General features: G+C 46.4%; 1 protein-coding gene and 1 long non-coding RNA gene across 2 annotated transcripts; one reads left to right on the top strand and one right to left on the bottom strand.

Annotated features, from left to right (window-relative positions):
* The first annotated feature begins 849 nt into the window (after positions 1-849).
* Positions 850-14,168, top strand: LOC307176654. Its single transcript, XR_013824858.1, has 3 exons — positions 850-1,648; positions 2,379-2,542; positions 12,347-14,168. It is a non-coding gene; the product is annotated as an uncharacterized lncRNA (long non-coding RNA).
* A 15,690-nt stretch (positions 14,169-29,858) lies between these two features.
* On the bottom strand, positions 29,859-34,582 carry PDX1 (pancreatic and duodenal homeobox 1). Its single transcript, XM_079902644.1, has 2 exons — positions 34,020-34,582; positions 29,859-30,493 (listed from the first exon to the last, which is right to left on the bottom strand). Exons 1-2 carry the CDS (start codon positions 34,450-34,452, stop codon positions 30,048-30,050), a joined length of 879 nt encoding a protein of 292 aa, XP_079758770.1. The 5' UTR covers positions 34,453-34,582; the 3' UTR covers positions 29,859-30,047.
* Between the last annotated feature and the right edge of the window lie 26,366 nt (positions 34,583-60,948).

Here is a 60,948-nt window from a genome sequence, read left to right as displayed (position 1 = left end):
GCTTTGCTCATGTCCAGACAGGCCGGTCGTCTACAACAGGGCTCGGGGGAGGGCAGTAGGCCTGGTATCGAGGCGTCTGTGCGCGGCCCCAGCCTGCAGCGAAGATGCCGCTCAGGTGGCAGCGGCCTCGCCCCTCCCCCTGCGGCCTGGCCCACGGATCAAAGGACCGGACTCTCGCCACGGCCCTCAGGACCCACCGCCCAAGCGCCACGAGCCGCAGGAGCGCGCCGCGGGCGCCGGGGCGCAGGGGTCGCGTCGCTCCCGGCCTCGGACGCCGCGCCGGCTCCTCGCCCGACGGGGAAAGGCCGCGCTTGTCTCCGGGCGGCCTGGCGCCTCCCGAGGTGGAAGCGCAGCGAGGCCTCCGTGGCAGCCGCGCCAACCTGGCGGGAAGCCCGGGGGGGCCGCCGCCGTCTGCGCCCCGGAAGTCGCGCCTCGAGATCACGGGCACGTTCCTTTTCCTCTTCGGAGCAGCTTGGTTTCCACAGCTGCTTTTGTCATCACGGTTAAACGTACTCTGAGTTTTTCAACGGCGTGCCCCGCTATGGGCGGCGGAGGTGCCGGGAACCGGGCCCCGGTGAGGAGCGCGGCGGCAGCTTCCACGTCGGGCTTGAGCGCCGCGGGCGGTGGCGGCGGCGGCCGCGGCCGCCGGGCGGGAGGGAGGGACTTGACTTTGAAGGGGAGGCGGGAGGTCGGCGCGCTCAGCCCCACTCTCTGCCGCCCCTCCCGCGGCCGAGCTTGCGCGAGGTGTCCGGCAGGCGGCGCTGCTGCTCCGGTGGAGCGGCCGGGTCCCCGACTGTCCGAGGACGGGAGAGCCGGAACCAGCGGGGCGGGGGGCGGGGAGCGGCAGGGGCAACCGGCGGAGGCGCCGCAGGAGCGGCCCCAGGGAGAGCCTGCGGCCCTCGGCTGCTTCTCCCTCTTCCCCGCCGAGGGCGCAGGCCGGGGTCCACGGCAGCAGGTGTCGCCTGGCCCAGCGGGTGCGAACAAGCCCACCCCTTTGCGCCTCTCCCGGCCGCGCTCTGGCACTTTCGACCTCAGCCTCCTCCCTCCATCGCCATCAGGCGCGGCCTAACCTGCGGAGAGGCCACGTCCCCCGGAGCCGGGGGCCCGGTGGGTGCCCACCGCCCTCGCACCTCGTGTCGCCGACAGACGTCTCCCTGGCCTGCCCCTCACCAGACTCCAGATGTCGTCCAGCTGAAACGATTAGTGGCGGTTTGAGGGCTGATCCCCAACCTGGGCCCAATTTGCGGGTGGGGGAGGGGAGAGGGCGGAATCACTCTTAATCTCGACTCACGGCTAAATAATTTACTCAAGGTTTTCTCTTCCTGCCAATTCCCTTCCCTGCACCCCTGCCCTTGGCTTCCTGCTTTGTGAAGCCCCAGGGAGAGAAGGGCCAAGTCTTAATAAAAGTTAATATTAATAGTGGTGGAGGCGCCGGCAGGTGCTTCTCCACACCTCATCTCCCCCTCTCGCCCCGCCCTCCTCCTCCAAGCCCGGCCCCCTCCTCTGGGGTTCCTTTGAATATTGGAGATGGGCCTTGCGCTTGGGGGGACCATTTCGGAAATAAGGGCGCTGGAGTGAGAAGCCTCGGTCCACGTGTTCTGTAAACCACATCCTCCTGCAGTTGCCGTGAGCGCGGAAGGTGGCAAAGGTCGGGCGTGCACACGGTGCGCGGGTGCCGCTGCAGAGCACGGGGTCAGATAAGCGCGCAGGGGGAGTTGGCAGGTTGGACAGGAAAGATACCCGCAGGAAGGGGACGGGCTGAGCAAACTCGGGGGAGGCGGGGGTTGTGTTGGGGGGAGGGGCACAAAAATCAAAAAAGCAACAAACCAATACTGTAAAAAGAATACCTAGTAACGCCAAGGACCTGTTGCCAAGGACCTGTTTTCCTAACGCGGGGGCAAAGGACTCAAAGAGGTTGTCCTTCCCATAGCAAAGCCTGGTCTGGTTTAAGTTTTTATGAACGCACGTTGAGGCCTTCCACGGAACAATTCCTTCCAACAAGTTTGAACAATGCAGAGGGGTGGAAAAAGTTAAAATTTGCCCCTTCTTTCAATCCCATCCCTCTGGGGTACCAGTGTTAACACCCCGGTCCATATCATCCCAAGAATTTTTTGTGCTTAGGCAAACGTGTATCACTTATCTTGTTCTTCCTTTTGTCTCTCCTTAAAAAAGAATGAAGTCATACTTTTCGTTGTGACTTGCTTTTATCAGTTAACAATATATCATGGCCATTTCCCCAGGTCATTATATATAAATCCAACTGACTTTTTTTTTTAAATCCAACTGACTTATTAACGGCCACTGCATTTTATAAATTTGGGTATACCAGATTTTATTCGTTTACTCAACAATTTCTTTGAATGTTTATTATGTTCTAGGTGCTGGGAAAACAGCATTAAGATCACAGATAAAAATCCTTGTTCTTGGGAAGCTTACATTTTAGTGGGTAGAAACTGAAAAGACACATTTATTCAACTGCTTTTCTACTACTGATGGATTTTCACGTTGCTGTCAGCATTTTGCTATCATAAGTGGTCCAAAGGTAAGCATCGTTTTACATATATCCTTTTGTATCTTATTTTATTTTATTTTATTTTTGCGGTACGAGGGCCTTTCACTGTTGTGGCCTCTCCCGTTGCGGAGCACAGGCTCCGGATGCGCAGGCTCAGCGGCCATGGCTCACGGGCCTAGCCGCTCCGTGGCATGTGGGATCTTCCCGGACTGGGGCACGAACCCGTGTCCCCTGCCTCGGCAGGCGGACTCTCAACCACTGCGCCACCAGGGAAGCCCCTCTTTGTATTTGTAAAGGATAGATAACTCAAATAGGAAATCCTAGGTCAAAGAAAATGCTCAATTTAAAACTCTTTTTTCGCCTTTAAACTGTAATAAATATAGTCATTGCTTTCCAAAAAGGTTTAACAATTAACAGTACCGCACAGGTGCCTATAATGAGTTCCCCTTTCTCCATGGCCTCTTTGCAGTAGAGGTTATTGCTTAAATTTTTGTTAATTTGATGGACAGAAGATGGTAACTAACTTAATTTTATGTTCCATGATGTACTAAGCAGGTTGAGCATATTTTCATATTTTTTGGCATTTGCATTTTTTGTGAGCTGCTTGAGTCTATTATTTTCTAGTAAACAGAAGGAAAGGAACCAGAGGGTTTACACATCCCAGGCCTTGTGCTTGATTCTTTAACTTATTTAATCTTTGCAAAAACCAATATCTAACCCTATGAGATAGATTATGACCCATGCCTTTCTGATGTCGAACACCATGCTATTTCAACCGTGGTTGTGTCTGCTCTCTGAATGTCGTAGACTTTCTAAGTATAAAGGCAAAGTAAGAATTATAAGGAGAATAGTAGAGAGCTATCAGTACCGTCATCTTCAAAATTGAAAAGCAAATTAAAAATTACAAAAAAGCCTTTGCTACCAAAATGTCAGAGGATTATTTTCCTTAATATATAAAAAAATTCAATGTAAAATCACAGGACAAATACCAGACTTCTAATGAAATATCATCAAATAACATAACACTTTTAAAGATCCAATACTCAATCCGGTGACGGATGACAAACAGGCCCCTCCTATACTGATGAAACTGTAAATTAATATATTTTTGAATGGCAATTTGGCAATATTTTAGAAGTCTTAAAATATACTCATTAAGTTTAGTAATTTCACATCTAGAACTAATCTAAGGAAATAATCAGAAGTAGGGAGTTGGAAATAAGTCTCTGATATTAATATTTTGGGTAACTAAGTTATGGTATACCCATTCAGTAGAATATTACATAACCATTAAAGCTGCTATTTTCAGAGTGTTTGATGATCTGACGAATACTTATTCCTTTTGTCTTGTAAAGAATATATACAGTATGACGCAAAAGAATATACATGTACAGCATGATCTTTTGCATCTAGGTATCTATGTATTTATGTATCTAGGCTGAAAAATGGCCCTCTGAAAGACATCTATAGCCTAATCCCTGGAAGCTGTGACTGTTACCTTGCATGGCAGAAAAACCAAACAAGCCAAAAAAAGGGACATAAAAATCAAAACCAAACCAAAACACCAAAAAACAAAAAAGCAACAATCCCACCCCAAACTGTTGTTACAGATATGATTAAATTAAGGATCTTGAAATGGAGAGATTACCCTGGATTATTCATGTAGACCCTAAATGCTACCACAAGTGTCTTTATAAGAGAGAGGCAGAGGTAGATTTCACACACACACACACACACACACACACACACACACACACACACACACGGAAGTGATACGAAGGAGCAGTGAGAGATTTGATGTTGGCTGGAGTGATGCAGCCACAAGCCAAGAAGTGCCGGCAGCCACCAGAAGCTGGAAGAAGCAAGGATGAGATATTCTCCCACAGTCTCCAGTGTGGCTCTGCTCACATCCTGATTTCAGCCCAGTTTTGGACTCTGGCCTGAAAACTGTGAGAGAATGAATTTATTGTTTTAAGCCAGCAAATTTGTGGTAATTGGTGACAGCGCCCACAGGAAACTAATATGGTGGTGTTTCTATTGCTGTATAACAGCTCCACTCTCAGTGTCATACAACAAGCACGTCATTATGTCCATGGATTCTGTGGGTCTGGAGCCTGGACAGGGTACAAGAAGAATGACTTGTGTCCACTCCACAATGTCTGGACCCTCAGGAAGACTTGAGTGGCCAGGACAGAAATCATCTAGAGGTTTCTTTAGTTTTAATTTTAAAATTTTATTTCATTTAAAAATTTTATTTATTTTTTTGGCTGCACCTCACAGCTTGCGGGATCTTAGTTCCCCGACCAGAGATTGAACCTGGGCCACTGCAGTGAAAGCGCCAAGCCCTAGCCACTGACCGCCGGGGAGTTCCCTAGAGGTTTTTTAATTCACGTATCTGGTGCCTAGGCTGAAAGGAGCCCAAAGCTGGGATCATTGTGGCTTGTTAACCAGAGCTCCCCTTCGGTGTGGCTCGAGCCTGCTCCCAGCTTGGAGGCCTCAGGGTGGTCAGACTTTTACGTTGTGGTTCAGAGCTCCGCAGATCTGTGTTCCCAGTGAGCAGGCGGGAGGCTCTATGGCCTATTGTGGTCAGCCTCCAGAAGTCACCGTGTCATTTTTACCACCACTTTTAATCTATTGATTGAAGCATTTACAAACCCTCTCAGATTCAAGAGGAAGGGAATAAATCCACCTCTCCATGGGAGGAATGTCAAAGGATTTGCAGCCATATTTTAAAACTGCCACAGTTAGTTCCATGCCCACAAATTATTTACATTCTCCATGTCCAAGTTCTCTCCTCCTCAAGTTTTATGTTACTTACTAAGGCATTGGGCTTGGGCTTAGGTGACAGGGTCTCCTAATACAAATCAGGTCCAGGTGGATGTTAGGCACCTTGACTTAAGCTCTCTGGGTATGGTTCTGCTTGGTCTGTAAACTGATGAATTAAAGAGGCAAGTTTTCTGCCACTCCTCCCCCAAATAAACCCAACATACAACAGTAGGACGAGTATAGGATGACTGCTAAGATACTCCTGTTCCAAAGCGGAGAAAACAGAAATGCATAGCAGTCATTGGTTTATATTAATTTTGAAATCCATCCCAGTATGTGATGTTCGCTTATTGATTAGGACTCTGTCCTGCCTCCTGGGAGTGACTGTCTGGGACTTTCCCCCCTGTCCTGTGGGTCTCTTTCTCCTCTCTCCTGTGGGTCTTTGTTCCCATTCTCTGAATCATCCTCCCTTTCCCCATAAAAAGTAGCCAATGATTGTAAATTTTTTCAGTCTGCCTTCTGCCTAAGTTTGGGCAGCCAGAGACCTCATTTCATTTTTTTGTTTGTTTTGTTTTTTAAAATATTTATTTATTTACTTATTCGTTTATTTATTTGGCTGTGCCGGGTCTTAGTTGCGGCATGCGGGATCCTCGTTACTGCTTGTGGGACCTTCGTTGTGGCATGCAGGATCTTTTAGTTGTGGCATGTGGAATCTTCAGTTGCAGCATGCAAAATCTTCAGTTGCAGCATGCGAACTCTTAGTTGCAGCACGCATGTGGGATCTAGTTCCCTGACCAAGGATCAAACCCAGGCCCCCTGCATTGGGAGCGCAGAGTCAGCCACTGGACTACAAGGGAAGTCCCTCATTTCATTTTGTACCACCTCTGTTCCTCTCTATTCAAGCTGATATAATTCCCTCAAAATCTCTGCGGATTTCTCATATCGCCATTTATAAAAAACGTGCTCCGTTAGATAAAGTCACCCACTGAGATTCCTTGTCTACCCTGAGCCCATGTGGCTGTCGTGTAGCAATGCCTTTAGGGCTTTAGAAGCCCTGCTGTTTAACAGAGGTCGCTTGTAAGGTTTTCCCTGCAATTCTTAGAAGGCAGAAGAGGTCCAGAATGTGCCGTCTCAACATGTGCCGCTTTGGCCTGGGCCGTAGGCAGCTGAGAGTCGGCAGATCCAGGGAGAGTTCTCTGTCCTTCCCTCTCCTGCCTAAAAGTAGGGCATAAAACTCCCTTTGTGAAGGTATCCTCCCTCTCCTGTACCGGGAAGTGGAGAGCAACTTCTGTCACTGGAGGTGGAGAGTCAGCACAACGATGAGCCTGCACAGACACACCTTTTACTAAAGTGACCGTCATCGGCCTTTCGTTTTCCTCATATATTTCCTAGCCGCTTCCCACATGTATCATTTCTCGAAGCCCAAACCTCCTTTCCTTTGTTAAAATGGTATACAAGGCCTTGAGTCTAGTTACTTCTTTGAGTTTCACTTCCTTTCTGTGAACTCCCATGCAGGTAAAATATTAATAAAATGTGTGTTCTTTTTCTCCTGTTCACCTGTCTCTTGTCAGTTAAATTGGAAGGCTCCCAGGTACTGAGCCTAAGAGGAAAAAAATTTTCCATCCTGACAAGGCCTTTTGTCTAGTTGAGTTTATGAAGCAGCACCTCTACCTTTCTTAAGTGCTAACAAAGGGCTTTAAAGTCACGCCCTTGGCTTCATTTTTATTCTGAAAACACTTTTCTTTTTTTTTTTTTTTTCTTTTTACTGTGTCCTGGATTTGATCTTTGCTCAGAGAATCCTTTGCAGGCTAAGTTCCAGCTGAGCCCTCTACATTTCCTCTTAATCCTCACTGATAACTGAACGGTGTATTCTCTTCACCCTTTCACATCCTCTGTAGGCAGCTAGAACAAGTTGATGGCCCCTTTAATATCCCATCCAGAAATCTCCTCAGCCAGATTACTGAGTTTATTAAGTACCTTTCCTATTTTCCCCGGTATCCCAGGTGACAGCGTTGCCAAACGTTCTGCCAGTACCTAGCATGTGTCTCCTTTCCTTCAGCTCCAATAACATTTTCCTCACTTTGTTCAAACCCTCACCATCAGCTTTCCCAATGCCTGCCTGACTTCTCCCTGCCAGCCAGTCCCCAAACAAACACCACATTTTAGGCATTTTGATGGCAACAGCCCATTTCCAGGCACCAAATTCTGTCCTGTCATCTATGACTGTGTAGCAAACCACCTCAAACAACAGCTATTTCAATATGTTCATGGATTCTCTGGGGCGCAGGAGCTGTCTTTTCTCCACTGTCCGGAGCCTCAGCTGGGCAGTCCTGAATGGCTGGGGGCTTCTTCATTTACGTATCTGACCCCTCATTTGACATGACTCAGCTGGAGCTGTTAACTGGAACCTCTGCATGTGGCTCGGGCCTCCTCACAGCTTGACAGCCTCAAGGTCATCAAACATCTTACGTGCTGGCTTCGGCCTCCAAGAGCATGTGTTCCCAGCAAGCAGTGAGGAGGCCACATGGCCTGTCATGACCCAACCACATGGAGTTACTTCCTCCACATTATATTGGTCGAAGCAGCCACAAGCCCATCCGGATTCAAGGAGGGAGGACATCTATTCCACTTCTTGATGGGAAGACTGTGAAGATGTGGTCATGCTTTAGAATAGCCACAGGCACACACCTGTGTTTATATATATATGTGCACAGACTGCAGACTGAAAGGAATCATACCGAACTATGAGTGATTAAGACCACTGCTGTGGTGTTAGGAGCAATTTTGGTTTTGTTTTTTCCTTTTTCTTAGACTCTTCTGTATTTTTCAGATTTTCTATAATTATATTTATTTTGTGATAAGCAATTATTTTATGTTTTACTATTTTATTATAACAAATTTCAAGAACATTAAAAAGAAACATAGTATAAGGAACTCCCATCACCCAGTTTTAATAACGATCAACTCATAGCCAATTTTGCTTTGTTCACATCTCCCCAATATTCTGAAGAAAATGCAAAATATATAAATGCATCTCTAAATTTTTAGAATATATCTTTAAAAAATATGAATACTTTTATCTTTATCATACCTTAAAAATAGCACTTCTGCACAGCAAAGGAATCCATCAGCAAGATGAAAAGGCAACCTACTGAGTGGGAGGAAAGATTTGTAAACCATATATCTGATAGGGGGTTAATATCCAAAAAATGTAATATACAACTCAATAGCAAGAAAACCCCATACAATCTGATTTTAAAAATTAGGCAAAGGATCTGAATACATATTTTTCCAGAGAAGACAGGCAGATGGCCAACAGGTACAAGAAAAGATGCTCTACATCATTAATCGTTAAGGAAGCCCAAACCACAATGAGAGAATCGCCTCACACCTGTCAGAATGGCTGTTATCAAGAAGACAAGAAATAACAAGTGTTGGTGAGGGTGTGGAGAAATGGGAACCCCCGTACACTGTTGGTGGGAATGTAAATTGGTGCAGCCACTATGGAAAAGAGTATGGAGGTTCCTCAAAAAATTAAAAATAGAACTACCACATGATCCAGCAATTCCACTTCTGGGTATTTAGCCAAAGAAATCAAAAACACTACCTTGAAAAGATACATGCACCCCCATGCTCACTGCAGCATTATTTACAATTTCCAAGATATAGGAGCAACCTAAGAGTCCATCAATGGATGAATGAATAAAGAAAATATGGTACATATATATAATGGAATATTATTTAGCCATGAAAAGAATTAAATATTGCCATTTGTGACAACATGGCTGGACCTTGCGGCATTATGCTAAGTGAAAAGGTCAGACAGAAAAAGACAAATACTGCATGATCTCTCTTACATGTGGAATCAAAAATAAAAAAGAACAAAAAACCAAACAGAGCTCACAGGTACAGAGAGCAGATTGGTGGTTGCCTGAAGTGGGGGTGGGGCGACAAAATGGGTGAAAGGAGTCAAAAGATACAAATTTCCAGCTATAAACGGAATGTCATGGGGATGTAATGTACAGCGTGGTGATTACAGTTAATAACACTGCATATCTGAAAGTAGCTGGGAGAGTGGATCCTGAAAGATCTCATTACAAAAAAAAACATTTTTTATAACTTCGTACGGTGATGGGTGTTAATTAGACTTATTGTGGTGATCATTTTGCAATATATACAAACATTGAATTATCGTGTTGTACACCTGAAGCTGATACAATGTTATTTCAATTATACCTCAATTTTAAAAACAGCAGTTCTTCTTTAATATCATCGAATATCTAGTCTGGGGCTTCCCTGGTGGCAGAGTGGTTAAGGATCCACCTGCCAATGCCGGGCACATGGGCGCGAGCCCTGGTCCGGAAACATCCCACGTGCCGCGGAGCAGCTAAGCCCGTGCGCCACAACTACTGAGCCTGTGCTCTAGAGCCCGCGAGCCACAACTACTGAAGCCCACGCGCCTAGAGCCCGTGCTCCGCAACAAGAGAAGCCACCCCAATGAGAAGCCCGCGCACCGCAACGAAGAGTAGCCCCTGCTTGCCGCAACTAGAGAAAGCCTGGGCACAGCAATTAAGACCCAATTCAGCCAAAAATAAATAAATACATTTATTTTAAAAAATTATCTAGTCTGTGTTCAAAGTTACAATTGTCTCATAAATGACACAAATGTCCTGTAAATGTTTTTATTTTATAGTTTTGCTTTTTAAAAATGAGGTACAACAAAAAGGTTCGCAAATTATGATCCATTGCTATATCTCTTACGGCTTCATTAATCTATAGTAGAGATTAACTCTTCAGTCTCTTGGGTTTTTTTAATCTTACAATTTAGTTGTTGAAAAAAAACAGGTTTAGGGGACTTCCCTGGTGGTGCAGTGGTTAAGACTCTGTGCTCCCAATGCAGAGAGCCCAGGTTCCATCCCTGGTCAGGGAACTAGATCCCACATGCATGCCACAACTAAGAGTTTGCATGCCGCAACTAAGAAGCCTGCGTGTCACAACTAAAACCTGGCTCAACCAAATAAAAACAAATAAATAAATATTAAAAAAAAAAAAGAAAACAGGTTTATTTGTCCCATGGAGAAATCTGTATTCTGGTTTGTTGATTATATCATCACAGTATATACTCATATTCATAAATATACAAATATCTTCTCCCTTTCTGAGATAAACGATAAATGGATGTATACTATACACACGAAGAGTTATTTTGAAAACATGGTTGTAACTGTGGCTGAAAGGAGGAATCCAAAGAGGTCTCCTGAAATTTCGCCAGAAATTGTATTACAGAGGATCAGAGCATAAAAGTGGTAAATTAAATGAAAAGTATAAAGAAATCCATGGAGGATGCTGGCATCAGGGGAGGGAAAAGAAAAAAGGAATCAAATGCATTGGGAAATTATACCCTAACAATGAAAAACCAGTAAGAGGCATAAAGGACAGGATGGGAAGAAGGGAGATGCTAGTTGCACTGAATTCATTGATGCATTCATTCCTTCAATGAGTCATTCCCTATTTACTGAGCACCTGTCCAGCACAGGGCTATATTTTATGTATTGTAGCACTCATAAAACTATTAGAGGAAAGTCAAAATGGAAAAAGGAAGTATGTGGAAAAGAGACATGGAAACTCTTTATATAGTTTCCTGGATGTTTGTTTGGCTTAGCATGTCCCAGAATTAGTTCAGAAGCAGTGGGATGCAGTCGGCTTTCTCAGATGATGGACCTTTGTCAGGGTTGATATGAGAGGTGTGACATCCATGCCTGGCAACCCTCAGGGGCAGAGCCTTCAGTTTTAGGATTTGAAAGCTGACATTTGCAATGAACAAATTTAAGAAATTTTTGCAAACTTTATTAATTTATTTAAAAAATATATCTGTTTTTTTCCACCCAAATGTGACACAGTTATTGTGAAAAATACAAACCATCAGAAACATAAATTATTAAAAGTGAAGACACCAAACCACTAGTGTCTACTAAATTTTTCTAGATTCATATTATTCTTTTTCTCTACTTGCAAACATTTATAAGTTTCTGAACTTCTTGACACAGAATAATTTCTTCCTTGGAAACTAGCTAATGACAGCTAACATTTATTGAAAGAAGCTAAATAATTGGCCTCAGGTCACACAGCCAGTAAATGGTGGACCAAGGATTCAAACCCAGACAGTGCCGCTTTTAGGACACATGCCATGAGGGCTTTCTAGGGAAGTGATCTCCAATAGAGAGAGAATCCAAATCTCATATGCAATGTAAAATTTTTAGTAGCCATATTAAAAAGAAGTAAAAAGAAACAGCTGGAATTGATGTTAACATATTTTGTTTGACTCAATATATCCAAATGACTATCATTTTAACATGCAAACAAGATGAAAATTATTAATGAGATATTTAACACTGTTTCACACGAACTCTAAATTTAATGTGCGTTTTGCACCTCCAGCACGTATCAGTTTGGATTAGCCAGATTTCAACTGCTCAGCAGCCATGTGCAGCCAGTGGCTACTCTACTGGACAATGCGGGCTACGGAGTTTGAGTTGTTCATTCACAGGTGTTGCCTGTGGGCCCTCTATGTGTCATGCATCATGCTTGGTGCGTGGGAATCAGTGGTGAACGAAACACAGGGCTCACACTCTAGGGGAGGAAGCAGAGGAAAAGCAGTGAATAAATCAAGAAGTACACACCACAGGGAAGTCATGTGATTGTGATCATTGCTATGGAAAAAAGAGAAAGAGAGAGAGGGAGGGGGAGAGAGAGAGACAGAGGAAGGAAGGAAGCAAGGAAGGGAAAAGGAAGGAAGGAAGGAAGGAAGGAAGAACGGAGGAAGGGAGGGAGGAAGAGACATGTAACAAGTTACTAGGGGGCCTACTTTAGCTAGGGTGGCCAGGAGAGATGTTTTTGCAGAGGTGACATTGGAATAGAGACCTCGGTGACAAAAGGAGCAATAACGATGACAACAATAAAAGGCCAGTTCTTGCGGAAGGTGCTGCTCTGAGTGCTTTCCATACACTAACTCACTGTAGCTTCACAAAAACGGATTAGGCTGGGTCTATCATTCTCCCCATTTTCCAGATGAGGAGACCGAAGTGCAAGAGGTGAAATAAATGGCCCAAGTTTACACAGCAGCTGGGAAGGAGCCACTGAAGCAGACCTAAGGAAGAAGAGCTGTCCGGGCAGAAGAATTCACATGAAGCCTCAGGGGGACAGTAGCAGGCTGACCAATGGCCCCAGACATCGCCAGGTCCTAATCCTGGAACCTGTGGATGTTGCCCTGCAGGGCGAAGGGACTTTGCAGATGGGGAAGTTCATCCTGGCTCATCCGGTGGGCCCAGTGTCATCACGGGAGTGCTTATACGTGGGGGGAAGAGGGAGATCGGGCATCACATACGTGATCCCTGTGGAAGCAGAGGTTGCTGTGATGGGTGGAAGGGCAGGAACCAAGGAGTGCAGTCCCTGCCAACAGTTTAGACTTCGACCTTAGAAGCGTAAGACGATAAACTTGTGTCGTTCAAAGCCACTAAGTTTGTAGTAATTTGACGGCAGCGATAGGAGCCACCCGTGCGTCTTTTCTCTGTGCTCTTTCTGGCCTCCAGTTCTTCCTGGCTCTTCTCTCTGCAGAGAACTCCCTCCCTTGGTCCCCTCTCTCCAGCTCGCCTCCTTCAAACTCTGCTAAGATTCCCCGGAATCCCCCAGGCTTGGTGTCCCCTGCCTCTGTACTCCTTGAACACTTCGCGTCAATCTGTGTTCACGCACTAATCACACTGTACTATAATGTGCCCTTTCACTAGTCTGATTCTTGCTTTTGATTTGATGTTGGATTTCTTGAGAGTAGGGATCCTGTATTTTGCCTTTTTCTATCCCCAGTAATTGGCGCAGGGTCTGGTAAAACTGTAAGCAGTTCATCCAAGTTTATGGAATAAAAAACAACAATTAAACAGAAAACTGCAATAGGGAATCACACCATACAAAGTCCCATAATAAATGCGATTCGCTCCACAGTCCTGGGATTCTCCGGCCAGGGTCTAACAGGCACAAAAGAGTGGGACTGTGTCTTCCTGTCCCCACACCCTCACACCCCCGGAGCCGTCCCCTTCCCTCCCCAGGCAGTCTGACCTTGACCTGTCTGAGGCATCCTAAGTCCCACAGCTTCCCCAGTGCTGTGCACTCTGACCCCGGCCTATACTGGTTGTTGAGGCTAAGAGCTCAGCCAATGATGAATGAGGTGGAGAAGTGTTTAGGGCTTCTGAGGGCTGCCCCAGCTGTAACTTGATACATCTGTTGCACTTTCTGTAGGAAAAGCAACAATTTAGTCAATGTTCTTTTAAATCATGCCCATTTCTTCTAGACATAAAGTAAGGTTCAAATAAGAAAAAGATTTAAAAATCATCTGTAATCTCTCTACCCACAGTTAATCATTAATAACATTAAAAATAGTATTATTAATGTCAGAATGAGTACATTGCTAATTAATATATAGAATGAAGAACATAAAGTGAAATGTAGAAGAATACCCAGTTCCACTCCCCAGAGTTAACTACTATGAATATTTGGTTATACTTTTGTCTGGCCTTAAAAAAAATACCCAGTTCCACTCCCCAGAGTTAACTACTATGAATATTTGGTTATACTTTTGTCTAGCCTTAAAAAAAAAAAAACTATAAAGCAACTCAAAAAAAAAACAGCAACAGTATTGTAAACAAATAATAAAAATTCCACAAAACCTACTAAGATGAATTCCATTTCTTTTTAAAAAAATCTTAGTCTTGTTTTTACAAATGGCTAAACTACTCTAGTGGCTGACGTGCTTGTAATTGTACAGGAGCTGTATGGTCTCTCAAACCCTCTCAGATACTCAGTGTACAGGATTGAGGAGTACTCTCGCAATATGTGTTTGGTCACCCATCGAATACCTGCATTTTATAAATGGTGAAAAGAGCACAGCTGAAAATGAGCTCTTAACCTGCCTTTACTAGTTACTGGCTGAACTAAGTAAAGAAACCTGGAGTCTTGAGTTTCTATTTCTGGTCTCTGTTCCTCATCCCTGAGGAACTGACAGCTACGTGGCACTATAAGTGACAGCCTGGATAAATATATAGTACGTATGAAGTGCTTTTATTTAACCTCCAAGGTTAAATGAAGTTCAAGGTGAAGCCATAGAGTTTACCTGACAATATGGGCCTAGTTTTGACTATTTTCAAGAATCTTGCCTTTGTGGCTGATTTATTTATTTAGGCTGGCCTTGGAAAAGCAACCTCCTTACTTCCAGGAGAAATTGGTTACATTTGCAAAACAGTTTGAAAAGTTAACCTCTGAAATGGATTCTGTATTTGTCTATTTACTTTCATAGCAGGGCAGAAGATACAGACTCCACAACAGACAACAGTGACAACCTTACAAAAGTCACTCTCGTGTTCCACCCTTGCTAGGGCTCAGTTCTATGCTCAGATTTTGCTCTTGGGGAATTTTTTGGTTTTTTTTAACCATATATTTACCCTTTCCTTCCCAGCATCTAGTGCAGGAAAGGGTCCGTAACAGGCCTATAATTGTAGGCTAGACTGAATGATTGATACAATAGTTACTTTTATTTTCATCCATTCATTCAACAAGCCTATCCTGAAGACTTTCTACTTGCCAGGGCACCGTGCTAGGGGCTGGGAAATGCACACGTGAGGTCCATTGGCCTTCATCACCCACCTCTAACCCTGTGAGTCTCCCCTGTTTAGCATCAGCTGGAAGCGGAAACCTACATTTCCCAGAAGTCTTAGCAGCAAGACTTCTGGGTGCAGTTAAGGTTCTGCCGTCACATAACGTCTGGAAGACAGAAAGAAGGCAGAAGTCATTCTTCCTGTGATAGTCGTGGCTGATTGATTCCGGCAGATGTGAGTATTTCCATGGCCAAACTCCACATTCCGCTGTTTGGCCATCCTCTTCTTGGACGTGGGGCAGCTGTGGAAAGATCAGCAGTTTCCAGACCTCTGATTACAACCATGGCAAAATGACCCTGAAGCCAAAAGTCTAATGGTAGCTTATATTCCAATGACTTTGTAAACGCTGAATCACCATCTGCTTGAAACACCTCAGGTGGTTTCTATTTTCATACTGAATCTTTTCAGATGAAAGAAATAAGGAGGATTGCCCTTAAGAAACTTACCATCTATTAGAGGGGAGAGACAATGCAAGATGATTAGGGAGATAATAAAGGTGTGAATGCAACAGGTATTACGGGAGTAAAGAGTGAGAGCAGGGCCTGGTGAAGGGGTGTCCTAGGTGTCTATTACTGCATAGCAAACGTAGGGGTCCATGCCTCTTACAGTTTTCTGGATCGACCGGACTTGGCTGGGCCGTTCCGCTGGCCTTATGCAGTTGCAGTCAGATGGTGGCTGGGACTGGGGTTTTCCAGAGGCTCCACGGAGACACTGCGATGCCAGGGCCTCCCTCCGTCTCCACATCTCCCAGGGCTTCTCCTCTCCACGCAGCCTCTTCATGTAGTCTCGCCAGCAAGGTAGCTCCCCAAAGCACACACCAGTCAGGCCTTCCTTTAGGCCCAGAACTGGCATAGTGGGCGGGGACGACTCCAAGATGCAGAGACCAAGAGGCATGATTTATGGGCGCCGTCTCAGAGACTAGCTAGCCATCACAGAGGGACACTCTGGAAGCTGGGGAAGGTTCATGGAGAATGTCCAGTGGTTGATGAGCTACCAGACTTGAGAGAGGACCCAGGGCCTGGTCCAGAGCCCAGCAGAGCTGTCACTCAATAAACCTCAATGTAGGGAAGGCTGGAGGAACAGAGGGAAAGCAGGCGGGCACAGGAAGGGTAAGTCGGTAGCCCTTCTGGTTTAGAGGCAGCCCGGTGGGTGCAGGACCTGCACGTATACTCATGGGCTCAGAGAAAGGAGGTCCCTGAGGGTCCAGGCTGGGGGACTTGGACGTGACCCTTCAGATGGTGGAGGCTACTGAGCAGCTCTGGGTAATGGAGGGGCACAACCACATCCCCAAATTAGAAGGATCCCTTGGCCTAAGCGAAGTGAAGGGGTGGCCGGGGGGAAATGGAGCTGGAGATAGTGTGACCAGTGAGGCTCCCGCAGTGGGGCTGGTGAGAAAGGAGGAGGGTGTGAGGAAACCATGGTGGTGGGGAAGCAGAGGCGGAAATAGACTTGAGACAGTCCTGGAGGAGACAATGAACAGACCCAATAGTCTATGATTTATGGTGTGATTAAGAGGATTTGAATACATATGAGGACGTTTATCTTAATAGGGGGCCTTTCCCTCTGTATATTTTTATTATAAAATAATACATTATATAAACATACACATGTACGTGTGTATATGTATGATATATATATATGATTTAAAAATAAACACAACATAAGAAATAGTAAATTCCCAATGCTTCTGAAGTAAAACAAAATGTGAACTTTGTGTAACATGATGTTTTAAATTAATGATCCAGGTTTCCCCCCATCTCATTCCTTAATAACATGTCTTTGGAGACAAAAGACACCCTGTCTTTCTTCACAGGGATCCCAACTCACCAAAGCAGTATAAAAACATAACTTCAATAACAATTCAAACTCAAAGTCCAGGCCTTAAATGGATAAGCTAAGTAGTCGGATTTTTCCATATAGATAAACTTTAAGTCTATATGGGGTCTCCAAGGAGCCAAGAAGGGATGCTCAGCGAAACTTTTGGAAAAGAAGAATGTAAACCGCACAGTTTCCCCCTCCACGGTTCAGCCTCACCCTTAAAACACATTGACTTGCCTCCTGGTCCAAGATCTAGTCAGGAGACAGAGGAGAACCAAGGGACTCAGCAGGGAGAGGAATCAGGTCCATGAAAACTGAAAAGGTAAGAAGGGCCACTAAGGTATCCAGGAGGTAGTAACTGCAAAACCCAGCTACCACCCTAGGGCTGGGGCGACAAAATAGAGGTTGTAAATTAAAAAACCTTAGAAACCTGAAGGAGGCGGCCCCTGGAGCTGAGACGCACATCTCTGAGGGGGGCTGCCTGCCAACAGTGGCGACGCCCTTGTGAGGTGGTTGGTGCCTTGAGGGGGTGCTGACACTGGGAAAAGTGCAAACTGGATTACGCTGCTGCTCGTGGACTAAACCGCCGCTATCAGAAGACGCCTGGCCTGGCTCTCAGGAGGCGAACAGGAAGCAGAAAGGAAGAAACAAGTCCTGCCTTCAGCCCTCCAGCCTCCCTGCAGCACCTCCTCCTGACTGGCAGATCTGAACCAACGGCCAGGTGCCAAGGGAGAAAAGCACTTCTCCTGTGTCGGCTCAGCTCCTGCATCACTAGGCAGAGTATGGAAGGGTGGGTCTGACGACTAGAAGTAAGAGCTTAACTACTGTATCTGGAGTGAAAAATATTTGACATGAGTTCTACCCCACCGCCCTGCTCTCCCTTCTCTTTCATTTTTAGCCCAACTTTCTCCCTCCAAAGAGAACTTGAGTCACTTTCCAATACAGGCACATACTTAATAGGACATTAAAAAAAAAAAGGGCTTAAAAGAGATAAGAAAGAAACACCAAACACCAATTCAGAACAGTGTTTTCCAAACTTTGTATGGCAATCAAGGTAGAAATATATTTTATATTATGATTTATTAGACATATACATACATAATTGAAAAAGTTTCATGAAGCAATCCTTATCCTCACTATGCATAATGCACTCTTATATTTTCTATTTTTTTTTATAAATTTATTTATTTATTTATATTTTGGATGTGTTGGGTCTTCGTTGCTGCGTGCGGGCTTTCTCTAGTTGCGGTGAGAGGGGGCTACTCTTCGTTGCTGTGCGCGGGCTTCTTTTGTTGAGGAGCACGGGCTCTAGGCATGCAGGCTTCAGCAGTTGTGGCACGTGGGCTCAGCAGTTGTGGCTTGAGGGCTCTAGAACGCAGGCTCAGTAGTTGTGGCGCACGGGCTTAGTTGCCCCGCGGCATGTGGGATCTTCCCGGGCCAGGGCTTGAACCTGTGTCCCTTGCATTGGCAGGCGGATTCTTAACCACTGTGCCACCAGGGAAGCTCCATAATGCACTCTTATATTTTCTATTTTATTTTATTTAATTAAAAAAAATCTGATAACAGCCCATGACACTGACATTATCAATGGCTAATACGTTGCAACCTCCTCTTTTAAAAATGTTGATTTAGAGGAAGAAGAGATACAATGTTTTATAAGGACATATAACATTGACGGTCATTTCCATACCAAAAAGTACTTTTCACATACATTATTTAACCCTCACAGCAATCCTGTGAGATGGGTATTTCCCCCAAATTACCAATGAGAAAACAGACTTAAAGATACAAAGTCATTTGCCATGTAGTTCAGAAGAGTGATGAATGGTGAACGCAGAAATGGAAGCCAACTTTTTCTGATGGAAAATCTCAGTCTTCCTCAATCTGCTTCGCCAGGCTGAGAGACACGGTCGAGTTTAGTTTTGAGCTTTCGAGCAGGCAAGGCAAACAATACCTTGTACAGTGTTCACTGTCTGATGAAAGTAAGCATGCACATTTGTCCGAACAAACTTCCTTCTTGCACTAAATCCCAGCACGTGGGTTCCACAAGTGGGCTATGTATAATAATGAGTATTAGGCTTCCCTGGTGGCGCAGTGGTTGAGAGTCCGCCTGCCGATGCAGGGGACATGGGTTCATGCCCCGGTCTGGGAAGATCCCACATGCCGCAGAGCGGCTAGGCCCGTGAGCCATGGCCACTGAGCCTGAGCGTCCGGAGCCTGTGCTCCGCAACGGAAGAGGCCACAACAGTGAGAGGCCCACGTACCACAAAAACAAAAACACAATAATGAGTATTGTTTTCATCTGTGCCTTTTGCAGAAGGCACCAAATTTTGAGGAAAAAATTTTAAATGCAGACTCTTGGTAACAGTGGTGGAGACAGCTAGCTGTCCCCAGTATCCATTCTACCCTTCCTCCTTTAATGCTGTTCCCTCCCATTAAAAACATTTTTTTAGTTATTATTTTATTTATTTTTTTAATTAAAAAATTTTTTTGAATTTTATTGTATTTATTTTTTTATACAGCAGGTTCTTATTAGTTATCCATTTTATACATATTAGTATATATAGGTCAATCCCAATCTCCCGATTCATCACTCCCCTCCTGCCACTTTCCCCCCTTGGTGTCCATACGTTTGTTCTCTACATCTGTGTCTCAGTTTCTGCCCTGCAAACGGGTTCATCTGTACCATTTTTTCTAGGTTCCACATATATGCGTTAATATACAATATTTGTTTTTCTCTTTCTGACTTACTTCACTCTGTATGACAGTCTCTAGATTCATCCACGTCTCTACAAATGACCCAGTTTCGTTCCTTTTTATGGCTGAGTAATATTCCATTGTATATATCCATTCGTCTGTCGATGGGCATTTAGGTTGCTTCCATGACCTGGCTATTGTAAATAGTGCTGCAATGAACATTGGGATGCATGTGTGTGTGTGTGTGTGTGTGTGTGTGTTTTCGGTACACGGGCCTCTCACTGTTGTGGCCTCTCCTGTTGCGGAGCACAGGCTCTGGACGCGCAGGCTCAGCGGCCATGGTTCACGGGCCTAGCCGCTCCGCGGCATGTGGGATCTTTCCAGACTGGGGCACGAACCCGTGTCCCCTGCATCGGCAGGCGGACTCTCAACCACTGCACTACCAGGGAAACCGGCATGTGTCTTTTTGAATTATGTTTTTCTCTGGGTATATGCCCAGTAGTGGGATCGCTGGGTCATATGGTAATTCTATTTTTAGTTTTTTAAGGAACCTCCATGCTGTTCTCCATAGTGGCTGTATCAATTTACATTCCCACCAACAGTGCAAGAGGGTTCCCTTTTCTCCACACCCTCTCCAGCATTTGTTGTTTGTACATTTTCTGATGATGCCCATTCTAACTAGTGTGAGGTGATACCTCACTGTAGTTTTGATCTGCATTTCTCTAATAATTAGTGATGTTGAGCAGCTTTTCATGTGCTTCTTGGCCATTTGTATGTCCTCTTTGGAGAAATGGCTGTTTAGGTCTTCTGCCCATTTTTGGATTGGGTTGTTTGTTTTTTTAATATCGAGCTGCATGTGCTGTTTATATATTTTGGAGATTAATCCATTGTCCGTTGATTCATTTGCAAATATTTTCTCCCATTCTGAGAGTTGTCTTTTCATCTTGTTTGTAGTTTCCTTTGCTTTGCAAAAGCTTTTAAGTTTCATTAGGTCTCATTTGTTTAGTTTTGTTTTTATTTCCATTCCTCTAGGAGGTGGATCAAAAAAGATCTTGCTGTGATTTACATCAAAGAGTGTTCTTCCTATGTTTTCCTCTAAGAGTTTTATAGTGTCCAGTCTTATATTTAGGTCTCTAATCCATTTTGAGTTTATTTTTGTGTATGGTGTTACGGAGTGTTCTAATTTCATTCTTTTACATGTAGCTGTCCAGTTTTCCCAGCACCAGTTATTGAAGAGACTGTCTTTTCTCCATTGTATATCCTTGCCTCCTTTGTCATAGATTAGTTGACCATAGGTGCAGGGATTTATCTTTGGGCTTTCTATCCTGTTCCATTGATCTATGTTTCTGTTTTTGTGCCAGTACCAATATTGTCTTGATTACTGTAGCTTTGTAGTATAGTCTGAAGTCAGGGAGCCTGATTCCTCCAGCTCCGTTTTTTTCCCTCAAGACTGCTTTCGCTATTTGGGGTCTTTCGTGTCTCCATACAAATTTTAAGATTTTTTGTTCTGGTTCTGTAAAAAATGCCACTGGTAATTTGATAGGGATTGCATTGAATCTGTAGATTCCTTTGGGTAGTATAGTCATTTTCACAACGTTGATTCTTCCAATCCAAGAACATGGTATGTCTCTCCATCTGTTGGTATCATCTTTAATTTCTTTCATCAGTGTCTTATAGTTTTCTGCATACAGGTCTTTTGTCTCCCTAGGTAGGTTTATTCCTAGGTATTTTATTCCTTTTGTTGCAATGGTAAATGGGAGTGTTTCCTTAATTTCTCTTTCAGATTTTTCATCATTAGTGTATAGGAATGCAAGAGATGTCTGTGCATTAATTTTGTATCCTGCTACTTTACTAAATTCATTGATTAGCTCTAGTAGTTTTCTGGTAGGCTCTTTAGGATTCTCTATGTATAGTATCATGTCATCTGCAAACAGTGACAGTTTTACTTCTTCTTTTCCAATTTGGATTCCTTTTATTTCTTTTTCTTCTCTGATTGCTGTGGCTAAAACTTCCAAAACTATTTTGAATAATAGTGGTGAGAGTGGGCAACCTTGTCTTGTTCCTGATCTTAGTGGAAATGGTTTCAGTTTTTTGCCATTGAGAATGATGTTGGCTGTGGGTTCATTATATATGGCCTTTGTTATGCTGAGGTAAGTTCCCTCTATGCCTACTTTCATAAATGGAGGGTTTTATCATAAATTGGTGTTGAATTTTGTCAAAAGCTTTTTCTGCATCTATTGAGATGATTATATGGTTTTTCTCCTTCGATTTGTTAATATGGTTTATCACATTGATTGATTTGCGTACTGAAGAATCCTTGTATTCCAGGGATGAACCCCACTTGATCATGGTGTATGATCCTTTTAATGTGCTGTTGGATTCTGTTTGCTAGTATTTTGTTGAGGATTTTTGCATCTATTTATTTATTTTTTAATTAAAAAACAATTTTTAAAGAATGGTGTTTTTTTTAAAATATATTTTATTTATTTATTTGGTTGCACCAGGTCTTAGTTGCAGCTCGCGGGCTCCTTAGTTGCAGCTCTTGCCAGCTCCTTAGTAGTGGCACTTGGGATCCTTAGTTGTGGCTTGCGGACTTCCTTAGTTGCGGCTTGCTGGCTCCTTAGTTGTGGCATGTGAACTCTTAGTTGCAGCATGCATGTGGGATCTAGTTCCCTGACCAGGGATTGAACCCGGGCCCCCTGCATTGGAAGCTCAGTCTTAATCACTGCGCCACCAGGGAAGTCCCTTTTTAAATTAAAAAAGAAACCCCTCCCATTTTTAATTAGACAAACGACCATCCAGAATAAAGACTACACGTTCCAACCTGCCATGCAACCACGAGTTTTCATGTAACTAAGTACTGTTCATGAAGTGTAAGCAGGTGTGGTGTTACTTCCTTGAAGTGTCATTCAAGAAAAGGGGATGGTATTCATTTTCTATTGCTGCAAAGACAAATTCCTACACAGCAGCACAGAATAACAAAAATGTATGCTCGCTCAGTTTCTGCAGGTCAAGAGCGCCCCTTTGGCTCAGCAGGTTTACCTGCTCTGGGTTTCACAAGGTCAAAATCAAGTTGCTGGCCAGCTGAGCTCTGCTAGGGAGGCTCTGGGAAGAACTTGGGTTGCTGGCAGAATCCAGGTCCTGTGGTTGTAGGACTGAGGTCACCATTTCCTTGCCAACTGTCACCTGGAGGCATCCCTTAGCTCCTGGAGGCCTCTCTCCAGTCCTGACACGTGGGTTCTGCATCCCAGAGCCAGTAATGGCACCTGGAATCCTCTCACACACAGAATCTCTCTGACTTTTCCTTCTGCTGAGCTCTTGGATTCCGGCTGGAGAAAACTTTCTGCTCTTAAGGGTTTGTATGATTAGATTGGGCCCACCAGATAATCCAGGATTAAGTTAAGGTCCCCAACTTAACTACATCTGTAAAGTCATTTTTGTCCTATAACAGAACATACCCACAGGTTCAAGGGATTACGAGGTGGACATCTTTCAGGGATCAATATTCCACCCGTCATAGGGGCCTACCCTTCTTCCTTTGTTTCTTCCCACCTGCTGCTTAGAAAGTGGGTGTCATAGCTGGAGTGCCCTATGGGACCGTGAAATGAGGGGCTAATTTAGGGGTAGCAGAAAGGGAAGTCAAAGTAACCTGGGCCCCAGGCAATTCTGAAGCAATATTCCAGTCCTGAATCACCTGCCTCCAGACTTCTGTGTAGGAGAGAAATTAACTTCACTCTTCAGCCTCTGCTATTTGGGGTTTCCAGTAGTCACAGCCAAACCTAACCACACAGTAACATCTAAGGAAATGACTTATTAAGGAGGTCTGGGACATTCACCTATTTTGGGGAGCCTATGGACCCCTAAACAAATTCCACTTTGTAAAGAGACTTTCTATCTTTGGTCAACAGACAATCCCTAAATTAGTTCAAACATGTATACCTTTCATATAAAGCTAGTTGAATTGGGGCATCAGTGCTGTCTGAACTGTAACTTCAGCGTGACTGGTTTTGCCTCTTTATTTGACAGAGTTCGTAGTTTATTTTTGCTCCTGCTTGGTCAGCACCAATGTGGTTTTTCAGCCCAGACACTCTCTTGTGAAGATCCAGGACAATACCTAGCTACGCCCATCAGAGGGAGGATCTGAGGACCCAGACAAAAGGGCACACATTCATTTTGTGTCACTTGTTGTCAGCTCTGAGGTCTTCTGCGCGAAGTGCTGTCCTTGCTCTAGCGAGATGAGAAAGACCTCAGTTTCTGGAGGAACCGCCCCACCCACCCGTGTATGCGCTCTTACATACATGATTGTATTTAACCCTCACTCAATCACATGAGATCGCATTACCGGTAATTCACAGGCGAGTAGACAGACTCAGAGGGATTAAGTTATTTGCCCTTGTTCAGAAGAGCCATAAATAGTGGATGCAGAAGGGGAAGTTAAACCCTTCCCAGAGCGCTGAGAGCCAGCACTGTTAATTTCTGTATTTGTCCAGAGATCCTCTCCTCTCTTCTCCACTGGATCTCAGGACAACAGGCGACATGAAAGTTGGCTTGTGCTTTACAAAGTCTGCGTGTTTGTGTGTCTCCTCATCTAGAGGAGAAATAATCTGTACTTCTGGTCGAGAAAATTAGACTTTCAACATTAAATTAAAATAAACCTTGCATTTATTTATTGCAATAAATTCAATTGTACAGTATTTTCAATTTGTTTTTAAATCTTGGAGATTATTTTGTACATTTTATTGTGTTTCTAGAACTACTGAAGTGGAAATAGTTCCAGGTAATATAGCAATTTCAAATTGGCAGTATATCCAGACATATCCAGATGTGTGAAACTTCTGAATTTTTTAGAGAATGTATAAGTAGGAGAAATGATTTTTCAAATTCTCATTACCTTGGACATAAGACTAATTGAGAATTCAGGAAAATATTAGAATTTATTCAAATGATACAAATTACAGCAAAAACACTTACAATTTTGTATGTGTAATGATGACTAGATGTGAGAGTTCAGTGTATTCTATAATGCAGACAAGAATCTTGACTGTATGCTGATGAAACAGCAAATATTTAAGATGTTTATATGTTCTGTGTTTAGGGAAAGACTAAACAATTCAACTTGAAAGTGAATTATAAAATATTGCTTAAGGCTAGAGCTATCTATGCTTTCAAAAGCCATAGCATTTCACTTATAGAGAAAAATAATTTTAGTTAAAAAGGAATAAAATTTTATTGTCCATTCTATCTCATGATATATAAATGTAGCATACTTTAATATGGGAACCTGGCATTGGCAGGTAATCACTAGGTAGCCTAAAAGACCTGTATCCGTCACCTTCACTCTCTAAACAGCTACCGGTAGCTACTATTTGTAGAGCTTCACCTCTTCTTCCTACTCCGAGTCACCCGCAGATCCTTTCCCCACAGCTGTCCACAAGCTGCTACAAGCTGTCCACATGTAGCAATTTCCTGAAGGCTGGCTGCCAGCTGAGTGGCTCCGTCACTCCCAGTTCTTTTTCAGGGAAGCCTTTCTGCTTCCTGTTGCCCTGCCTCGGCTTCCCATTAGGTTTATTGCTCCCCCATCTAGCTTGTCAGAATGGCTGTGAGTAAAATGTGATTTAGTGTTAACCCAGAACTTCCCTCTTCTGACCCTTCTAAGTACTTGATTTTCAGGAGGGTTTCTAGGTGATGCTGTTGAAGTATGAAAGACCTCAGTTGTGAACTTTTTTCTTAGAAAAACAATTTTAATTCCTTATGCAATCGTGCAATACTTCAGCAATCAGCCAGCTTCTACCAAAGTTCCAACTTGTGTTCTTCTAAAGACAGCTTTTCCTGCCTGCAAACACTGTGTCAACACAGAGAATTGAGACAGTTACCTGAGTGGACAGTTTTCATCAGCAGCAATGTCATCAGGCCCTTGGGAGATGGCTGCGCTGGGCGAGGAAATAAAAAGAGTATATAGTAAGGTGTCCGTGGTTCCTACCTACACCCTGATCATTGTCACCACTGCAGTCCACATAAGACATACCCTAAACACATGCACACAAATGCACACAGGCCAACAAACAAAACCAGACACACGAAGATAGACTCACCCTAAGACACACCCACACCTACATAGAAACCCAGATCTGGGGAGAAAGAGAAGGAGGAAGAGAATGGGAATGGAAGAACAGGCAGACTTCACCGACTTGAAAGGGCAATGCCATACTTAGATTTCATTCAAACTTAAATGCATTGAACGGAACTAGTTGAAGGAGAGGATGTGGAGAGAGGGACGGCCCTGGACGCAGGGCCAAGATTAATCTGAGAAATCAAAGCAGCCTTTGTGGTTCAAAAGGAGAAATTTGGGGAACCTGAGTGACTCCTATGGACTCTGATCAATTCACCGATAATCAGTCCAATCTCCGATTGGGACGACCAGGCAAGTGCGGCTTCCAGACGTGTCGGCACAGAGAGCAAGAGCCCAGTAAACCTTGCTGGATGCATTCCGGCGCCAGTCCCGGATCGAAAGGGGCAAGTGAATTGCAGATGCCAAACCCATTGAAAACAATAGGCAGGACCTGAAATCACCACCAACTCAGATGTTGTTATTGCGTGGTATGAGTTTGGCTTTTAAGGTGAGAACGTCTTCGAGTAACCGTAAGCAAAACTACAGGAAGGACTTTATCGCGAAAGAAAGGGGGACTTTGTCGGGCACTGTTGCGGACACCATGAGACCCGACGTTGTGCACGAGGAGGCCCGGGTCCTCGACCCCGGCGCCGGCTCCCCGTGGCTCCTGGTGTTGGACGTGTGTGTCTGTGGCGCGGAGCCCGCGCGGGATCTTGCGGCGCCCGCGCGGGATCTTCCGGAGCCCGGGACTACAGTCGTGGGCTGAGCCCGGACAGTGCTGAAGCCGCCTGGTCTGCGCGCGCCATCGGCGCCCGGCGGCGCTCCACGATCGTACCTCACCGCGGATGGAAGATTCCGGGAGGAACGGTGGGGTTCATGGTCCAGCGGGGATGCCCTTCGGGAAGTGGCGGACGTGGAGGCGCGGACGGCGAGCCGGGGATGCTGCGGCGCTCGGGCCGACGCGCGCTCGCAGCGGCTGCGCTCTGCGTTGGCCGAAACCCCGTCTCCCTCCGCGCCGAGGCCGCTTTCCCGGGCGTTCGCGGTGTGCGTCTGTTCACTGAGGGCGAGGAGCGCGCCGTGCCTGAGGAGCAGAGGGAGGCTGGCAGCCCCACAGCGGAGGTGGGTATCGCGGTCGAAAGAGGCCAGGCTGGCTGATTTGTTTCGGGCTCCAGGGAGGTCTCACTGTTCAGGACTCCTCACGCGAGAGTCTGGGCCGCGTGCGTGGGCTCGGCTGGCAGGTCCGAGCGCCCCAGCGCCCCGTCGGCCGAGGGTGGCCGCTCAGACTCGGAGACGCGCACGTCCAGCCGCACGCGGGTCGCCCGGTGGGGCCTGACCTGGACCCAGTGGCCGGAGGGGTCGGGACTACGCGCTCCGTCCCGCTTCGGGTGAGGCCCCGCGTGGCTCCGGCCCGAGCTCGGTCGCCCTCCTTCCTGTCTTCCGGGCGCATCTGGCGTGCCGGGCTCCGCTCTCCGCCGCCTGCCTTGGTCTCCCTGGGAGACCGGCCTCTAGTGGTAACTACACTTCGCCGCCGCCACCACGTGCCCTGGCGACTGTGCGCCAGGCCCGGTAATAAACTTGAAGGACATCATCTCATTTCGTCCTTGTGCTGAGCCCATTTTATGGAAGGGGAAACACAGAATTCAGGGGTTTGTTCCAGGGCCCGCGTAGTTAAGGGTTGGGGGGACCGAAAGCCGGGCCTCTTCTGCGCGGAGGCACCAGCCCCGGCGGTCGGAGCCCCAGCCCAGCAGAGCGGCAGAGCCGCACGCCGGCCGGAGTCAGACCGCGCCCTCCGCCGCCGAGCCCGGCCCCGGGCGGCCCGCGCCTCTTCTCGGGTTGGCGAACCCTAAAACCCCCAGCGGGGAGGCCGCGCCGCGCGGTTGGGCCCGGAGCCTCGGAGAGGGCGGCGGCTTCCGCGTAGAGCCCTGAAGACCTCCTTGGCCTCAGAGGACAAGCCACCGCACCTCCAGCAACCGGGCGGCCGAGCTCCAGCAGGTAGGTCCTCCCTCCACCCCACAGCATCAGCTTCCCTGGTGTCAGATGAGGACAGCCTCTCCTGGTGAAGGATGCTGTGGGCAGTCTATTTATGAGGAAGGGCGGCGTTAAAACTAGGACGCGCTCAGTAAAGATCAGTGGTTATATGAACAAGAGGAGGTTTGTCAAAGGAGAGGGGCTGCAGGAGACTCGGGAAGTCTCTGCAGCTGCGATTCCCCAGCTGCTTCCGAAAATGATGATGATAATAAAACAACCAATATTTGTGGAGGGATAACTACTTTCTAGATACTGAATTCAGCGCTTTACATGTATTCTTTGGTTTAAACCTCACAACTCTATGAGGAGGTATCCGCTTTCACTTTACGGATGAGAAAAGCGAGGCAGGGGGAAGTGGAGTAATTTTATCAGGGTCACGGCTGGTATTTGAGGGACCCGAGGTCTGAATGCAGTCTTGCTAGACTCCAGAGCCCAGGCGGGTGTGGAGAGGCTGCAGAGGCTCACAGCCCTCAGCAGCTGTGAGACATCTCACTGATTAGGAAGTTCTCCTTTCTGATCCACAGAACCTTCTTTTATTCGGAGGGGCGTTATGACTCGATTTCTCTCTCAAGAAAACCGCACACACACACAAAAACAATAACAACAAAACCCAAAAAGCAGAAACAAAAACCACCAACAAAGCAAAAACAAACCCTGCATCTCTTTGCAAACGAAAATAATAGCGGCGACTCTTGGGAGTGAGCCGTTGTCTTGGAACCGGTGGAAACGCTGGGGAGGCGCCTTCAGGCGTGCACTGGGGCTGTGCTGCCTGTCCAAGGGCCGCGGGGAGGAGCAGGGTGGCCCGGAGGTTGGAAGCCCACTACGTCGGGGCCTGTGTTCCCCTAACACAAGACACTCTTGGCCCTCGGGCTCCAGGGGTGGAAACTCATCCAGAGCAACACTTCCTTCGGAGGAGCCCCCGAAAAACGCCTCGCCTGGACGGCCGCTTTGGGCGTTTCTCTGTCCCCCTCGGTGCGGGGCCGGGTGGCATCTCTGGCTCTGCGCTTATTCATCGACAGCCCGCCACACTCCGAAACCCCATGCCTATGGGCTCTACTGCCTAAGAAATTAATTCATTTTCAGAAGTGACTCCTAAATTTACAATGAAACAAAACAAAACACCTGAAAATCCACCTGCTGATACGCTTTCCCAACCTAAAACCCAAACGTGGTGCCTAACCGGGTTTTCCCTGGTTAGTGCCAAAAAAAAAAAAAATGCTGCTTTAATTTTTTAAATGAATTGGAATCATTGCACTGCAAGAAGGGTTTGATACAAAGCAAGCGGAATCAATTTTCTTCTCTTTCCACGTTATCTGTATTTATTAAACGTTTTCCACAAACATCATCTGAACACGAGGCCCAGACCCTGAAACAAGCAACTGACCTGGAAACCACAGACCTGTTTGCAAAGAACTGTTAGGTAATTTTAAAACTTTAAATAAAAATAACCATCTTGCCTGAAATTCCCCAACCACATACATTTTCATCATCTCTAAGGATGAGGAAGTCATACCCTGTGGATAGTTTCCAAGGTGGGTCAGGCCACCCTGATTGTCCCCACACAGTCTTCCCTGCCCTGAGATCAGGAACCAGATCCCCATCTGGAATAGAAAGCTCCAGATATCTTCAGTGTAGTGATTGCTCAGGGGCCGTCTTTCTTCCCCCAAACCTTCGCTCCAGGCCCATCTCCCCTTGCCGTCTCTGGGAGTTTGGGCACAAAGGGGTGTACAGCGATGCTGTCGCTGCCCCTGTGCCCCAGCCCTGCCACCACCCAGCCACGCTTGCAAGACATTCTTTTCTTCAGAGGAAAGAGGTGGAGGCTGAAGGATGTGTACTGGTGAAGGATGTGGTTCTGCTAAAAGGATTAAAAAAGAAGAGGAGAAGGAGGAATTATTCTATTCCATGGGCATTGATTTCACTAGGTCTTTGAAACTTCAGATGTTTCCTTTCAGTTATTTCTAAACGTTAAGGCAGAGGCTGGAGTAAAAATGGCTCTGTTCCCCGGGCAGGTTGAGGCGCTCCATCCAGTTTGCCTGCTGTGTTGGGGACGGTTCCAGTTTGTATATTTCTGTTGTCTTTTGAAGAGCCGGCTTCTCTAAAGAGGTCCACGGTTCTGGAGTGATGGTACCTGCACGGCAGCACAGACGTTGCCAGTCCAACAGTATCACCCAAAGAGGCCCCAGATATTTCAGAAAACGTCTCTTCTCCTTCCAGAAGGTGGGCCAACGTCTCCCCACCGCGCCCCAGTTGGCACTAGGCGCCTCACAGCCCGGGCTCTCCCCTCCAGTCTGGGGTGGGCCGCCCAGCTCCTGCCCCAGCGAACGGCCTGGACCAGTGGTCACACCCGGGGTCCTGGGTCCGCGCCTTCCTCCTTTGCGGGTGGCCGATGCCACCGGGCAGGGAGGAGCCCCGTCTCTCACCGAGATTCTTGCGGTCGCAGAGGCGCCACACTGGAAGGCTGAGGCGACGCGCTAAGGCCAGGCGGCAGGCGGCCCTCCCGGGCGGCGGCGGGGACCGCGGGCGGCACAGCACCCCCGGGGGGCGGCGGGGGCGGCAGCGCCAGCAGCTCCTCGCCCGAGGTCACCGCGCAGTCCTGCTCGGGCTCCGCGTCCCTACTGCCCGCGGCCACGGTCCCGCCGCTGCGCTTCTTGTCCTCCTCCTTTTTCCACTTCATTCGGCGGTTTTGGAACCAGATCTTGATGTGTCTCTCTGTCAAGTTCAGCATGACGGCCAGCTCCACCCGGCGCGGCCTGGAGATGTATTTGTTGAACAGGAATTCCTTCTCCAGCTCCAGCAGCTGCGCGCGAGTGTAAGCGGTGCGCGTCCGCTTGTTCTCCTCTGGCTCCGCTGCGTAGGCACCACCTGCGGGCGACACAGCACGTGAATGTGGTCCCTGATCCCTGGCTTCTCCTGCCTGTCCCCACCCGTGCAGTCCAACCCTTTTGCCCCAATCCTAGGAGCCCTGACCCCTTCCCAGCCGCTCCGGCCACCGAGCTCAGGCCCTCTATCCGAGAGCCCAGTCTGGGGCACGCAGCCCTTCCCTAGTACGGTTTGCCTTTTCTTGGAGGTCAAAGCTGCATGGGTTCTCTCCGTGGCTCTATCAACGAGTGGTTCTAGAATGTTGGTTCACTTAACCGCTGTTTGGGTTGGTGCTGATTAAAATGCACATAACAGATATCTAAACCGACTGGATTCTACCAAGGCAAAAAAATGTCTTTAATACAGTACTTAAAAAAAACCTTTCTGACGATGACCCACAGTAACAAATACATTTCAAATCATCACCCAGTTCACACACTGATATGTGTAACTGCCACACAAAAAAATTTAGGACCTTAAACCAAACTTTACCACCTATGATGCTATCTAATTTCTCCTATTGTTTACTGTTTCATTAAAAACAAGGTTTCAACCCAGTAAATGGATTTCACGACCGACTAATGGGTGCAACCTTCAGTTTGAAAAACCTTGAGCTAATAAAATTCCCGAGGTTATGACATATATTGTCATATCTGACCATATATTATCTCTCTATCAAGTTATACTGTAGTCAGCCCCAACTCAAGAACTGGTAAATTCTCTGTAATTGTCATTCTAACCTCGGCTGGGCACCTGCCCTGGACGAGAAGGGAGAAACCATTCTGAGCCCCGGAGAAGGTCAACCCCAGCCTCTGTGTCCTGGGCCCCAAATACTGGCCAAGGCAGGAGGGGAGGCTAGGGAGGGGAGCCTCGGGGCCGGATCCCCCACTGGGGAGCTGAGAGCCTGGCAGGGTAGAGGAGCCCCGAGCCCGGGTGGTGCGGAAGCGACAGCCAGGCCCGGCCTGGTAGATTAGCACCGCTCACCCGGTGTTTGTGGCTGTGCGCCTCCAGGCCCTGATCTTTTCCTTTCTGGGTGACATGCCGACTGCGCCCAGGCTGTGGACTCTGGGGCGGTGAGTTCCAGCGAAACACAGGGAAGAGTCCTAAATCGGCGTGTACGTAGGGCAGAGGTATGTGACATTTCTCCTGCAACTAGAGTTGAAAAGCTAGTGTGTGTGTTTCTAGAATACAAGCCACCAGGGGTTTCCCCCCAGGCCAAAAGGAGGTGCCCAGAAGCCAAGGCAGAGGCTCCGGTCCGAGTCAGCAGAGTCCTGCTTGCTGGGGGCGTCTCTCGGAGTCTGAACACTTCCAAGCCTTCCTTGGCTTGGGAGAGAAACGAGGGAGCCTTAAAAGAACGTCTGAAAAGGTCCTCTGAAGTTCGTAAATTCAACCCACAACCTCGCGGGGCTTTGGCCCTTTTTCGGCAGCCTCCCCAAAGCTCTCTGAGAGGCTGCGCAAGGCCCACTAGCCCAGGGGTGCTGTGCCTAGGATGAGTTGGCAGGGGGTGAAGGCGTAGGATGGAGGCTGTTGGGAAGACGTCAGGACCCCCAGCCTGCACTGTTCTCCAAGGCGCAGGGGGAGGCGTTTAGGGGCAAGCCCGCCAGCAAGGCAGCCGCCGTTCATTTCTTAGGGCGAGGGTTTTGGAAGTTCCTGTTGTTAGTAGTATGCATATCCGATCTACGTATAAAGGCCCTTTGGTCACTTCTTTCTCTCCAGGGGTGTGAAACCCCAGTAGGAGCGGGCAGGCGGGCTCCCAGACCCTTGAAGTTTGGTTCCTTCCAGAGCTTCCGGGGAGGACGGCCCTGGCTGCAGCAGCATCGTGCAAGCAGCTGCCCGGAGGGCGCCTCCCGCCCCCCAGCCCCCGGCGGGCTGAGCCTGCAGTGGGTCAGAGGGCGCAGGCAAAGGCCCCTCCGACCGCGACCCTCCAGCCCGAGGAAGTCACCCTTCCAGAGCTACCCCATGCCCCGGCAAGGCTGCCGATTTTCCTTCGGGTTTTCCTTTCCGGCCCTTTCGGTCCGCCCGAGCCCAAGCTCCACCCGAGCAGCTGTAACACCCCCGGGAGGTGGGAAGTTACCCCACCGCAGAAAGGCTTTTTCGGGTCCTCCCTCGCATTCTTCCTGGGGAGGCCGCGAGGAGGGCCGGGGATTCGAGAAATGCGCGCCCCCAGCCCCCAGCGCGCCGTGGGAAGGGGGCCCGGGCGGGAGGCAGCTCCTGGCAGGAGACTACGGACTGGGAGTCCCGCGCCCACGGCCCGGGGACGCCGTCCTCCCGCCTCCCAAGAATCCCGCATTTGCCAAGGCTCCGAGGCCTTTGGCCGCGGCCGCGTGGGCTGAGGAAGGGTCGTGCGGGGTTTCGCCACCGGTGGGGAAGATCGCGGCCGAGTTTGGACCCTGTTCTGCCTCAGGACCTGCCCGGTCCCCACACAGCCTTCGCGAGAAAGTGGGGAGAGGCGAGCCCCGGGGATGAGCCCGGATCTCCTCAAGCCCGTCTTGGCTGCGCAAGGGGCAGAGTTGGGCAGGCTAGCCAGACTCGGCAGGCGGGGGCCGAGGATTCCCGGGGCGGGGGGCGCGGGCACCTCCAGCCTCTTTCCCCTGACTCCCGACTGTTAGTTGGAAGGAAAAGAAAAGTCCACTATTTGCAGTGCAGGTGTGACTAGAAGTGGCTTCGGCACGGAAGCGATAAGATTGTGTGGCGGCCGCACAGGCCGCGCCAGAACTCGCCGCCGGCTCTGGGCCGGGAAGACCTTCCGTTACAGGCCGGCGCCTGGGGCTCCCTGTTTCGCCTGTGCCAGAGGGCATCTCCTTCCTCGAACTGACTGGCAGGGACGCAGCGCGGGGAGAGCCCGTCAAACACTTCCGTTGGTTCAAAAGTGAATGAGCATCGCAGACGCCTCTCCCAGCTGCTCGGCTTCGAGGGTGAGCGACCAGTCCTCGGCCCTGCGGTGACCCCCAGCCCCGGCCGCTGGACACCTTGCACGCTTGGGTACGGCTTTCCTTCTCTGCTTTTCTGCACCTACTTAGTGCCCCTGAGACGGCCTGGCTTTCTTTACTGGAGCCGCCCGCGGGGGTTGGGGGCGGTGCTCAAGGCAAGAAGGGGCCCGGGGCTCCGAAGGCGCGCTCCGGCCGGGCCGGGAGCATCCCAGAGCCCTGCTCGGCTCCCTCGGCGCGCCCTCCCGGGAGTCCTGGGCGGGCGGACCCCCACCTGGGGGAGGATTGGAGGGTACGAGGCCTTGAGCTCGGCCAGGCCTAGGCTCGCAGGGAGAGCGCGGGCTCCTGGAGTTCAGCGGACAGGGAAGGAAGGACTTTAGGCTGCCAGGAAGAGAGCTGAGTGGGAAAGACGCTCCAAGTTGGACCAGAAAAGCACTTCTTTGCAAAATGGCCTGGTTAGCTCCCTGTATGCTTTAGTCCGACTCTAGGTTATCCATAGGGTCTGGGGACGCAAACTGGGAGAGAGTCCTGGGAAGCGCTTGGAGGTAGGGGCAGCCGGGTGGAGACCGGGTGAGGACAAAGCGGGCGGGAGCCAGGCTTACCTGCCCACTGGCCTTTCCACGCGTGAGCCTTGGTAGACTTCATCCACGGGAAAGGCAGCTGGACGCGGCAGGGCTCCTCCAGGGCGCCCGGCTCAGCTCCATCCGGGAAGGGCCCGGCCGGCGGGCGGGGGAGCGCGAGCTGAGCCGGGAGGTGGTGGTGGAGGTGCGCCACCGCGGGGTCGTCGGCGAGCGGGGGCACCTCGTACGGGGAGATGTCCGGAGGGCTGCCCTGCTCCAGCGCGCTCAGGGCGCCCGGGAATGGAGGCGGCGGCGGCGGCGGCGGCGGCGGCAGCGGCGGCAGCGGCGGGGGCTGGCGGCCCATGTACAGGCACGCAGGGGGGCTGGCGCTGAACTCTGGCGCCGGGCCCCGCTGGAACGCGCAAGGGTCCTTGTACAGCTGCGGGGCCGCGTAGTACTGCTCCTCGCCATTCATGGCTGCCGCCCGGCCTTGCGGACCGGGAGAAGGGGGCTGGAGCCAGGGACTTGGAGCTGTGCGGCGCTCCCACTCCCGGAGGCACCCCTGCAGCTTTGACAGCTCGGCACCGCTCGGAGAGGTGACCCGGTGCCGGCGGGACGGGCGGGCGGCCGCCGCGCCATAGGCTCCGCTGTGCCCCACGTGGCTCTGCCTGAGGCCATTATTGGCCTGGCTGGCTGCCTTAAGAAGCCGGGCCCAGGTACCCACGAGCGCCTGAACGTTTCAGTTTTCTCTTTCAGCCGAGTTTACTACACCTGTATGTGCAGTTGGCAGTACTCGCCAAAGTGGGGCACGAATGAAATTACTAGACTTTCTGTTCACTTATAGAAACATATTTTCCTCATACGGTAAACAGTCTATTTTCCTTGTACGTTTGATAATATACATATTAGTTCATTGGTGTAATTTATAAATATACATCTGTTGCGGTTGTACACAGACTTTTAAAAAATTGTTAGGGAATACGGTCAAAATATTTTGCGGACCCCAGCTCTACAGGTCGGAAGCAGTTGGTTCTATTTTATTTATGAAACTTGTACACAACCACGAGTGATGTCAGTGAACTGGCACATAAAGATCCAGGATTCGCAGTATGTTTTTGCCTGTGGCTGTGCTCCGGGGATTTCTGGAGTGTAAACTATAACTTCAGAAGCATTCACAGTGGCTTCTAAATTTTTTAAAACGGAAAGGCATTATTAATTTTTGATTTTGGGAAATTGGGGTTCATTTGGCCAGCTCAGAATGCAGGTTCCTACAGTGGCAAGGGGGAAAAGAAGTAGCGTCCCCTCTTGTGTCTCGGAGGCGGGGGCAGGGGCTTGGCCCCCGGTTTCCAGATCCTAGATGGCTCCCCACGGATCCCGAGACCTGGCCGGAGTCCGTCAGCTGCAGAACATCGATTCCCGCGTCCGACTGAAACAAGGCAGGCCTGGGAGAGGAGCGTTCAGAAAAGAAAGAAAAGCGCAGCGTTTTTATGACAATGTCAGTGTTTGGCTCCCACCGATTCGGTAACTTCTGGGCCCTCTGGGGTCCTCACTGAATAGAGATGCTTTTTCGGATCCAGTGGTGCAGACGGACTATCTCCGGGTCGCGTTGGCACATAGCCTCGGACCCAGGCAGGATCAACGCCGCCGACCGGTTCGCCTTAGGCGTCCTGCCGAAGTGACCACATTCCTCGAACCGCCACGAGGGTTTTAGAAAAACTGGACACCACTGCAGAAAAGCCTGGGCAAGAGGGAGCGTGAACGACAAGGAACCAGCAAGAGGAAATCACTGCACTGACTTTCCTAAACTGCAAACTACATCCAGTCCTTTACGAGGTAGATTTAATATGTTTCCTCGTGGTGGAAATATACGAATGCATACGGATTGAGTGCGCTACCCTGAAATACGCCTCGTTTTCATTAAAAAGCAAAAGCTAGTTGGGAATCTGGACTTCTCTACAGATTCCTTCTCTTGTGAGGTGCTGGTGCCGTGTCAACATCTGTGTTGGGATGAGCGCTGGGCACCGAGTGGTCCCCGCGATGGTGGGGACGCGCGCAGCTCCGGGGGATCGTCGGAGCGCGGCTCTCGCCAAAGGGCAGGCTGAGAGCGGCCGGGCAGCGGGGGTAGTTCCGGCGATTTCTTCAGGGAAAAGGGCCACCTGCAGTCCGAGGGGGCCAGGGAGCGAAAGGCCGTGGGACCCGCGCACCTAATCTCTCCGCGCCCGCGTCAATGAGTCCATTGTTCGCGGCGTCCGCGGAGGACCCGCTATCACCGGCCGCGAGCGACCACATCGATCAGGAGGGCAGGGCTGGAGGGGGGTTGCCGGGCCGCGGCGTGTTGACCCTCGGAGATAATCTGCCGAGTCGCCGCGGGTTGACTTGGCGACGTGGTTATGAGCGGGCGGCAGCACCGCTTGGGACAAAGATCGGCCACCTTTCCCCTCCCCCTCTCTCTCTTCTCTTGCTCTCGCTCGCCTCCTCGGCGGTCCCTCTACTAGGGCGCTCCAGCAGCCCCCTCCTCCCCCTCCGCTGCTGCGGCCTCGCCCGCCCCTCCCCCCAGATCCAGAGTGTTTACTTTGCACTTCTCGTCTAATTGCACATTTCTGTAAATTGGTCTCCATTTCGATGCTTCATTTGCTCCCATTTAATATTTTTGCTCGGCCCTGCAGAAAGAAAAGAGGCACTCAGCAGAAAGCAAATCCGCCCCCCGCGCGCGCTGGCAAAATCCGGGAACCCCGGGCTGAACCACGACAACACGCGGGGGGCGAGGGGGTGTGGGCTGGAGATGTCCCACCCAGGCCTCCCCACCCTCACAGTGAGCATTTTCTGAGGCTGGCTGCCCAAAAAAGTGACCCAGGAAACCACGGCCGAACAGCCGCTTGTTATTGTTCTTATTAGGTGGGAAGAAGGTAGGGGGATTTTTGGATTGGCTAATTGTAATGTACGTACATGTACCCGCCACCGAGCAAGGTCGTGTGTTGTGTTTCTTCTGTGGATACAGCTCAGGGTATCATAAAAGCGCCAAGTCCATTACAGGTGAAATGCATTTCCGCTCTGAATCCCCGCCGACGCCTGCGCCCCTCTCGCCTCGCACAGGCCCGGGAGCGATACTGAGCCATTAGGCGAGAGCCTTCTCGAGCCATTTAACAGCAGCTCTTATGGATAAATAAACAAAAAAGGCTGTAAACCAATTATAGTGTGGACAGTGAAAAAGTCGTTTATTAGCAGGACGTCCTGATGGCCCTCGCTGATATTGGAGGTCCTCGCCTGCCCGCTTCCCCCTTCCCTTCCCAGGCGAGGCTTGGCCCTGGAGAACACAGGTTACCTTGTTCTCGGTCAGTGGCTGAGTCTTCCTCGGTGGTTTCACAAGCACGCCAAGGGCTGAATTTGGCTTGGCGATGAGAATTTTTAAGCCATTGTATTCCAGTGTAAAGAGGAAACAATATGTGAACATCACTTAACTCTGAGGCTGTGTTTGTGATGCATTTGTGTGGAATTTATTAGAGGGTGTCCTTTATAATTAATTTGCTGTTAAAAATAAAAATTAAATTATACCCTGAGTTGAAGCACTAAAGCTAACGACGTGATGTGTGGAATGAGAATACTCCTTCCATCATGTACTTCGAATTTTGGTAGATTACCCGGTCTTTAGTCCCCCCAGGGTAGTCATCTTTCTTACTCCAGGATTTCCTCAGAGTCTGGTACCCAGGTCTGAGAGAGGCCAAGGAAAACCTAATTTGTTCAGGAAAAAGGACCTCAGACTTTGAGTCAAAGACTTTCCATTGATTCCTAGGACAAAATAATTGAGCAAAATTAAGTGGAGAGTTGAAATTATTTTCCAGGTAATTCAGCACCCCCATCATATAGATAAATGCAGCCTAAAAATCTAATTTAATTGGACAATTGTCTGTTCTCTAACTTACTGGCTCTCTTTATGGTGAAAGAAGAGTGGAAGGGGCCCATGGGGGGCTGCACCCCAGGACTGGGCTTAGTGCTTCTCCCCCCCCCCACCCCGCCACTAGCCCTTTCCTCCTGTTTTTGTTTAATCCTTCTGAGGCCCTCAGTTTACTTTGCAGCTGAAAGGAAAAGTGGGAACGGAAGTCCAGACTCCAAAGGGTCTAAGCTCCCGCCTCCTCCAGCATCCCTGTGGCTGCCCTTGCAGCTCTGGGCTCATCCCCAGCCCTCACTCAGGCTCCCATCTGTGCCCTGTCATCTAGATATGCAGTCTCTAGAAACCCCAGGCCTTGTCATTTCCCTTCTCATCTTAGTCCTGGATAACCAGCTTCTTGCTTCCATTGAGGTTTCCTTTCTTAGCCCTCCACCGCCCCTCCCATCACCGATTCCTGACTAATCTTTTGTTCTCCTGGGAGCCTTTCCTTACCTCCAGGTTCCTGCTGGAGCCCAAAGAAGCCTTGACCCACACTTTCTGGTCACTCCAGCTGCCTTCCTGAGCCGTTCTGCATTTCACGTGGCTTAGTGGTTTGAAGGAGGAGTATTTTCAATTTATTGATCAAACACCTATATAGCTCTTAATGTACCTGTCTGCTATGACTTTGATGACACAAATTCAGTAGTAGACATTTGTTTTGGCTTTGGTATATGATGCAAAGGTCTTAGGAGTTGCATATACCTGTGTTCCAAATCTGCCCTGCACAAGCTGTGTCCCGTGGCAAGTTATATAAGTCCCTGAAAGCGCTCTGTCCTTATTTGTAAAATGAAACCAAAGGTACTGCTCCATGTAGTATGCCCATCGCATAGAGTAATAATAACAGCAAACACGTGGCGCCAGATACCGTTGCAAGTATTTTACGTACGTCAGTCCTCACTGAAGTCCCAGGAGGTGGGTACTATTATCCCATTTGACTGTGGAGGAAACTGAGGCATAGAGGTGTTACTGGCTGTGGAATCACACAGCCAGTAAGTGGCAGAGCCTAGATCCAAGCTGAGGAGGTCTGGTTTTAGAATCTATTCTCTTGGCCATGACATCATACTATCTTGCTATATTGTAGCACTCAAGAAATTTTTTTTTATTATTTTTGTGATATTTCAATGAGACACTTCGTAGGCACTCGGTAAATGGTCATCTTTTCCTTGCTTCCCTGGCATTGCTTTTAATGCACCTACAAGCATTTAACTATTGGTAATTGCTGTAGCCCAAAGAGCCACAGAGCTCTTACCATAAGCCCATGTCTAAGGACATTCCCAGACAGGTAGGCCTGGACAGGAATATTCAGGAACACTGAGGAAGCACTGGGTGGATATATGCCTGTGTTTTAGGGGAATATGCCCCCAAATTGGGGCCCTGCTTAAAGGGGATAGAGGAGGGGAGGGCCAGGTAGCACCCTCTCCAGCCAGCCCTGACCACACCACACAGAGAGAAACAGGGGTGGGGAGATCCGGGGCTTCTTCTCTACATCCAGGAAAGCCCAAAAGAAAGACCTGAGCCAATCACATCCTTACTGGGATGACCTCCCTGCCCCCCGCATAGGTGAGGAATGCAGCATATGAGCCCGTCTGGTAGCCAGAGACCCTTCCTACTGCACTTCCCGTGGTTCTTCCATTTCCAGGTTGGAGGGGAAGCTGTCATCACAGACTCAGAGGAAACCCTCATATGGCTCAGGAGAGGAGGATTCTACTGTCCCGGCTGAAGCAGGGCTGGAATCCTGCTCCATTCCTGCCTCTTCCAGGTCACAAGGGTGGTCATTGCCACCCTGGTCTTCTTTGTGAGGGTGTAGAAACACCCTTGTCAAAGTGTTTCCTCCGCGTGTCCCCCAAATCTAAGACCCATACGAGAGTGTTAAACTTAGCAACCTATGGGGATTGAAGTGGGAGAGGCAGCTCCAAACTCAGAACGGCCGTGCTGAGACCCTCACCCTTGGTTTTCTGTGGTGGCTCCATGCCTTCTCTTGCAGAGTTTCAAGTAAAGGCTCGTTTTTTGACTGTGGTCTCAACCCCATTGAGTTTTCCCCTTGGTAATTCTTCCTATGGTAGATGTGGCTTAGTGTATCCTCGTGCAGAGATAAGCTGCATTTGAATACATTTATTTTATCCAGTTAGATATTGCAACACATTACGTTTAGGCAAATCCCACAAAGGTACAGACTCCTACCAATCAATGAAATCACAAGGGTTCCTAGTGTTGCTGGAAATGTGATTCACGAACCGTATGTGTCAAAATCACCGGGTTGCTTATAACATGTGATTTCTGAGCCCAATCCCAGACCAACTGAATAATCATATGGGGGGTGGCGTGGGACTTGGGATTCTGCACTTTGAATACACCCAAGGGCTTCCCTGGTGGCGCAGTGGTTAAGAATCCGCCTGCCAATGCAGGGGTCACGGGTTCGAGCCCTGGTCCGGGAAGATCCCACATGCCGCGGAGCAACTAAGCCCGTGCGCCACAACTACTGAGCCTGCGCTCTAGAGCCCGCGAGCCACAAGTACTGAGCCCGCGTGCCACAACTACTGAAGCCCGTGGGTCTAGAGCCCGTGCTCCGCAGCAAGAGAAGCCACCGCAATGAGAAACCCGCGCACCACAACGAAGAGTAGCCCCCCTCTCGCCGCAACTAGAGAAAAGCGCACGCGCAGCAACGAAGACCCGACGCAGCCAAAAAAAAAATAAAAAAAATAAAAACAAATACACCCAAGGTCATTCTCATGCACACTATGAATTGAGGACAACAACAAACACTTAAACTATAATTTATTTGCTCTATGGAGGCTCATAGATACTCTTAAAGAACGAGCATGAAGCACATTCAAACTAAAATATACCTCTATGTCCTGAGATTGTTGTGAGGTTAAAGTGAGGAAGTGCATGGAAACATGCCCAAAGCATGTGATTTGAAACTCTGCATGGAAAACACACATGCAAATCCCAAACATCTTTGCAGATTTCCCCTTCTCTCTTACGCATCCATTCTTTCGCTACGTGACTAAAGAGAAAGAAGCAGCATGATCTTACTTTATTATCGTGTTTTCTCCCACTGAGCTCTTTATTATTTTTTCATTTCAGAAGAATTTATTCTTAAGAAATTCACGAAATCTCAAGAGATAAATGGGAATTTACATATATTTCACGTAAGGTTTTTTGTTTGTTTGTTTGTTTGTTTTTTTTGTGGTACGTGGGCCTCTCACTGTTGCGGCCTCTCCCGTTGCGGAGCACAGGCTCCAGACGCTCAGGCTCAGCGGCCATGGCTCACGGGCCTAACTGCTCCGCGGCATGTGGGATATTCCCGGACCGGGGCACGAACCCGTGTCCCCTGCATTGGCAGGCAGACTCTCAACCACTGCGCCACCAGGGAAGCCCTCACATAACGTTTTTTAAAAAAATTTATATTTATTGGAGTATAGCTGTTTCACAATGTTGTGTTAGTTTCCACTGTACAGCCAAGTGAAGTGGAGATCCCTGTGCTATACAGAAGGTTCTCCTAAGTTACCTATTTTATACGTAATAGTGTATATATGTCAATCCCAGTCTCCCAGTTCATCCCACCCGCCTTTCCCCCCTTGGTGTCCATACGTTTGTTCTCTATGACTGTGTTTCTATTTCTGCCTTGCAAACAGGTTCATCTGTACCATCTTTCTTGATTCCACATATATGCGTTAATATACGATATGTATTTTTCTCTTTCTGACTTACTTCACTGTGTATGACAGTCTTTAGGTCCCCACGCCTCTAGAAATGACCCCATTTCGTTCCTTTTTATGGCTGGGTAATATTCCCTTGTATATATGTACCACATCTTCTTTATCCATTCGTCTATCAATGGGCATTTAGGTTGCTTCCATGACCTGGCTATTGTAAATAGTGCTGCAATGAACATTGGGGTGCATGTGTCTTTTTGAGTTATGGTTTTCTCTGAGTATATGCCCAGTAGTGGGATTGCTGGGTCATATGATAATTCTATTTTTAGTTTTTTAAGGAACCTCCATACTGTTCTCCACAGTGGCTGTATCAATTTACATTCCCACCAACAGTGCAACAGGGTTCCTTTTTCTCCACACCCTCTCCAGCATTTATTGTTTGTAGATTTTTTGATGATGGCCGTTCTGACCCGTGTGTGGTGATACCTCATTGTAGTTTTGATCTGCACTTCTCTAATGATTAGTGATGTTGAGCATCTTTTCATGTACCACTGAGCTCTTTAGAAACAGTGGGACTCTCCTCGGGGTGTTAATGTGGCTCCAGCGTGGGCTCAGAGAGGTTGAGCTGGGCATTTCCAGCCACAGCAGCTGACATATAAGGGCAAATAAAGGGAGACAATAAAACCGAAACAAATTGATCCATCTCCAGGCAGTACCATTAACTTGTGTCTTAATGCTCTACGCTCCCTAGACTGAACATGACCAAATAGCTTCCTTTAAAGGTAAATGAATTTTATATAATTTGCAGCTAATTCCATTTAATTCTGCCCACATGAGCATGCGATAAGGGAATGTTAAGCTGGTCAATAAGCACAGGCTAAAAGGGGGCATTCAGGAGATGGCTGGTGTTTGATTTCCAAGTGGTCTGGCTCAGCGCTGAGAACTCCAGATTACTATGAGTGTGTTGGTTTCTTGGTTGTTTGCTTTCTGTTCTCCTAGCTCCTGAGTAAAGAGCAGTGAGAAAACACTAGGATCCCATCTGTCACAATGAGGCCAGTTACAACAATAACAGCTACTCCTTTTTATAAAATCATTCTTGGTCTGACAAACTCCCTTTGGACTGCAGGGAATCAGGAAGAGTAAAAATAATAGAATCAATAACAACTTTGTTATCTAGTAACTTAAACAACCCTTGCCTGCTGGGATGGCAGAACAGGCTTTCTTATCTTGGAAACAGGAGAACTTTCTGGATAGTAAATTATTTTTCACAGAATGTTTCTAAACGGATTAGGTTTCTAGAGAAAGTGCCTAAGGTAGGAACCAGGCCAAATTCTAATCATTTAAACCCAATATTTTAAAACGTGGGAAGGAATTTGGGTCTTTAAATCTAATGTATATTATTTCTTCTTTTTGTTTAATAAAACATCAACGGTTGTACAATTATTTGAATTTTGAAAACCTTAAATGTGAAATTCTCATTTAAATGTCTGAATCCTCTGGTCAACTTGATTTTCGTTCCAGTACATGCCAGTGTGTGTGTGTGTGTGTGTGTGTGTGTGTGTGTGTGTGTGTGTGCGCGCGCGCGCACGCTTTTCTGAGAGCTTTCCTAATTCACACCCAAGTCTTCACAGTCAGGAAGTGCTCTCTCTGCTGAACAATCTATCTAAATAAAACAGCAGGGAGTGGGCCTGTTTTGATTTGGGTGTTCCATGTTTATTTCTTTGCATGTAAATATTTATGACTCTGCTCGATAATCAAGAAATATATCTTGGTTTGAAGAGAACCGTCTCTCCTACAATGCAGGCATTCATAACAGCGACTACCTAAAGATAACACAGGCCGAGGAGATTCTCCTGGCTTGATTCATTCAGATAGTTGAAGGGAAAGTAGAAGCTGAGGGGCTTAAACGATCAAGTTAGTCTGTTTTCACTGCTCCAGTTCACACCTAAGTTGTCACTGGGATGCCAAGCTTTCAGAACAGACCCAATTGGTTCACATGTCACCGTCATTCTAACACCTTATATAGGGTGTCCTTAAAGTCTGAACACAAGCAAGCATGCATGACATTTTGTATTCCATGAATACAGAAAAAAATTTTTATCTGTGTATGTCAGATTTTATGACCAGCCTGTACATAAACGGATCTAAATTTCTATTTGTGTTTTTGGGAAAGAGGCACATACATATGGACCTAAAATTCAGTTTAGGAGGAGAAAATCTTTTCCGTGTTTACTGATGCTGTATCGTACAGCATAATCAATCAGCGTCGTCTGCTTCATTTGCAGAGCAATTTATTAGACGCTGCCAACATGGGCACAGTCAAACCTTGAAGTTTCTAAAAGTTGGAGTTAGAGATTGCCATGAGTCCAGATAAACAGCAGTGTTTTCTTACCTTCCCAGCAAATTGTGACAGGTGATAACAAAAAGGCAAACACAGTCTCTAGCCCCTAACCTGGGTTATCTGTCTCCTGGCCTGTAATTACACAGAATTTGGAGTTTTCTCAAGAGACTGGAGTGACATTATTTACCTTTTTGTATTTATATGACCAGTAGCCAAACTTAAATATAATAACTAGAGAAGTTCCGTAAGGAAAAGTACTTACGGGGAAACATTCAAATTTCCCCCTTTTCTCCTGCTGGTTTCCTAGGAGCCTCCTCCCTTCAAGCCCCGGGGGCTTTTTTGAAAAGAATACTGATTCCATCTACTCTTTATAATATTCTAGGACTTTGGTTCTGATTATTGCTTGACACGAGGAAAGAAAAGAACTGGAGATGGTTTACCTCCATTTCAGCTGAAAAAATAATTTAACAAAGTTGAGTGGTGTTTCAACGAGTTTTTGTTTTTGTTTTTGACCAGTATGTTGGGTAAAGGGCGGAGGAATGGTCTCGAAACCAAGTAGATAGGCACATGGCCAGACCAGCTTCTCATTCTTCATCTAACTCAAGCTCCCTTTTCTCAAAAGTGTACTTGAAAGGACTCGATTTTGTTCAACTTTTAAGAAAATCGCTAATGAGGGGAGTAGAAGCAGTTAGCACCTCAGCACCAGTTTTTGCACATAGCCTTCACATCTGTCAGGTTACTAAATGTTTCACAAATTCCATCTCCATTCTCTCACCCTCTCCATCCACGAGGGGCCCTAATGCACCTCTTCAGTTTATACCAAGGCGGCGTTGTAGCTGTTTCTCACTTGTTGGCTGGAAGGAAAACATTGTACTACAATCAGGAAGCAAAGATACCGAAGTTATAGTCCCGATTTTGTTGCTTTAGTCAAGTAGCTCTTTGAGGTCATAATAAATGTCACAGATCATTTCCCCAGAAGAAGGCACGAGTGTGTGAGCACACAAAATTCTGCATGAGTTTTCAGGAAATTCATAACTCCCTGCTTCCCCAGCCCTGTCCACTGCCATCCTTCACAAGGCAAGGTTTACTTGGAACCAGTCCGTGCCCGACTCTTGCTTTTTATCCCCATTTCTGGAATTTGGGTCGATGGTACAGTGCACTAGCTGGACCTTTGCAAACGTTGCTTCCTTGTAAGTATTCACAGTGATCACTCTTTGTTTGCCTGAATACTCATGCTACGTACAGAGGACTTATACATTAAATAATTACTGCTCAACCTTCTGACTGTAGTCACCTGTTCCACGAAGATAATAAACATAATGAGGTCAACTGGTGAGTTTGGAGGAGGTGAATTTATAATTCCAAGATTTATCAGGAATTCATAGACTTACAGATGCATTGAGCTGTGACCTTGATCTGTTGTCATACATGGTAGCTGGGCTTAAGGTTGTTCTTCCCTCCCTCTTGCCAGTAGACTCTTGTCTGAATGTCTACTCTGTACCAGGCACTGTGGCAGGCTTTGGGGATAAAGCAGAATAACACATGATCCCTGGGATCCAGTCTTAGATTCCAGTGTTGGGAAGGAAGCAAATTCATAAACACACACACAGTAAAGAACTCCAGATGCCCTGAGAGTGTAGTTCTTCTACCTTTTACTGGGAGCTGGTGAACACACTACTCCTGGAGAGACACTCGGCTTTCCTGTGGGGCCCTGTTTTCAGGTATTTCCTGAAAGCAGGTAGGGTATGGTCTGGCCCCATCACCTACTAACAGTTTGACTTTGGACTTTCAGCTGACCAGGGTACAAATTCCTCATCTACCAAATGGCAGCTTGGCGGGTGGTTAAAAGCATGGACTCTGGAGCTGGACTGGACTGACTGTCCTGGTTTGAATCCAGTGTAACTACTTATTAGTTGTGTGACCTTGGGGAAGTGCCTTAACCTTGCTGTGTGTCAGTTTCCCCCTCTGTAAAATGGGAACAACAATAGTACCTACCACGGAGAATTGTACCCTGTGAGTTAATAATAAATACGTGAGAAGCATTCCAACAAGAACACACAAATAGAGTGTCTAGCTCTCATTCATTCATATTCAGCAAATATTTCTGGATCACCGACATGTGCTAAGTACAGGGGATGCCATAGTAAAGAAGTAGTCTCTGCTTTAAAGAACCTGTAGTCTAGTAGGGAATCGGGCAACTAGAGAGGAAATTGAAATGCAGTGAGATGATCTCTCTGATAGAGACAAGCGTAGGCTGTGGTGGGAACACCACAGCAAGGGCACGTCCCCCAGCCTAAAGCTTTCCTTCCTGCTTTATTAATTCCCCAGCTGAGAAGCACACCTTCATCTCCTTCAGGATTTTACTCAGAGTTTTTTTTAGAAACTTAAAAACTTGTGTGAAAAAACACGTAACATAAAATTTACCATCTTAACCATTTCTGAGTGTACAGGCTAGTAGTGCTAAGTGTATTCACCTTGTCACATATCCATCTTCAAAACTCCTTGCATCTTGCAAAACTGAAAACTCTATACCCATTAAACAACAATCCCCCTCCCCCTCCCCCCAGTCCCTGGCAACTACCTCACAGGGTTTTATAACCTTCATGCAAGTTCTTCATCATGTTAATTTCTCAGTGGTTTGCCATTATAGTGAATGTCAATGGGATATTGTTTTCTATCATGGCTTCCACCCCGCTGGAGACTTTGCTCTAAAATAATTCTGCCTTTCTCTTTCCATTGCTGCTGCTGTTTTCTGGAGTGCCCTGAATTCATGAGCTTTGTGTCTTCCAGAAGACAAATGGCTGTAAGTTGAACAATGTTCTAGGAATAGGCTTGTTAATGACTGGGCTAATGGCATTGACTGAATCTCACAGTCTGTGCCCTGAGCTCACCTCTGTAGGAAGATACTAGGGGAGTGCAAGGCAGCAGGAAGATCTGTTCATGTAAGTTACAAGAAAACGAGGGAAGAGGCACGTGCGCATACACGTACACACGTGTCTCAGTCATACTTAAGGAGCCGGTTGTGCGCACCAAGTATGTCTAACAGGATGAAAGCAGTGTTTTAGGAATATGAATATGACAACGTGGATTATGGACCAGAATAGGAGAGACTGAAGTCGTTAGACCAGTTCAGATGCTGTTAAAGGGTAGTTGAGATATGAGAATGTATAGTCTAGAGTCATAACAGGAAAGGAGAAAGAGGGAAAAATCCAGACATCTTACATCTGTTTTTTTTTTTTTTTTAATTTGGGCACACCACGTGGCTTGCCGGATCTTAGGGCCCCAACCAGGGATCAAACCCAGGCCCCAGCAGTGAAAGCACCTAGTTCTAACCACTGGACCACCAGGGGATTCCCCGGACATCTTACATCTTACGACATTCCTCTGAGTTAAATATTATTACCCCCATTTTACTATTGAAGAAGCAGAGGTCAGAAAGTCTGATTAGTTTGCCCAAAGTTGTATGATTAGCAGCTGGATGGGTCATATATGTTCACCCAGAATCTGTGTGACTTCAAGACCTATGCTCTTTCACTGCTAAGGTGGCTTCAAGGCTGCTAGTTTGGGACACTGAAAAAATAACTTTACAGTGGACAGAAAAGAGGGTGTTGAGAGAGGGGACCAATTTTCAGGGAAAGGTAATGATTCGTCTTCTTAGAATATGCTGAGTTTGGGATGAAGGTGGGCAATGTAAATTAAAGGGACTTACAGGCGTTTGGAGATGAACTAAGTAAGAGAACAGGGCTGGGTGTGTGGATACCTAGGTGTTGACTGACTTACTGAAAGATTGAGTGTAAAAGGGAAAGAGAGCCATGGATAAATTCTTGAGGATATCCCCACTTAGGGGGCAGAAAGGGAAAGGGGAATCAGTAAAGTCACTCAAGGAAGGTTCATGGGACTGTTATTTGGTAGGAAAATAGTACATATGCTTTAGGATGGAACAGTGTGACAGGACAGCCGGTCCTAGGTTGTCAATCCTGATTCCGGAAAGTCATTTAAGAGTAGTTCACCCGTCTCATCCCATCGCAACTACCACGATTTGTCTAATGTCCTTGACTTCTGCTTTATTACATATTCACTAGGTTCCCAGTTTCTGTCCTTTCTTCCTCTTAAATAGCTCTTGCATTGGTCTTTCCCTAACGCCCTGTGCACTGCCTCAGGGAAGATTGGGTCTCACCGGGCCGTTGTGACTGGTGTCCACCCAGGCTCCCTGATGCTGCTTCTTCACACCCAGCATGTGTACATTACCAGCAGAGTTATTTTTCTTACACTGTGAATTTTATGATTTCTCAATCTAAAATCTATTTTCTCCAGTGCCTATAAAGTCAACCCCTTAGCAAAGCCCAGTGAGTCCTTCGACTTGGCACCAACCCTGTCTTCAAGCTGCCTTTCTCACAAATCCTCGCTTCCCCAAGCACCACCTACTCCATCAGATGTCCATTCTCAGCATCTCCTGGGGCATCCCGCCCTCGCGAAACCCCCAGCTACTGCTGGGATTAGCCCTCTTCCATGCTCCATCCTGGCAAACTTCCGTTTGTCCTTCGAAGGCCAACAAAATGGCAAGTAGCATAGAAAGGACATTGTGATGAAGCAGAAAATATTACTAGATCCAAATTCAAAACGAGGAATAGTCACCCGTGATCCATGTGGTTATGATTATTGTAAGAAAAAGGCATAAGGAGAGCCACTATTTTTTTGTACTTTGTTGCTCGGTTTCTCAGGTTGTGTTCACCGCTGGGATGTTGACGTCCACAGCAGAGCTCTTCCCTCTGTTTCCACTGTCCTCTCATCTGAGAAGAGTAACTGCCTCTTGTCATGATCAGCACTTGTCCTCCTCATCCTTTGCTCAGGACTTTGTCCATGTGGCACACGCCCTCTGCGTTCTCTGAACCTTAGGATGTGTCCTTAAGTCCTGGATGGTGAACAGGCAGATTTCTTTTTTTTGGTGGTGGGGGGGGGGCAGGGAGCTTTAATTGGGTTTTTATTTTTTGAATTTTATTTTTTTTTATGCAGCAGGTTCTTATTGGTTATCCATTTTATACATATTAGTGTATATATGTCAATCCCAATCCCCCATGTGATGAATTGGCAGACTTCTTACTTGATTGTTTTCTAGAGCCCAGGATGGGTGGTTAAGATGGGTCCATAGCAGACCAGCACACACGGTGTGCCCCTGGACTTGAACTTGAAAAACCTAAGAAAACTGAGAAGCTGAAATGGCGCTTTGCACCTAGAGCCAGGGGATCTGCATTTCAGACTTGTCCCTGCTACTTAGTGGCTGTGATCGAAAGAGAGGTAGGCGGTGATTCAGAGGCACACGTGCGTGGAACATCTTGGACATATAATCCAGCAGGAGTTTCCACCGTCGCATCTGCACGGTCCGCAATTAGCAATAATACATCTGGTGAACGGCTCTGCCGACACCTGAAGAAACTATTTGAAACTCCAGAATCTGGTGACCTTAATAAGGAATTAATTAAGGCTGCTGACCGTGGAGGTGATGCTAAGATGGAAGATTTGCTGAAAAGAGAACATGTGGGCTGAAGCTATGTTTCTAACTTTAGATACAGTTGGCTGATGGCCACAGATTTATTCAGACGGTGATGTGTCTACAAGTCGAGCACTGCTGAGGGTTGCCTGCCACCAGAAGCTAGCAGAAAGCAAGGGACGGTTTCTCCCTGAGAGGCTCCAGAAGGAAGCAACCCCGCTGACCCCTTGCTGACACTCCCGCACTGTGAGAGAATAAATTTCTGTTGTCTTAAGCCACCCAGTCTGTGGTAATTGGTGATGGCAGCCCTAGGAAATGAAAAGAGACAAATCCCATTTTTCTTACCCATGAAATGACAATAATAATAATACCTCATGGGGTTGTTGTGAGGATTAAAAGAGAAATTGTTTATGGAGGCAATGGATATCATCTTCAGACTCTTCCCATTTTTGTTCACTTTTTTTTTTAATATTTATTTATTTTCTTTATTTTTTTGGCTGCGTCAGGTCTTTGTTGCGGTGCACGGGCTTCTCTCTAGTTGTAGCTCATGGGCGCCAGGGCGTGTGGGCTCTGTAGTTTGTGGCACAGTGGGCTCTTTTTTTTTTTTTTAATGCGGTATGCGGGCCTCTCACTGTTGTGGCCTCTCCCGTTGCCGAGCACAGGCTCCGGACGCGCAGGCTCAGCGGCCATGGCTCACGGGCCCAACCGCTCTGCGGCATGTGGGATCTTCCCGGACCGGGGCGCGAACCCGTGTCCCCTGCATCGGCAGGCAGACTCTCAGCCACTGCACCACCAGGGAAGCCCTATTTTCTTTATTTTTTGGCTGCGTCAGGTCTTTGTTGCGGTGCACGGGCTTCTCTCTAGTCGTGGCTCATGGGCGCCAGGGCGTGTGGGCTCTGTAGTTTGTGGCACAGTGGGCTCTTTAGTTGAGGTGTGCAAGCTCAGTAGTTGTGGCGCATGGGCTTAGTTGCCCTGCGGCATGTGGGATCTTAGTTCCCTGACCAGGGGTCGAACCTGCATCCCCTGCATTGGAAGGTGGATTCTTTACCACTGGACCACCAGGGAAGTCCCCATTTTTGTTCACATTTTTTTTGTGTGTGTGTGTGCGGTACACGGGCCTCTCACTGTTGTGGCCTCTCCCGTTGTGGAGCACAGGCTCCGGACGCGCAGGCTCAGCGGCCATGGCTCACGGGCCCAGCCGCTCCACGGCATGTGGGATCCTCCCAGACGGGGAAACGAACCCGTGTCCCCTGCATCAGCAGGCGGACTCTCAACCACTGTGCTACCAGGGAAGCCCTTTGTTCACTTTTGAGCAATTTTTTCCCCAAATTAGATGACTTATCTCATTACTCTTCCCTACTTCATTCGGTAGCCCCAAAGATGAGGAAAAAACCTCCCAGTGCAGAGGTGAGCATACCTGGTGGCTTAGGTGAGCTTGGGACCTCAAGTAAGATATTTTTGAACCTCTATAGCCTGGAAAATTCCAGTTCACATCAAGGAGGATGAATAAGTTCTTACGATGGCTGCACAAAGTCATTTTTGTAGCAAAGTGGCCTCACCTCTGTCATACAGGTGTGTCATTGAGTGTACCTGGGAACCATTGCTAACGCGTCTTCTCATACTTGGCAGAGACATTCAAAGAATCTTGGTTTTTAGACCTGGAAATGCTAAAAAATGATATCCAGAAATTTTAATGAGTTCCCTAACATTATAGAGCAATCGTAAGAAATTACGTTTTGGTGTTCTGAATGTATATATCATATATTTAATATTACACAGTAGATTTCAAAAATTCTTCTCTCTCCTAAAGGTTATTCTATGGTTTTGAAATTGCCCTGATTTTTTTGGCCCTTTGATTCAATTTGATCTCAGTTCTTATCAAATATTCCTTGGTTTAGGACCCTACTGTCTTGCTCATTTCATAAAAATATGTGCAACTCTGCTTGTGCGCTCAGTGCAATGGGCACATTCTCAGGGTGGGTTCTAGAAGGAAATGCACCTGAGTCAGGTACGGGTCCTTAGACTGAGCGCGGATGACCCAGGACACACACAAGCAGGTTTCACGTGTCACCTTCTCACCCTGCAGGGAAGGAAGAGGAAAGAGCATTGGTAGAATTCTGCCAACACAGAGGGTTTAGTCACATGACTTTAACCACACCGTGAACCTAACTTACTCTGCCTAGTGACAGGAGGAAGGATGAGCACAGGGTACTTGAGACTGAACGGTTGTGTCCTCCCGAAATTTGTATGCTGACATTCTAACCCCCAGTGTGAGGATATTTGGAGGTGGGGCCTTTGGAAGGTGCTTAGGTCATGAGGGTGGAGCTCTCATGACTGGAATTATAAAAGAGACTCCAGAGAGCTCCTTTGCCTCTCTGCCATGTGGGGACACAACGAAAAGAAGGCTGTCTCTGAACCAGGAAGCAGGCCCTCATCAGACACTGAATCTGCTGGTGACCAGATGTCGGACTTCCTAGCCTCCAGAACTGTGAGAAATAGATTTCTATTACTTATAAGCCACCCAGTCTGTGGTGTTCTGTTAGAGCAGCCTGAATGGCTAAGACACGGCTTGAGGCCGCCATCAGTGCACAGTGCATGGCTTACAGGGGCTCAGCACTTCGGTCTGGTCCAAGGAATCTCAGATTCCTGCAAATGGAGCTGAGGCCGTCAGCACCATCAGATACAGACCCACAGATGTAAACACCATGCCTTTGCAGTTCTGTCTCCTCAGTGCTGGGCACACAGCAAACGCACAATAAATGTTTACTGATTCTCCCACCCTTCCTCCCTCCCACCTTCCTACTCTTTCCTTCCTTCTTTCTTATATTCCTAACTTCGGTGTCACTATTCTGCTAAGTCTGAGGGTTTAAAGGTGGGTTAGTCATAGCCACTGCTCCTGGGTGTTTTATTGATTTGGAAAATTCTAGCAAAAGAGATTCCTAATTGATTACTACTTTCCCCACACAGTTTTCTTTTTTTGTTGTTGTTGTTTCTGAATCAGAATAAATGCTAGGCTCAGAGGCCTGAAAGGAAGGAGTGGGTTGGGTTTGAAGGTCCAGGTTTATGGTGGGGGGGAGGCAGCTGGGGAAAGAGGAAAGGGAAGCAAGAAACAGTTTTTCTAAGGATTGATTTTTAACACCACCCCCCACCCGCCCCACATCAATATCCTCCACAGAGCTGGTTAATTATCAATTTTCATGAGAAAGCAAAGGTTTACTTTTTTAGAAGCATTTGAGCGCCAAGCAGGCTGTCCGTGATACACCTTCAGTTCACTGAAACACTTGCATTTTGCGTAATCCGATGAATTGTTCGTTAGAATAGTCTCTATGGCAGAAATAGATGTTTTACCTTTACCATCTTTTTTGACCTTGTTTCTTTTCCCTCTCCTTTTTTCCTGACTTCTTTAAAACTGGTAAAAATTTCCATTTCCCTTGTATATGTGACTGGAAACTATAGGTGAAATAGCTGTTCTTTTAGTAGTTCCCTTAAATTTTTTTTTAACATCCATTATGATCAAAAATTTTCCAGCAGAGTCTAAAGTGATCTAAGACTGCTGTCTTCCTCAGAACAAAACAGGGACAACACTGCATTTAAATTACTCTTTGAACCACCCCTTACAGTCCTTGTTTTTTTTTTTTTTTTGTATTCCTTGTTTTAGCTAAGGACTTATTATCATATTTCTAAAATAACAGAATTAGGTCTCTGGGTGGTTAACAGATGCTTAATTGAATATACCAACATATTTTATCCATTTCCAGTGTTGCTTTGTTGCATCTCCATCCTTCCCTCTGAAGTTACTTTCCTTCTTCAGACGATATTCTTTTTTTTAAAATTTATTTATTTTTGGCTGTGTTGGGTCTTCATTGCTGCGCGCGGTCTTTATCGAGTTGCAGAGAGCGGGGGCTACTCTTTGTTGTGGTGCGTGGGCTTCTCATTGCGGTGGCTTCTCTTGCTGCGGAGCATGGGCTCTAGGCATGCGGGCTTCAGAAGTTGTGGCTGATAGGCTCTAGGGCGCAGGCTCAGTAGTTGTGGCATGCAGGCTCAGTGGTTGTGACACGTGGGCTCTAGAGCACAGGCTCAGTAGTTGTGGCTCATGGGTTTAGTTGCTCCGTGCCATGTGGGATCTTCCTGGACTAGGGATTGAGCCCGTGTCCCCTGCATTGGCAGGTGGATTCTTAACCACTGCGCCACCAGGGAAGTCCCCAGACAATATTCTTTTAATGATGGTATGGGATAGGTAAATACTCTTAGTCTTTGCATATTTAAAAACGTTTTGATTTTTCCTCCAGAAAATGGTCATTGTGCTGGGTGTTCTCTGCTTGCCTCTCCGAGCCCGCTCTTCCCCCTTCCCCACTCTGCTCTGTGCTCTGGGAGGCTGCCTTTACGTATTGCACTGACACGCTCTTTTACTCTCTTACTGGCAGTTGGGTTTAGTCAATAAAAGGCACTAGGAGGAGATCAGACTTGCGGTCTAGATGAGAAGGTGTAGACTCACTCCCTCTGTTCCTCCGTTCTCAGTACAACAGTAAACTCTGGAAACAACGTAAGAGATACCAAAGGACAGCTCTGAATGGTAGAAAGAAGCAGGGACTTCCCTGGTGGTCCAGTGGTTAAAGACTTCGTGCTCCCAATGCAGGGGGCCCAGGTTCGATCCCTGGTCAGGGAACTAGATCCCGCATGCCACAACTAAAGATCCTGCATACTGCAACTAAGACCTGGCGCAGCCAAATAAATATTAAAAAAAAAAAGAAAGAAAGAAGCAGGTGGACTGGTTGGGGACCCCAGAACAGGAGGAACAACATGGTGATATAGGGCATCTTACAACCACCCAACCACATGAGCCAGGCCTGATGCTTCCTGACCACCAGTCTAGCAACAGAAGGCAGCTGAGGTAGGCTCATTCCTGGATCAAACAGAAGACCCACCAATAATACCAGACAATCTAGCAGTATCGGCAAGTGGGATAAATCAGGAAACCCACTGACAATAAGTGACCAAGGGACATGCTCTTCTTCCCTGCCTGGCCAGAGAGCCCCTCTGCCACTGAGAGACACCAGGAGGCAGGATGGCACTGGCCAGGGGGATCTCACCACAGATGAGCAGCTTGAAGCCTTATTGTTTCCATGGGCCTGAGACCGCCCCTCCCACCTGAGGGGTGCAGGTGGCCTGGCCTCCAGAAGTTCCTTCTGCCCCATTAGGCAGTACATGCAGGGACCAGTAGAAGCTCCAGATGTACCAGGTAAACCAAGCAGACCAAGATAATAGTGCAAAGGCTCTAAAGGTTCATCTGTCTTTAGAACTAGAGCCTACAAAATTAGGCAAGAGTCTGCGTGCTAAATCTAAATAGAATGACTGCTTGCTGAAGTAAGAGATTTGAATAAGACCCAGAGACTCCGAACAGAATAACCAAATGTCAAGGATATAATTAAAAGATCACCTGTCACCAAGAACCAGGAAGATCACAACTTGAATGAGAAAAGACGATCAACTGGTGCTATCACCATGATGAATCAGATACTGGAATTATTGGGCAAGTATTTTGAAGCAGCCGTCATAAAAATATTCAACAAGGAATTACAGGTTCCCTTGAAACAAATGAAAAAATAAAAAATCTTAGCAAAGAAGTAATTAAAAGAAAAGAACCAAATGGAAGTTATAGAACTGAAAAACAAAGTAATTACAGTAAAATTCTTGCTAGCTTAGCTCATTAGTAGAGCAGAAGTGACAGAGGATAGAATCAGTGAACTTGAGGACAGATCAGTAGAATCTGCACAGTCTGAAAAACAGAAGATAGACTGAAAAAGAAAATGCACAGAACCTTAGGGACGTGTGGAGCAGTAATAAAAGATCCAACATTTGTATCATGGGAATCCTAGAAGGAAAGATTTAAAAGAGGGGCTGCAAAAGATTATTTGAAGAAATAGTGGCTAAAAATTTGGTAAAAGACATAAACCTACAAATTCAAGAAGGCGAGTGAACTCCAAGTAGGATAAACCTAAAGAAGTCCATGCCAAGACATATAATCAAACTTCTGAAAACTAAAGACAAAGAAATATCTTGAAAACAGCCAGAGGAAAAGACACATCACCTATAGGAAAACACCAATTTGAATGACAACAGAGTTCTCATCTGAAACCCTGGAGGCAAGAAGGAAGTGGCACAACATTTTTCAAATGCGGAAAGCAAAGGACTGTTAATTGTGATTACTATATCTGGTGAAACTATCCTTCAGAAATGAAGAGGAAATAAAAGCCGTCTGCAAATGAAGGAAAACTAAAAGAACTTGTTGCTAACAGACCTACCCTGAAAGAATAGCTAAAGGAAACCAGATTAAACCAGAAATTAAAGGATAAAAGAAGGAATCTTGGAATGTTGGGAAGGAAGAACAACAGAAAGAGCAGGAAGACAGGTACATACATAGAGTATGTATAGAGTATTCTTCTTATGAGTTTTATAAATCATATTTAATGATTGAAGCAAAAATACAACAATATCTGGTACTCAAGACAATGATATTTAAAAGTGGGTAATGGGGGCTTCCCTGTTGGTGCAGTGGTTGAGAGTCTGCCTGCCGATGCAGGGGACACGGGTTTGTGCCCTGGTCTGGGAGGATCCCACATGCCGCGGAGCGGCTGTGCCCATGGGCCATGGCTGCTGAGCCTGCACGTCCAGAGCCTGTTGCTCTGCAACAGGAGAGGCCACAACAGTGAGAGGCCCGCGTACCGCAAAAAAAAAAAAAAAAAAAAAAAAGTGGGTAATGGGACTTAAATGGAAGAGTGGTTTCCTTACCTCATGCAAAGTGGTAAAACATTGATGCCGGTAGACAATGGTAAGTCACATATGTATATTGTAACATGCAGAACAACCACTGAGGAAACTGTACAAGGAGATACACTTAAAAACACTATAAGTCAAGATGCAGTCCTAAAAATTGTTCAGTCCTAACCCATGGGAAGGCAAGAAAAGAGAAGCAGAGAAAATAAGGAGAAAAGAAATAATAAAATGGCAGACTTAAATGCTAACCTATTAATAATTACCTTAAATGTAAATTGTCAAAATACACCAATTAAAAGGTACAGATTGGCAGAGTAGATTTTAAAAAAAACACTGAACTATATGCTGTTTACAAGAAACTCACTTCAAGTTCAGCAACATAGGTAGATCAAATGTAAACAATGGAAGAAGGTGTACTATGCACACATTAATTTAAAAAAAAGGAGTGGCTCTATCAGTATCAGATAAAGCAGACTTCATAAAAAAACTACTAGAGATAAAGAGGGATATAATATAATGATAAAAGGATCAATTCACCAGGGAGACACAACAATCCTACACATCTATTCAGCAAACAACAGAACCTCAAAATGCATGATGCAACAACTGAAAGAACTGAGAAGAGCAATCGACAATTCCTTAATTATAGTTGGAGATATCAACATCCTACTTTTAGCAACTGTTAGAATTATTAGATGGAAAATCAGCAAAGCATAAAAGATAAGATGTGAACAATACAATCAACCAATGAGATTTAATCAACATTTATAAAGTATTCTACCCAACAACAGCAGAATATACAAATTTTTTTCAGGTGCTGTGGAACATTTACCAAGATAGACCATATCCTGGTCGATTAAACAAATCTCCACAAATTGAATAGAATTGAAATCATACAGTGTGTGTTTCAAGAGTATGTTTTCTGAAAGTTTTTTTTAAAATTAATTAATTATTTTTTGCCTGTGTTGGGTCTTAGTTGCAGCACACAGGATCTTTCACTGGGGCATGTGGCCTTAGTTGCCCCACAGCATGTGGAATCGACCAGGGATTGAACTGGCGTCCCCTGCATTGCAGGACAGATTCTTAACCACTGGACCACCAGGGAAGTCCCTGTTTTCTGAAAGTTTTATTAAGATCATGATTCATTTTGAGTTAATTTTTTTGAAGTTTATTTATTTCTTTAATTTACTTTTTGGCCACACTGTGCAGCTTGCAGGATCTTAATTCCCCAACCAGGGATTAAACCTGGGCCCTGGCAATAAAAGTGCCAAACCTAACTACTGGACTGCCAGGGAATTCTCAATTTTGAGTTAATTTTTATACAAGGTATGGAATTTAGGTCAAGTTGTTTTTTTTCTTTAACTTGTGGATATGCAATTGTCAAAAATCCCTTGGGCATTAATGGAATCAAATGAGAAACCAACAATGGAACCAAACTAGCCAATAACTGAAAGGCAACAGAACAATCTCCAGAGGCTGGAAAATTGAACATCACACTTCAAAATAAAACATGAGCCAAAGAGAAAATATCAAAGGAAAATTTTAAAATGCATATGACTAAATGAAAATGAAAATACAATATAGCAAAATATGTAGGACGCAGCCAAAGCAGTGCCAAGGGGGAAATTTATAGCACCAAATGATTTCATTAGAAAAGAGGAAAGTTCTCAAGTCAATAACCTAAGTTTCTACGCCTAGGAACTAGAAAGAGAAGAGCAAAATAAACTGAAAATTAGTAGAAAGAAGGAAATAATAAAGAGCAGAAGACAATAAAATTGAAACCAGAAAATATCAAAGAAATCAAACAAGATCAAAATAAATGAAGAGACATACTGTTCTCATGGATTGGAAGAGTCAACATAGCAAATATGTCAGTTCTCCCCCAAACTGACTTGTAGGTTTAGTGCAGTTGCTATCAAAATCCCAGCAAGAACTTTTTGCAGGCATAGACAAGATTGCTCTAAAATTCCTATGGAAAGACACAGGCTCTAAAATAACTAAAACCATCTTGGAAAAGAAGAATAAAGTGTTAGGAATCAGTCTACCCAATTTGAATACTTACTGTATATATACAGTACAGTAATCAAGAGTGCATTGTATTAGTGAAGGGATGGATACCTAGGTCAATGTAACAGAATAGAAAATCGGAAAACAGAGATAGCCCCACACAAAGATGCCCAACTAATTTTTGACCAAGGTGCAAAAGCAATTCAATAGGGAAAGGATTGTCTTTTTAACAAATGGTGGTGAAGAAACTGCATATCCATAAGTTTAAAAGACCTAAATTTCGTTATATAAAAATTAACCCAAAATATACCATCATCTAAATGTAAAAGTATAAAACTTTCAGAAGAAAATCTTCAGGAACTAGGGCTAGGCAAAGTGTTCTTAGACTTGACACCAAAACACAATCCCTAAAAGGAAAAATTGATGAACAGGACTTTGTTAAAATTAAAAACTTTTGCTCTGCGAAAGACTGTGAAGAGGATAAAAGGACAAGCTAGACTTGTAGACCACACGTTTGACAAAAGACTAGTAACTAGAATTCATAAAGAACTCTCGAGTCAATAGTTAAAAAAAACCCATTTAGAAAATGGGCAAAAGCCATGAAAAAGCATTTCACTGATGTAGATATACAGAAGGCAAATAAGCACATGAAAAGATGGTCTTCATCATTAGGGGAATGTAAATTAAAACTACAATGTGTTATCCTACTCTAATTTTATGTGTCCTCTTGGCTGGGCCGTGGGGTGCCCAAATGTCTGGTTAAACATTATTCTGGGTGTTTTTGTGAGGGTGTGTCTGGTTGAGATCAACATTTGAATCAGTACATTTTTTAAAAAATTCAAAAAAAGCAGATTGTCCTCCCCAGTGTGGGTAGGCCTCATCCAATCCATTGACTGCCTGACTAGAACAAAAGGCTGAGTAAGGGAGAATTCTCTCTGCCAGACTGTCTTTGAGTTGGGCTATTGGTCTTCTGCCTTTGGACTTGGACTCAGTCTGGAATTTACACCATTGACTCTCCTGGTTCTCAGGCCTTTGGAATCAACCTGGAGCTATACCATCAGCTCTCCTGGGTCTCCAGCTTGCCAACTGCAGGTCCTGGAACTTCTCAGCCTCCATACCCATGTGAACCAAATTCTTATAATAAATCTCATTCATACATATACATGAATTGTGCTTTCAACAGCTGTTTCAGCAACTTTCAGCAAAACACATGTGTATGTATATATATACATATATATCTCCTATGGGTTCTGTTTTTCTGGAGAACCCAGACTACTACTACTACTATACACTTAATAGAATGGCCACAATAAAAAATAATAACACCAGATACTTGTGAGGATGTGAAAAAGCTCGGTCTCTCATATGTTGCCGGTGGAAATGTAAAATGGTACAGCCACTGTAGAAAACAGTTTGACAGTCTCCTACAAAGCTAAACATGCAGTTAGCACATGGCCTAGCCATTGAACTCCTGGGCATTTATCTCAGAGGAAGAGAAGCTTATGTTTACACAAAAATCTGTAACCGAGTGTGCACAGCAGTTTATCTGTAATAGCCCCGAAACTGGTGACAATGCCAATGTCCTTCCACAGGTGAATGGTTAAGCAAATTGGAGAGCACCCACACCATGGGATACCACTCAACAATAAGGGAATAAACTACTGACAGACATAACAGCTTGCATGAATCTCAAGGGAGGTGTACTGAGTGAAAAAGAAGCCAATACCATGAAGTTACGTACTTTTCATCCTCTCAATAGAATCTTTTGCAAAAGTTTTAAATTTTGATTAGGTTGAATTTATCATTTTTTCCTACTGTGGGTCAGGCTTTTGGTGTCAAGTCTAAGAACTCTTTGCTTGGCCCTAGGTCCAAATGATTTTCTCCTACATTTAGTTCTAAAAGTTTTATAGTGTTATATTTTACATTTAAGCTTGTGATCCATTTGAGTTAATTTTTGTATCAGGTGTGCGATTTTTGTCCTTTTTTTTTTTGCTTACAGGTGACTGATTGCTTCAGCACTATTTGTTGAAGGAATATCTTTTCTCTAATAAATGGCTTTTGCACCTTGTCAAAATCAGTTGGGCATCTTTGTGTGTGTCTATTCCTGAGTTCTCTCTTTTATTTAATTCCTCCAAATAGCACACTCTCTTAAAAATCTAGTAGAGTGATTCCTAACACTTAATTCTTCATTTTCGAAATTGTTTACATATTTTAGTTCCTTTTCCTTTGCATGTAAATTGTAGAATGAGCTTACTGACATGCTGACAAGAATTGTGTTAAATATATAGGTCAGGGGCTTCCCTGGTGGCGCAGTGGTTGAGAGTCTGCCTGCCGATGCAGGGGACACGGGTTCGTGCCCCGGTCCGGGAAGATCCCACATGCCGCGGAGCAGCTAGGCCCATGAGCTGTGGCCGTTGAGCCTGTGCTCCGCAATGGGAGAGGCCACAACAGTGAGAGGCCCGCGTACCGCAAAAAAAAAAAAAAAAAAAAATATATATATATATATATATGTGTATATATATATATGTGTGTGTGTGTGTGTGTGTGTGTGTATATATATATAGATAGATATCAGTTTGGGGAGAATTGATATATTTATTATGTTGAGTCTTATAATCCATGAATACAGTTTGTCCAGTTATTTAGGTCTTCTTTAATTTCTTTCATCAGCATTTTGCATACTCTTGCCTTCTGAAAAGTTTATATTTGTTTACGTTTTTGCCCATCCTTTGATTTTCAACCTTCCCTCCAACTTTTTATAAACTATATTTCTTTTT

Source organism: Stenella coeruleoalba, assembly GCF_951394435.1.
Source record: "Stenella coeruleoalba genome assembly, chromosome: 18".
NCBI classification, from domain to species: domain Eukaryota; kingdom Metazoa; phylum Chordata; class Mammalia; order Artiodactyla; family Delphinidae; genus Stenella; species Stenella coeruleoalba.
Note: the sequence above shows the minus strand (reverse complement) of the source record. Positions and strands in the feature narration are given on the sequence as shown.

Bases quoted from the DNA above. Each gene is read 5' to 3' on its own strand.
- PDX1 (XM_079902644.1), bottom strand. From the start codon at position 34,452: ATGAATGGCGAGGAGCAGTACTACGCGGCCCCGCAGCTGTACAAGGAC. The intron at 30,494-34,019 runs GTAAGCCTGGCT...TGTCGCCCGCAG, and splicing joins GTGGAAAGGCCAGTGGGCAG to GTGGTGCCTACGCAGCGGAG.